Consider the following 72089-nt stretch of genomic DNA (forward strand, 5'->3'; position numbering starts at 1 on the left):
TTGCACCCGCAAGAGCTTGTCTCGTTAAAAGGACTGTGCTCGTTCCGGGGGCCACTCGACGGGGGTCATTGGCCTTCTTTTTTCTCAAGGCGCCGTAGAGGGGTTGTAGGAGGTCGGCTGCGTGAGGTAGGAACCGGTTGTAAAAATTAACCATGCCCAAAAACTCCTGCAGAGCCTTAACTGTGGCCGGGCAGGGGAAATCCACCACTGCCTGCACTTTGGCAGGTAAGGAGATGGCACCCTGTGGAGAAACCCCAAGAAATCGATTTCGGACAGACCAAATTGGCACTTCACAGGGTTAACGATAAGGCCGTGCGAATCAAGACACTTGAAAACCTTCGTTAAGTGCGACAGGTGTTCCTCCGGCGAAGGGCCAGCCCTTCGCCGCAGGATGTCATCGAGATAGACGAATATAAAATCGAGGCCTCGCAAGAGAGAGTCCATCAGTCTTTTAAAGGTCTGTGCGGCCCCCTTCAGGCCAAAAGGCATGCGAAGAAATTCAAAAAGGACAAATGGGGTTATTACCGAAGTTTTCGGCACATCCTCTGCACGTACCGGCACCTGGTGATAACCGCAAACTAAATCAACGTAAGAAAACAATCAAGGTGCCAGCCAAATGTGCGAAAAAGTCTTGGATGTGCGGAATAGGGTAACGGTCATGTGTGGTCATATTGTTTAGCCGATGAAAATCACCGCACGGCCGCCAAGAACCGTCACTTTTGGGCACCGCGTGTAATGGTGAGGCCCACGGGCTGTTGGAATGCCCAAGCGCCTCACGATGCCCAAGCACTCCATCGTCGTGAACTCCCCTTTCACCAGTGACGTGCGGTGAGGTTCATGGCTGGTGAGGCACTGATATCATCATAGTCAGATTTACAAACATATGAACTCTACAGAGTAGTTTATTCACCATTTGATTGGCAACAGTTAACGTATTTTGTTTAAAATTTCATGTCAGCATTCTTTATATATACAAACTGTAGCATAGAAAAAAATAATCAAAAAAACGTTTTTATCGTGTTACCTTTACTTGTAAATGAAGTCCATGCGCCGCTCCTTCTGAAGAAAGGCATTGATAACTTCTTTGTAGAGGCCTTCCTTATCTTTCTTCAGTTTTAAAAGTCTCTTTGTCTCAACGGAGATCACTGCCAGTGAAGAAAGTCATCCTTGATCAGTCCTGTTCCGACTATGTTTTCAGTGCTGAGAATGACAATCTCGTCTACTTCTACAGCAACAAATGGGGCTGCACCAATCTCCTTTTTAATGTCATTTCCAATGACATCACAAACTGCTTCAATTAAATCGTTCTGTATTCTGTTTCACAGGCTAGAAAATACAGTGGATGTCCCAAAATGACTCGCTAGCCTGTCATCTTTCTCAGCAAAAGCATGTAATAGTTCAACATAGTTGCCACGATTAGCAGAGCCTTTACTTTCATCATTTCCACAAAATGCCAGCTGTTGTTTGGCAAGGAAGCAGGTGGCATTGATGAGATCTTTTAAAATCTCCCGGTTCTCCTTTACCTTAGCATTGTGGATGCTGATGTTGAGTCTTCGCTCATTTTTGATGAGGCTCCGTTGTAAATTTTTCAGGTCGCAATATCCCATTTGAGTCCAGACATGGTCACAAGTTGAGAACAGAAGGCAGGAAAAGCAGAAAAGGCGGTTTCTTGCTGGACATCCACACAGCCAGCCTTTTCGTGTGTACCAGTCCGCCTGAAAAGAGCGAGTATTGTGTCCCTTTGTCTGAAGCAAACCTTTTAGCTCCGGTGTTGGTCTTCCTTTAATTATTACCTCCTGCTTCGATTGAAAGTCCAGTTTAGAAAATTGTTTCAATTTAGATATGTAATCCTCCATTCTGAAAGTGAGGCCAAGCAACACGAAAAAAATGACTGCAGGGTTGCACTTTACTCGCTAACTGTTTACTGTAGCTTTCTGTCTCCAATTCTATTATTCTGCAGACGTGGAGTCGGAAGTATCTCTGGAGTCACAAGCGCCCCCTGCCTGTCATGAGGCGGGAGAACTGTTTGCCTCACCTACGCACAGCGATTTGATAAAAATAAAACAACATAAACACTTTAGTACAGTGTTTATAATGTACAATGACTACATTATATACACCAGCTAAACTGTAGAAATTTAGTTCATATACTAAACATGTTTGAACGCTTTAATAGCGATATGCAGAAGGATAGCAATGCGGTCTCACTGCAGAGCAAGCCAGCACAGTAAGCATAGTGATTGCGCAATCCATGGAGAGGCTCAGCCGGCTGCTGCCTCACCGCTCGTCTCTACTTAGTATTTGAACGGTAAATGTGAAAATTCAGTGATTTTGAAAAAAATCCTAAAACGGTGAAGTAAAATGGACAAGAACTTTAAAGTACAAATCACTAAATACATATAACTGTTTAATTTATTTTTTCATTTGATATTTCCATGACAGCTTTCCATGATGACAGGTGAGGCACTGCCTCACCTGCCTCCCCTGACTGCACGTCACTGCCTTTCACCATTGCCAATTTTGCCGCGTCGAGGCGACGAGCGCGGGCAAAAATTGGCGGGCCGACCGTGGGGATGAAATGCTATACCCCGTGTTTTGTCTCGGAATTGGAAAAGGCGGGAGTAGTTAACGACGGGAAATCGGTCAGCAGACGTTCGTAAACGTTACCTGACGTTAAATAATTTGCATGTGTTAACCCTCCGAGCCCTCCAGCCTCACACGGGAAAGTCGCGAAAGAGATGGTGTCAATCAAACGACGGTTAGCAATGTCCACAAGTAGTCCGTGAGCACATAAAAAATCTGCGCGGATTATCGGAACTGTGATCGAGGCTACAATAAAGTTCCACTTGAATTCCCGTCCGTGTAAGCGCACTCACCGACCTGCAGCTAAAGTTGGCGATGGACGAGCCAGAACTCGGGCAACTTCGCAGCGTAGGCGACAGCCTCGAGTTGGGGCGCCGGTCGTGGCGACATGCCGTAGAAGACACATCTTCTTCTGTTGCCATGAACATTTCCAACGTCGGGGTCACCAGTGTAGCCGTTGAGGAAAGAGCACACGACTAAGTAGTAGTAGTACATTCCCCTAAGATGGCTTCACCCAGAGAGAGTTTTGGCCCCATCTGGTGGAAGGCAGCAATTAAAACCCCACACCTGTGGCTGATCACGGCTTGATTGGCAAGCAAGGCTTTTAAAAGGCAGAAAGCCTCTGAGTGTGGAGGAAGGGGGAAGACAAGCTCTGTTGCTGTGCTCTGTGGAGAAACTGATTGCTGTGTGGAACTCATTGCCAGTTGGGACCATACGGCAGAACACTTGCTAAAGAGGGCTAGGCTACCTGAGAAGGACATCAAGAGGGGTGAGGCCTAGAACCACATGGAAAAGAACTCTGTCTTAAGTTTTACCTCAGAAGAGACTATATTATGATTTAAGTATTGGAAGAGACACTATTCTTGCCTTTGTTGCTTGTGAATTCCCCCTGAAACCCTTTATTAAAACCTTTGTTTGTATTCAAACCTGTCGCCTATTGCGCTTCTTGTCCTGTCCCGCTGAGAGCTAGCCTCTCATGAAATCACATATGGTGGAGAATGTGGGCACTGGACAAGCTTTAATAAGTGCATGGACATAGATGGTTTGCGTTTTGTTTTTTCCAAATTGAAAATATCTTAAATTACAAAAAAAAAAAAAAAAAAAAAAAATGGAAGACATTTTGAAAATCTTTCTTGCAAGTCAGGAAGCCCAATATCAGGCCAATTTGGCTCTCCTAGAGGAGCAAAAGAGAGCAAATGAACTGAAGGCAGAGGAATTGCTCTTGCAAAAACAATTGGCCGCCAAGAACATGCCCCGGGTGAAGGCGGGTGATTTTTTTAGCCAAGATGGGGGTGACGGATGATATTGAGGCGTACCTGCATACCTTTGAAGCAACAGCCACGAGAGAAAGGTGGCCCAAGCAGCAATGGGTGGGATTGCTGGCACCCTTCCTGACAGGGGAATCGCTGAATGCTGTCCTGGACTTGACCGCAGACCAAGCAGAAGACTACGATTATCTAAAAGCTGAGATTCTCAGCCAACATGGGCTCACCAAGTTCGGGATGGCACAGCGCTTCTACACCTGGACGTTCCAGCCAGACCAACCTCCACGGGCACAGATGCACGAATTGGCCCGCATCGCCTGGAAGTGGCTGGAACCGGGGAGGAACACGGCAGCTGAGGTGGTCGAGGCCATTGTCGTGGATCGCTACTTACGGGCCCTGCCCTATGAGGCGAAAAGGATAATCAGTCAGCAGTCGCTGACTACTGCGTGTCAAACAGTGGCAGCAGTGGAGCAGTACCAGGCCACAGCGGAGATGCTGCGAACGACCAAGTGGGAAACCGGCAACACATCTCCACCCCGGACTGGAATGGCCCGCCCAAAGGTGCCCAAGCTCCCCAACACAGCCAAGATGGCTCCAGGCGGTATCAGAAGCCCACCCAGGCAATGGCGGATACCCAGGGGCGCTGAGCCCAGACGATGCTACAGATGCGGAGAGACGGGACACATCTCACGGCAGTGTGGAAAACCAACAGAAGAGTCCATGCCGACCGCTGACTCTTCCAGTGCCCACCCTGCTCACTATGCCTCCCTCCTGGGGGGTAGTGACAGCTCACTAACAAGACCCCCCACCTGTCCAGTGACAGGTGGGGGGTCTTGTCCTGATTGGACGCGACTGCCCGGCCTTTCACCCACTGTGGAGAGTAACACAGGAAAGACTGGCCCGACTACCTCGGAAGGGGAGAGGTAAGACGCGTGCAGTGAATACTCAAGCCTACCCCCCTAATTCACTCTCCCCAGCCTGTGCTCTAGGGACAGCGAATGCACCACCCGAGACGGAGTCTGGCCCAGAGACAGCCGAGGAGACTCCAGCCCCAGAAAATCTTCCGGCTTCCAGTGGTGATGAGAACCCAGGGACCCAGAAGCTGCCTCCTCTAATAAGCCGGTATGGTACAGCCCAGTTACAGGATCCTACCCTTGCCAACACCATGAAGAATGTGCAGGTTTTAGAGGGTGTAGTACTGGGGGAAAGGACAAGTCCCACATACCCCCATTTTGCTGTTGACCGGGGGCTATTATACCAGGTAACGAAGTAAAATGATGAAGTACGTGAACAACTTCTCGTGCCACAGCCACACCGAGCTACAGTACTCGACTTGGCACACACACACACCTGCTAGGGGGACACCTAGGGGTCGAAAAGACAAAAGACAGAATCTTGCAACGGTTCTTCTGGCCAGGGGTGCACAAGGATGTGGAGAACTATTGTCGTTCTTGCCCCGAGTGCCAACAGGTGGCGCCAAAGCCCACATACAGAAACCCGCTCATTCCCTTGCCCATCATTGAGAACCCTTTTCAGAGGCTTGGGCTGGATATAGTAGGACCTCTACCAAAAAGTGCTAGGGGACACCAGTATATTTTTGTTATGATCGATTATGCCACTCGGTTCCCAGAGGCTGTTCCCCTCAGAAAGGCTACCACTATGCAGATTGCAAAGGAACTGTTTGCTCTCACCAGCAGGGTGGGAATCCCAAAGGAGATACTGACAGACCAGGGAAGCCCCTTTATGTCCAAGGTCATGAAGAACCTGTGTGCCCTGCTCAAGGTCAAGCAACTGAGAACCTCCATCTACCACCCACAGATAGATGGGTTGGTAGAACGGTTCAACAAGACACTCAAGGCCATGATGAGGAAAGTGATCAAAGAAGATGGCCGAAACTGGGATCAACTGCTGCCGTACTTGCTGTTTGCCGTGAGGGAGGTACCACAGTCTTCTACCGGTTTCTCACCCTTTGAGCTGTTGTACTCTTACAGACCCCGGGGACTGCTGGATATCGCCAAAGAGGCTTGGGAAGAGCAGCGGGTGCCGACAACGTACGCTGATGGAGAATAATAATTTATCATGTTAAAAAGTGCCGTGCTTTGCTAACCAACTAAACAATGGGCCTACAGTCAAAGCGCAGATGGCCACAGTAAATCTGAGTGGAACAGACACGGCAAGGTGAACTGTCGTCTCCATCAAGATTCTAGAAGGTCCGGCCTTGCACAGAATTTAGGGCTTGAGATACTCCTTTTTCACCGGAGTTATTTACGGCTTAAACATCCTGCACAAGCGCCAGATTACAAACTTATCAGTTCATGGAAAAGACAACCAATTAAAATGTATATGTTTTACTGCTTACATCTGTTGTTGCTCAGAACGCCCAGAGGCGTGGTATGCAAATCAAGAAAACTATGTTTACTAATATATCACTGTAATTTACATATACTCTCAATAAATAGCTTGGCAGAGGGGCGCAGAATTCAGACGTATGTCATCTGATGACTGCGTCTCCTGCCGGCAGTGGGGACAATCTTTCTGGTTCTGAGTCTCTGTCCACGGTGTCTGTCTGTCATATCTCTGACATACGCTCATCGAGCATGTGGAAGACATGAGGGAAAGGATGAAGGCCATTTATCCGATCGTGCGAGAACACATGGAAGCGGCCCAACGACAGCAGCAAGCCTCCTACAATAGACCTGCCCAGCCTCGAGAGTTCAAGCCAGGGGACAGAGTGCTGGTCTTGATGCCAACTGTGGAGTGCAAATTCCTGGCATCCTGGCAGGGGCTCTTTGAGGTCATCGAACGCATGGGGGAGGTAAACTACAAGGTGAGGCAACCTGGTAAGAGGAAACCTGAGCAGATTTATCACGTTAACCTCCTAAAGAAATGGCATGCCAGAGAGGCGCTGTTCAGTTGTCTCCCCCCCAGCGAGGCCAAGGAACCGGCCAGAGAAGAAGTTCAGATGGGTCCAAGTTTGTCCCCCCACCAACGCCAGCTGACCCTCGAATTGGTTGAGCGTAACCAAGACGTCTTTTCCTCCATACCTGGACACACAGACGTGGTGCAACACGAGATACGCACCACACCTGGTAAAACAGTCCACCAACGTCCATACCGTGTGCCGGAGGCCCGAAAGGCAGCTATTCAGGAGGAGATAAGGAAGATGCTGGAACTGGGAGTAATTGAGGAGTCCCAAAGTGCCTGGGCAAGTCCGATTGTGTTGGTTCCCAAGCCAGACGGGTCAATACGATTCTGTAATGACTATAGGAAGTTGAATGAGGTGTCTGAATTTGATGCGTATCCGATGCCTCGTGTTGATGATCTTATTGACTCCCTGGGACAGGCACGCTTCATCACCACTCTCGACCTCACAAAGGGTTATTGGCAGGTGCCCCTGACCCCGGCATCAAAGGAGAAGACAGCCTTCGCCACACCTGAGGGACTCTACCAGTACACCAGGCTCCCGTTTGGTCTCCATGGAGCACCCGCCACGTTTCAGCGCCTAATGGATTGGATTCTCACCCCCCACAAGAGGTACGCAGCAGCATACTTGGATGATGTTGTCATACAGAGTCCCGACTGGGAGAGTCACTTACCCCGAGTGCAAGCTGTGATTGACTCCCTCAGAAAGCACGTCTCACAGCAAACCCGAAAAAGTGCAGATTGGCGTTTGGCAAGGCCAACTACCTGGGCTACACTATAGGACGAGGCCTGGTGAAGCCTCAAGAGGCAAAACTACGGGCCATAAAAGATTGGCCCCAGCCCCTTTCCAAAAAGCAGGTGAAGTCGTTCTTAGGCCTGGCTGGCTACTATAGACGATTTATCGCTGACTTTGCGACTATAGCAGCCCCCATGACAGAATTAACGACCAAAAAACACTCCCGGTTGGTGAAATGGAACCCAGAGGCCGAAATGGCCTTCATCAATCTGAAAGAGGTGCTGTGCTCCAGTCCGATCCTGGTGGCTCCATACTTCAGCAAGGATTTCATTGTCCAAGCAGATGCGTCAGAAGTTGGTCTGGGGGCCGTACTCTCACAAGTACATGGAGGAGAGGAACATCCCATTCTGTACCTTAGCAGGAAGCTGTTGCCCAGGGAAAAGAACTATTCCACAGTGGAAAAGGAGTGTCTTGCCATTACATGGGCTTTGGAGTCATTACGCTTCTATCTCCTGGGAAGGCGTTTCACAGTGGTCTCTGATCATGCTCCTCTCCAATGGATGGCCAGGAACAAGGAGACCAACAGCAGAGTAACCAGGTGGTTCTTGAGTCTGCAGGCCTTTAACTTTTCTGTTGTACACAGGGCTGGCAAGCGCCAAGGCAATGCGGATGCCCTCTCCCGAAGGGAGGCCTTCCTGGCCTGTTTCGCATCCTTCACCCTGCCGAGGATGTCGGTCTCAAGGGGGGGGGGGATGTGTGATGTCACGAGAGGCTGTGTCCTGGAGGGCAAGTACATTCTTTGTTTGGTTCTGTTGCTTTGTATGTTTGCATGCCATTTGAATTAAAAAAAAAAAAAAAAAAAAAAAAAAAAAAAAAAAAAAAAAAAAAGTACATTCGCCTAAGATGTCTTCACCCAGAGAGAGATTTGGCCCCATCTGGTAGAAGGCAGCAATTAAAACCCCACACCTGTGGCTGATCACGGCTTGATTGGCAAGCAAGGCTTTTAAAAGGCAGAACGCCTCTGAGTGTGGAGGAAGGGGGAAGACAAGCTCTGTAGCTGTGCTCTGTGGAGAAACTGATTGCTGTGTGGAACTCATTGCCAGTTGGGACCATACGGCAGAACACTGGATTTGGACCCTTTCTAAAGGGGGCTAGGCTACCTGAGAAGGACATCAAGAGGGGTGAGGCCTAGAACCACATGGAAAAGAACTCTGTCTTCAGTTTTACCTCAGAAGAGACTTTATTATGATTTAAGTATTGGAAGAGACACTATTCTTGCCTTTGTTGCTTGTGAATTCCCCCTGAAACCCTTTATTAAAACCTTTGTTTGTATTCAAACCTGTCGCCCATTGCGCTTCTTGTCCTGTCCCGCTGAGAGCTAGCCTCTCATGATATCACATATGGTGGAGAATGTGGGCACTGGACAAGCGTTAATAACTGCATGGACATAGATGTTTTGCGTTTTGTTTTTTCCAAATTGAAAATATCTTAAATTACAAAAAAAAAAAAAAAAATAAAAAAAAAAATGGAAGACATTTTGAAAATCCTTGCAAGTCAGGAAGCCCAATATCAGGCCAATTTGGTAGTATCGGATATATATATATATATATATATATATATATATATATATATATATATATATATATATATACAGTAAAGTCTCGTTATATCGATATTCAAGGGAGTCCAAAAAAATATCGATATAACCGGGACTATCGATATATCCGACCCTGTTTGCATGTAATTTTCTCCGTGCGTGCATAGAAATACTATTGATCTAACCGGGACTATCGATATATCCGATATCGATATAACGAGACTTTACTGTATATATATATATATATATATATATATATATATATATATATATATATATATATATATATATATATATATATATATATATATATATATATATATATATATATATAGGGCCGATACTACCAGTAAGACTTTAGTTCGCTAGCCTCTGATGAGCAAAACGTCCGACACCTTCAAAGGAGTACAGATGACGGCTGAAGAAACATTTTCATCGATGGACCACTCCTGTACGACTGAGAGCTTACACAGACATAGTGACTCTTAGTACAGTGGGGCCTTGGCTTACGAACTTAATTGGTTACCAGACAGTGTGTAAGACAAAGTGTATATCCCAAAAATTAATTTCCCATAGGAAACCATTAAAATTAGAATAATTAGTTCCCGGGTCTCCATAAAATATAATTTTCAACTAAATAAGCCTTAAAACTACACACAATATACATTATCTATGTATAATAAATGTGCTATTGTATTGTAATGAAAGAAATACACTGCACTATGTAATAAAGTCACTTTAATTACATTTGGGATGGTCGTTGATGGCTCTTAATTGACACCTGTTGCTTTCTGACTTGTAAGGTCTTACGAAACAGAGGCATCACATTATCATTCATCATGTTGATGATTCTCATAGCCAGTCTTTTCTGGATCGAACTGTTCGATAAAATCCTGCACATCAACTCCTGAATGACTTACTTCTGCTTGTCCTCTTGAAGGCAAATCAAATCGTCTGTGTTGAAGACATCATTATGGTCAGCAACAAGCTCCTCAATGTCATCTTTGAGTCCCATAGGTGCTGGCAGAGATTTTATTACAACAAAAGGCGCGAGTCTGATGATTCCACGGACCCGGAATAAAACACGACAAAAGAAGGCGTGCGGGGGTGATCCGTCCATCCTATCAAGCTAGGCAAAATAAAATGGCACACAGGGGTGCGCCAAGCTCGCGATCCCGGAAAGCAACAAACTTACGCGATTGCGGCTAACAATCACCTCGGGCGAAGCAAACTCCAGGACACTGGCGAGGCGCGAGGCGTCGTAATCATGTCACTGTGCAATTGTGGACTTAGCATATCGGTACCGGGCTCTTTATGTGTAAAATGGTAGTAGAAAGTTACTCTCAGGGAAGTGACACACCGAGTGGGAAATGTGTCAGGCTGAGATTCACATGAAAGCCGCGGTGCGCTGTACGGTTGTGTGCTTTGGTGTTCTACCGCCGAAGATTCCTCCGCCAGCCGTGGTGGGGGGGGGGGTGTATCGCGAAAAGTAGTGCTTAATCCAAGGTTTAATTTTAATAAATTTAACGTTCGGAAAACGAAAAGTTCGTAAGGCAGGGTGTTCGTAAACCGAGTTTACATTTTGCTCTGGTCGGCATTTTTAAAATGATCTATCATGTTGCTGTTGTTTAGGTTTTTTTTTTTTTTTTTTTTTTTTTTCTCAAGGAAATATGCTCTTTACAGAAATAGCATATTCCATAAAAGGCATAAAGTCACTAAAATCAGGCCCTCAGTTTGCTATCAACTGCTACAACATGTGCACACTTGAGAGGAAGTGACACTGCTGAAGTCCCTCGGGCTATGATTGTGGTGACCAGGCTTTGTGCTTGCCACAATGTGACATTTACCAGAACAGATCTGTACGCACAGAAGAAATCAAATGTGATTGTAGCATTTGGGATCGGTCCACAGATGTAGACAAATGTACAGTAATTGTTAATTTTGGAAAATTGTGTTGCATTAATAAATTGAAGTAATAAAATGTATATTAATTTAAGAAAGAAAAATCCGCAATCGTGACTGAATAACTTGAAACTGATTATTGAGGAAAAGGTTTCTTCAGCCGTCATCTGGACTTCTCTGAAGGTGTCAGACCTTTCGCTCCTCATCTGAAGAGCTTTGTCAGCAAACTGACTAAAACTGATTACTTGAGGTAATAATGAAGCTTCTTTGGTCAGTCACATAAACAATATATTTACTGACACAACACTGAAATATATGAAAAAGAACCCCATACTTGTGTGTCTGGCACAAAGGTTATTGAATCTGAATTGAAGTGTTTCTCAGGCATCCTGGAGAGGAACTGCCAAGTGTAAGCAATTAAAACATTTATAACAACCAAGAAACAACGCTTTGGACGATTCTGATGGGCCTTTTAAAAATCTGTGGATTGATCTGAAACTTGCACTCTGCAAAAGAGATGTACAAGACAGTCTCATAGAGGGGATTCAGGCTTATCTGTCGAAATAATAATTATTGCTATTAGTATTATTGCTGTGAATTTCTCAGTTGAGAGACTAATTGGATTGGATTGGATTCAAAATGATTTGCCTTTATTAGTCTCGCAGTGGAGAAATTTACATTTCACATCATCATAATCAGAATCAGAATCAGAATCAGAATACCTTTATTCGTCCCGCAATGGGGAAATTTGCAACATATAATAATAATAATAATAATAATAATAATAATAATAATATATAGGCTATCTTGCCTTATCTTACTACTACTACTACTACTACTACTACTACTACTACTACTACTACTACTGCTGCTGCTACTACTACTATTACTACTACTACTACTACTACTGCTGCTGCTGCTGCTACTACTACTAGTATGCTCTTCTACACTTGTCAGACTTATGGTGTCTCAGACTGCTGTTTCCATTTTATTTTCTTTTTTTATGATGTTGCCTTTGACCCTAGTGAGGAAAAGCGGTCAGGAAGATGAATGAATGAATGAATGAATGAATGAATGAATGAATGAATGAATGAACTTTGCCTTTGGAAAATGTTGGTAACACAGCCTAACCTCATTGAACGTTCATCCATCATATAGACTTTCATTTCATGATTTCCAACTTTGCAGCAAGTCAACATTTGAACAAACTTGAGTAAAGAAACCGATGTGGGTAGAAATGATTGGTGAAATCAAACAGACATTAGATATGTTCATTGCTGCACAGAAATTCTGGAAGCATTCTGGAAAAACTTCTCCCCAAGCAAGTATTGAAGGTGACCCTGCCGCTGAAACATGGAGTTGTGACAACCATGTGCTCCTGTTTTCCTTCAATACAGAGGCATTTGCAAGACACATGTTATTATTCATTGTTCAGTCTCCCCCATCATCTGTGTTGATTCTTTAAATGCCAGCGCTAATATGAAAACTTTGATCAATAGAATCAAGCTGTTAACATCAATCTGCCGGATGTCGTTGTTGTCTTCCTTTTTTTGACAGATATCTTGTTACTATTTGAATGCACCATCAATGGCATACATACTTTTCCCTCATGTATTGCATTAATTTAAACAATTTTACCCAGATGTTATGAGATGTCATTTTGTCATGGTCTAGGATAACATTGTCTGCATTCAGAGCAAGCATTAACAGAAGACAAAAAGAAAATAAAAGAATTGGCACTCGTACCTTTCTGTTTCTGGTGATTCAACACGTCCCAACTGTGTAACGTGACCAACCTCATCCACCGAGGTTATTGGTTTTTGTGAATGAAGTGGCCAAACTCCCAGATGGCGCAGATGGAGTTATCGATATGACCAGAGAACAGGTCGGTGTTTACCAGCTGTCCTGACCTTGCATCCGCTGTTGTCCATTAAGCCTCTCGCTTCCAAACATATGGGTAATGGCCTATTTGTACACCATAATCAGAGACACACGTCCACATTCACTATAGAAAGCGATCAAAAAAAGACACGCAAGCAGTCGCATTGACACAGCTGCAGTCATTATTTACAAGATGTATAGGAACGGGAGGGGGGTTGACGGTGGCAAACAGAACTATGTCTCATCGAATGTCTGTCACAAAGCTCTGCATTCATAAGAAATGTAGCAAAACTATTCATCGGGTTTATGGCACCTGTGTGTATGTATCATCATCAAAAAATTGCAAAGAGGCACTATACAGTTCTATTTGGGTTATTGTTTCAATAGTTAATGGCTTGAGGGAAGAAGCTGTTTAAATGTCTGCTGGATTTGGTGCACATGGATCAGTAGCGCCTGCCTGAGGGGAGTATCTGGAAAAGGTGATGGGCAGACCTCTAAAAAGTCTTGGCTTTGTGTCAGTCTTGCTCAAATCAAGTCTCGATCATACCTTGGTCTCGGGTGGTGTCGTCCGACAAGACAAACAGAATCAGAATCAGAAAGCCCTTAATCATCCCACAATGGGGAAATTTACAGTTCACAGCAGCAATTTGAAAGGGGATGGGGTGGGGGGTGAAATGATGAAAAACAAGATATTCTAAGCATAATAAAAAAATGTCAGAATTGGTTCAAGAAGAGAATGCCTGAGATTGGAGAATAATGTGCAAACAAGCATCCATTTCTCTTTTTTATGAGGGCTTTGACGTTGGCTACTTTCAGGGGTTTTAGAAGCTTGCCAACTTGATTATTTGCTCTAACTCAGTTTGAATAGATTCACAATAGTTAAAGAGTTAAGAATAGAAAAAGTCAAATATTATTGAGACAAGGCAACTAGTTGATGGTTTGAAATGCTGAACCAAATCACCTCAGCATTTTTTACAGTGTCATTTTTAGGGTTGTCTGAATTGGCACTTATTTAACATTGAATTTATATATATATATATATATATATATATATATATATATATATATATATATATATATATATAAAACATGAAACCATTTTAGATCTAAGTAGGTTGTTGGAGTGTAAACATACTCTGACACTGACAAAGCATGGTTGGATGATGTTCATGTATGTGATTAAAAAGTCTTTAAATAAGATCAAAAGCTATTCGAGCATTCTCCTGTAGCGCGTGTTTTCAAGTCCAAATTAATTTTAATTTGTGAACATAATTCTCACAGTCTGGCGTTGCACATCAACCAAAAAAAATCAAAAATCCTGAAAGATGGCACCTTTTTCAAGGTGTAGGCAAATCCACACCACATGCTGTCTGTGTGTGTCTTTGCGGCCCTAGCTGCGTGTTGTTCATCAAGCACTAGCAAGCCCTCCAGGCTAGTGGATGACAGTGGCCCATTAAGAAAGGTAAATCCAATTGGGAGTCACTAGATCCACAAAGCTTGTGTGTCACTGCTGGAGGGAAGATGGCCAATATCAACACACATTATAGTTGTTACTACTGCCATGACCCCAGTCTCCAGATGTGGGCAAATGTTTAAACAAGTGCTTAAACTATATAAAAAGTGGGTGTGTTATGCTTCTGACAAGCCTTAATGTGATAGGACAAAAATGTAGTAAGCCAACAAATTTCTTCATTTATAAAGTTGTCGATTTTGCAGAATTCTTATTACAGTAAAGTCTCGTTATATCGATATCGGATATATCGATAGTCCCGGTTATATCGATACTACAGTAAAGTCTCGTTATATCGATATCGGATATATCGATAGTCCCGGTTATATCAATACTATTTCTATGCACGCACGGAGAAAATTACATGCAAACAGGGTCGGATATATCGATAGTCCCGGTTATATCGATATTTTTTCGGATTCCCTTGAATATCGATATAACGAGACTTTACTGTATTTCTATGCACGCACAGAGAAAATTACATGCAAACAGGGTCGGATATATCGATAGTCCCGGTTATATCGATATTTTTTCGGACTCCCTTGAATATCGATATAACGAGACTTTACTGTATTTGCATTAAGTAATCCAGCTTGCATGGCCTGCGATATCTGCAATGGGGGCAAAATAAAACTGAATAAGATGTTGATTCACTCTCAACTTTCAACTGGTTTAAGCTGCATTACAGATATTGAGCTTCAGCAACCACGTTGCTCAGGGACTTTTCATTAGAAGCATTACTTCACTCAACATCACAATGGTTTTGAAACCAAAGTTCAGAACATTCACAATCAGAAACAGAAAACCTTTATTCGTCCCACAATGGGGAAATTTGCAGTCCACATCAGCAATTTGAAATGGGGGTGGGGGTGAAAGGATAGAAAAACAAGATATTGTAAGCATAGTAAAATAAAAATATAAACTGTATACTGTAAATGTGCAAAACCGTTTCATAAGAAAACTGTACATAGTGCAAGTATCAAGAAAGACATTGATATATGTAGCTGTATTGCATCAACCCATATTTACAGTACAAGTGTCCAGTTTTGTTTTGTTTTATTTGTATTTTTTTCATGTGATTATTGAGAATTGTAAGCCTGACAGCATTCAGTAGGAAAGAGCGGCGGTACCTCTCCTTCTTGGAGCGTGGGTGTAACAGTCTCTGGCTGAAGGAGTTACCCAGTGCTATCAGGGTGGGCAGGAGTGGGTGGGAGGGGCTGTCCATCATAGCTTTTAGTTTAGCAAGCGTCCGTCTATTGCCCACCTCCTCCAGAGAGTCCAGCGAGCAGCCCAAGACAGAACTGGCCCTCTTGACAAGGCGCTCCAGTCTTTTCCTGTCCCGGGTGGTGATGCTGCCTGAGCAGCAGCCATTCCCTTCCATTGATGGCAACTCTTCATACTGCTGCAAAGTGAATAGATGCAAGCAAAGTTGACCTGCCAGTCCTTGCAATTGTTTTCAACTTGAAATGCTCCAGTTACTCAACAACCTTTTGTAACTTGTTCACCTTTTTGGGGTGGTTGTTCAAAGTTGAGAGCTGTTGTTACAGAAAAAAAGTAAAAGAAATCTCAGATGAAATGTATTTTTAAATGTAATATATTGTAAGACGGTCGGTGTCGAGGAGGCGATAGGAGCTGATTCGTTAGGGGGCTAACTGTAGAGTCGTTGGTGTGCCAGTCAGAGCACAGGCATGAAGAGATGTGGCTTCAAAGGCATGTTTAAATACATTTACTGGGGAAAATCAACAATACATGCAAATACGAATAGGAGGAGAGATGTTGTGATCGATGGGAATGGATAGATGACTGGGTAAGAATAAGATGAAGGCTTTGGATAAGGAGGAACACTGAAGAGAGACACTTGGGGGGCGTGGGGGGGGGGTCTGTGCTCTGAGGTTGAGATGAGGTTGAAGGTGAATTTGAAGTTTGAATGAAGTTGATGGTGAATCTGAAGTTGATCTAAAGGGGAATGAAGTTGAGTGTTTTTGTCATGAACTCACGCTTAAAGGACAACCGACGTCTCCGGACAAGTTCGGTCCATAATTTGTAAAATCGCTTCAAATGACTTCTACTGAGCGTATTTTACAAAGATTCCGCCGCATATCGCTATATTTTACGTTTTAAGACCCGCGCTGAATATTCCAGAAGTCTTGTTTTTGAGTTGATGACGAGTCCTCACCCTACGTCACTGAAGGAACGCCCCTAACCGAGAAAGGACATACTGTTGCAGTCCTTTCATCACCTCAATGCATTTTGCGGTATTTTGTTTGGTCTGAAAACTTCGTGTTGATCCGTGTTGATGGCGAAATTAGAAGGACAACACATAAATAACGCGATGGTGAATCGTTGTGTGTGCGGCAAGACTTCTACAGTGTATTTGACAAAACCTCCCAGGAGACAATTTCCACAGAGCTTTGTCGCCCTCTTCTACCTTTTTTGGGTACTGTGAGTACTAAAGAGTTTGTCACTACATTTCTCTCCAGATGCCTCAAAATGACCGGAATAAATTCTTTAATCGATTGCAAACATGTATGGTTTCCTCTTCAGAACTATTTGAATCATATTCATAACTGGATGAGTAACAAGAAAGCATCTGCTCCGAATCTGAAGCCATTGTTTTGATTCTCCAGCAAGGCAAGACGTCTTGGGGTGACACCACGAACAAGGGGGCAGGACCTTCTGAAACTGGCCACTTCCAGGTTCAATTTTAAGTAGTTTTTGGACACTTTAAGTCATTTTTATTTGTTTTGCATTTGACTAAAAATATCATACTGTGTGTTTTGGGTAATTTAGATGCTATAAAACGTTTTTCTGATGTCAGTTAGGAAACAAAAAAGTGATGTCGGTTGTCCTTTAAGGAAACACTGACAGTTAAGTGGGACGACGAAGGTTTACCGGACAATAGAGTTTATATCGAGCACAATAGAATGGAATGACCTTGAGAGGTACGTAAACCCGGAAAACCGGCATGTGATGCAATAACGCAATACTTTTAATGAGTTTGGTGAACATCTCACGATAATTAAACGGAGGAGCGGGCTGAGCCTTTGTTACAGTCGGTCCGGTGTTTCAGTATTTAGCGTGCCAACCTCACAGTGCAAATTAGATACCCCTCCTCCCTGTGTGCAGTTTGCATGTTCTCCCCTGGCTTGACAAAGGGGATAGGCTCCAGCACCCGCTGCATCCCTAGTGAGGATAAGGCACAGAAAATGAATGATTGAATGAATGAATTTTGTATGATCTGTGATTGGGTCTTCGGATCCAGGTTGTAGTCAGTAGGTGTAGGCTCCAGCACACACCTGTGATTCTAACGAGGACTACTGGTCCATAAAATGTCTAGATATTTGAATATTTTATTCATTCATTGAAAGGAAATAATACTATTAAAATGGCATTTGCCATTTTTGGACATTCCCCTTCCAAGATCATGTGAGTAAAGGATTTTCAGCTTTAAATCTTTACAACATACAATGGATCACTACATTTCATTTTTATTCATGTGGGCACAATTCATGCTCCAAATAAAATGAAAGTAGTCACAGGTACTGTCTGTCCACAACATAGTTGGTGCCCAAAAAGTGTATTTTCCTGTCCTGATGTTCGGAGATTGAGAGAGCTCTTTTACTCGTATGACTTACTATCGCGCCACTCCTAAAGTTGTATTACCCCACCCCCCTCATCTCGCTGAGCTTATGGAACATTAAGTGGATATATGATGGCAACAGGACCACTGTCATGCTTATCAGAAGTGACATTTTGTTCTGTTGTGAAAAAAACAAGAGCTAATGTGATCAAAGGCACTGGTCATACACTGTGCAGTGTGGATGCATGATTGTATCACTTATGATGTCAGATTCTATTATACATTGATGAATCAAAACACTCCAATGAAATTTACATGCATCTTTATGGTCTGTCATGGTTGTTCTGGATAACCTTCACCTCCTACTAAAAATTCCTCTCCATTTATTTGCAAAGTGAGCATTGCTCAAAAAACCACGACCCTCAAGCATAATCTGTCAACAAGGATTGATGACTATGGTAATAGAGAATATTTTCACCTTTCATCTCATGGAGCTTCAAGTGGCAAAACTATAGGCTATCTTTCTGTTCTTTCTTATCTTGATACAGCACATGGGGGGATGTTCTGATGCGAGTCGCTGCGAAAGTTTAAATGAGATGATGATGATGATATGAGATAAACTTTATTCATCTCATATTGGAGAAATTCCCAATTCAAAGCAGCAGAGATATGAAAGACAGGGAAAAAGAAAAAGAATAATCAGAAAATATAAAATATAGAAGTTGCTGTAAAGGCAGCTACATTCACAGCACCATCTTGAAGTCAAAATACAATACAATACAATACAATACAATACAAAACATTACAATACAATACAATACAATAGTGAGTATAGTTTTTGCTTCTTTGAATGTTGCTGTGCCAATGACCATTTTGTGTTTGGGAGCCTTTTAACTAAGCGAGTTGCTTGTTCTGTAGCCACAAAGGGACATAAGTCTTCTTGTGCCGGTCCCAAGCCCGGATAAATACAGAGGGTTGTGTCAGGAAGGGCATCCGACGTAAAAGCTTGGCCAAAGCAAACATGCGAATCAAACCTCTAAAGATGGAGGACACTGATTTGCTGTGGCGACCCCTTGAAGGGAAAAGCCGAAAGGAAAAGAACAGACAATACAATACAATATAATATATAGTGGTTCATATAGCGGTTTAACTACAGCTGAAGCTATAAGTCTGTGTAAGCTCTCAGTCGTCAGTCGGCTGAAGAAACCTTCAGCCGTCATCTGTACAAATTTGAAGGTTTCGGACGTTTCGCCTCCTATCCAAGAGGCTTCGTCAGCGAACTAAAGTCTGACTGGTCATATCGGCCCTATTTATATATCCCTAATGTCCAGCCATGGCGGTGCCGGACATAGCTATGATAGGTCCCTACTCTCAGGTTGGGGGGAGCGGAGGACCACTCCCTGTGGCCCCACTGATTGTTCCTACATTCCTGACTAACGACTGGCCCATTTCCCCTACTCCCACCGGTGTCACCTCATCAGCATTACGAATGTTGCCTAACCTGTTTTGCCTAAGCAGGCTATTGTATGAACGATCCAAATTGAACCTCACCCCACCAGACCGGTTTAATGAAGGATTTTGTTGTTTTATAAGAATCGCTTCTTTTACCCCCCTTTCAAACCATCTATGTTCTTTCGCTAAGATTTTAACCTCATTGTCGTCAAATGAGTGGTTGCTAGCTTTTAGGTGCAAATGTACTGCCGATTGAGGCCCACTTGTATTATCCCTGCGATGTTGATAAAGTCTTTTTTTGAGAATTTGTTGAGTCTCCCCAATGTACTGCTCTTTACAATTTTCATTCTTACAATGTATGGAATAAACTACATTACTTTGTTTTTCATTTGGTAACCTATCTTTTGGATGCACTAATTTTTGCCTTAACGTGTTTATCGGTTTGAAATAAGTAGGAATTTTGTGTTGCCAAAGGACTGTGTAATTTTTCAGAAACTCCTGCAATGTACGGTACTGCTACTCCTCTCCTTTTTGTATCTTGAGAATTATTGGTTTCATTCCCTATTCTTTCTTTCTGACATTTGTTGAATGACCACTGAGGGTACCCACAGTTAGTGAGAGCTCGCCTGATATGTTTTGCTAGTTGGTATTAGTTTAGCCCTATGCTGGAGGGTTCTGATAACTCCTAATTTGTGTTGTAAAGGGTAGTTAGAGTCAAAAAGTAAGTATTTGTCAGTGTGCGTAGCCTTCCTAAAGACTTCTGTTTTTAGCGCTCTGTCCTCTTTTATAATTACTTTACAATCCAAGAAGGCTAGTTGGTTCTCTTTAATGTCCTCACGAGTAAATTTAATGTTGATGTCTACAGAGTTGAGGTGATTGTCATGATGCCAAAAGAAATGTCAAATGTGTTTTCTGTATTTTGGATGGGAGAAAGGTGCGCATTTCTCCCCATCCAGAACAGTAGAGTTGGGCGACCACTAATTGACTCTGAGAAAGTGATTGCAACCACCTGGGAATGGCCAATTGCCGCTGGGACCTGATTGGCCGGAAGCTCAGGTGAAGCACCTTTAAAGCCAGCCTGAGCCAGTCACTTCGAGGAGGAGGAGGAGGAGGAGGAGGAGGAGGAGGAGGAGGAGGAGGAGGAGGAGGAAGAGGAAGAAGAGGGAGAAAGGACAGCCTGGAGACCAGTGTTACCTGTGGTCTGCCGAAAACTGATATCAACTTCAAATAAAGAAAACTCACAATACCCTTCCTGCATCTGGCTGAGTGAACTTTTATCCTCTTTCCACCTGCTTGCTGTCTCACCGCACGACAATTGGTGGCAGTGGTGGGATGGTTTCACCCTGCATGAAGAAGGTGGGATCGTTACGCCTTGCTGAAGTGGAAAAGATAAGAGGAAGCCGAGAGGAAGAATGTGGGACGAGTAAGAAGTTGTGTAGCACGGTCCAACCAAACTAGACTGAAGAGTTCTGAAGGGAATCAAGGAAACCAGAAGCTTGAGTTGCCCCAAGAAGATGCCGTTCTTCTTTTCCATGAGGCGTCTGACAGTTGCCAAGCCAAGGATGGAACTGAGCAGAGTGAGATGGAACCAGTGGTGAAGCCTAAGACTCAGACATGAGGTGATGTTGATTGAACAGATCTAGAGATCAGATGCACCCAACAAGTAAGAATGGACATTTGACAGTCGATCTAGTTAACATTATCCTCCTCTGGGACCGCAGCCCCAGGGCGCTGACTCTCGAACATCCAGGCCAACGAACCTTCCTCCCGCACAAGAAACTCCCAAGTTGGGTTACCTAACATGCCCAACCTCCACAGTTTCATCATCTAAGACAAGCTGCAATTCCCATGGTTTCTGAACCCAGAATTCCAGAAAGAAACGGAGGATGCAGAACGTCAGGAGCTGGAAGAGGATCTCCAGCGAGAATAACGGCAAGAATTTATCAGGGAAAGATTGGCACCCTGGACAGAAGGTGTTAATATTGTTGCATATGGGATCAAGTAAGCTACTGGCAAAGTGGCAGGGCCCATACGCTGTGACTAGGAGAATAGGACCTGTCACATATGACATTCTCTGCCCTGACAACAAATGTTATTGCTGATTATTTGACAACAATGTCTGAAGTCTGAGGAGAGGGGGTGAATGATGTCATGATGCCAAAAGAAATGTTAAATGTGTTTTCTGTATTTTGGATGGGAGAAAGGTGCGCATTTCTCCCCATCCAGAACAGTAGAGTTGGGCGACCACTAATTGACTCTGAGAAGGTGATTGCAACCACCTGGGAATGGCCAATTGCCGCTGGGACCTGATTGGCCAGAAGCTCAGGTGAAGCACCTTTAAAGCCAGCCTGAGCCAGTCACTTCGAGGAGGAAGAAGAGGGAGAAAGGACAGCCTGGAGAGCAGTGTTACCTGTGTTCTGCCGAAAACTGATATCAACTTCAAATAAAGAAAACTCACAATACCCTTCCTGCATCTGGCTGAGTGAACTTTTATCCTCTTTCCACCTGCTTGCTGTCTCGCCGCACGACAGTGATCTGTGAAGGATTGAATTTCTTGTTTTTTAATTATGACAAAAGTATCGTCCACATATCTAAACCAGTGTCTAGGTTTTGTCCCCGGGAAGGATGTGAGGGCCTGTTTCTCCATCTCTTCCATGTACAGATTAGCCACTATGGGTGAAACTGGTGAGCTGAAGCTGTAACAAAGTGCTTAACATGGACAACTATCATATACAGTACAGGAAATAAAGGAGTCACAAAGATAGTGGAAAGCACCAGGGAGTAAAACTAAGAAGTCTGAATCATGTTGAGTCAAATGCCAAAGGGTGAGTACATTAATCAATCAATTAATTAATCAATTAATTAATCAATTAATTAATTAAAAGATAGATAGACCCCCGGCAGGGTTTAAAAGGGTGTAGGTGTCTCTTTTTGTCGCATTTCGGTGCACCTGGCTCATTTCGAGCTTCTTTTTAACTTTCTAACTCGTCACGTGCGTGTGGTGGACGACCGTTGCTCTGCATGTTGTCGAAGACTCCCCGCTGCATTCAAACAATCCTTGTTTACTTGCAATGGAGCCTGCATGGATGCAAACAAAGAGTAGGATTTATGGATTGAACAGCTCAGTGCAGGCAGTTTAAAGAAAATCAAGTTCAAGAACTTTGTGAAAGGGTAGGGCTTGCTGCCATGGGAGAAAAAACACTACAACTGCCAATACAATACAGTAAAGTCTCGTTATATCGATATCGGTTATATCGATAGTACCGCTTATTACGATACTATTTTCATTTCCCTTGCACATTTCTAGTCTTTTTATGTATAATTAGTACCGTTTAGTACGCTACCCGGTTATTACGATAATCCGGTTATTACGATAATCCGGTTATTACGGTGCTCCTTTTCATCCCCCGCCGGCCATTTTTGTTGTTTATATCGATATATCCGTCGCGCCATTGGTCAACTTGGTCACGTGTCTTGTTACGTGAGCCGCCATCGGTCGCGCCATTGGTCGACTTGGTCACATGAGCCGCCATCGGTCGCGCTATTGGTCGACTTGGCCGTGTGACTTTGTCACGTGACACGCCATCGATCGCGCCATTGGTCAACTTGGTCACGTGTCTTGGTTATGTGTCACGCCATCAGTCGCGCCATTGGTCGTCTTGGTCAGGTGACTTGGTTACGTGCCCAGCACCCGTGTAGCAGAGCCATTTTCATTTTCAGACGCTAGCTCGTATTGCAGACGAGATTGAAGTGTTTGTGTTAAAAGGTAAAAATGGGAAGCAGAAGAAGATTGATGACTTTTTTAAATTGTATACATAATACAGTAAGATGTAAGCGTTGCAGTTTCCCTGTTGTGTTATGTACATGCCCACTGTACTGTATATGAATGCAATCATTTTTTGCAACAATGTTTCTTGTTTTGTCTGCTGAAGCGCGATGATTTTGAAAATGATTAACATTCCATACTGTGTTTTAAAGGACAGCCGATGTCACTTTTTATTCAAATGCAAATAAAAATGACTTCACGCCAAGACGTCTTGCATTGCTTGTGAAAACAAACAATGGCTTCAGATTCGGATAATATGCTTTCTTGTTACACATCCAGTTATGAATATGTTTCAAATACACTGTAGTTCTGAAGATTAAAGCATACATGTTTATAATCATTAAAGAATTATATGTGCCATTTTGAGGCAACATTGGGGGAACATCTCTCACCCAAAAAAAAGGGAGCTAATGGCCAGCTCCGTTTCTTATATGGCGCTTGGCTGCCCTCTTTTGGCGGCTTTTGTTTAATGCAGTTCGGCGCAGGATCGGATATATCGATAGTCCCGGTTATATCGATATTTTTTTGGACTCCCTTGAATATCGATATAACGAGACTTTACTGTATTTCTATTCTTTTATGCCACCATTTTGAATGCACATTGCCTGTAAGTACATACGCTCCCCAACTTACGAACGAGATACGTTCCGAATGGTTGTTCGTAAGGTGAATTCGTTTGTAATTTGCTCCAGTGCTATATTTTATAATTAATTTATGTTTAGGGCTTATGTGAGTATCTTTAATGTTAATATAAATACTTTTAAGGCTTGTATAAGTAACCTGTGTTGGTTTGTACTGAAAAATAAACATTTAATAAAATATATGTTCTATAAAGATATGTACAACTGGAGGAAAATTTCATAACTTTGCTATCACGTTCCGCCGGCGACAGTGGCAGCTGACGAGTTGGAACGTGCTAATTGGGGGTGTATCGCTATGCAGGTGACAGAGGCGTTGGTGCTGGCAGATGATTTATTAACAAAAAGCACGGGTCCGATTCAACGCGGACCCGTAAAAAACTTGTTGAACAAAAAGTGACAAAACTGCAAAGTTAGTGGGTGAGCGGGGGCAATCCGCCCAACCTCACTAGCAAGAAAAAAAAAAAAGACACACAAGGGTGCAGAACAGCATACGATACGGGGCGTACAAACCGACACGATCGTAGCTAATAATTCCTCGGGCGAAGCAACTCACGTACTGAATACACGTTCAAGATACGGGCAAGGCACGTGGCGTAGTATCTTCCGACGCTAGGTAAGTGCCAGCGTCGGGTTTAAATGTCCAACAGTCAGTGATGAGGGAATTGAGCTGGCGGACGTCGGGAGCAGAGGCCCTGCCCAGCTGTCAACTCGCTCATGACATTTGCTGCTGTGAAATGTAAATTTCTCCACTGGGAGACTAATAAATGTGAATCCAATCCTACGACTACACTACTACTAGCAAGCTACCTAGCTGGCTATCTATTTGCTCTTTTCGCTAGATATTAGTTTTGCTTCTTTGAATGTTGTTGTGCCGATGACATTTTGTGTTTGGGAGCCTTTTACAGAGCGAGTTGCTTTTTCTGTAGCCACAACGGGACATAAGTCTTTTTGTGCCGGTCCCAAGCCCGGATAAATACAGAGGGTTGTGTCAGGAAGGGCATCCGACGTAAAAGCTTGGCCAAAACAAACATGCGGATCAAACCTCTGATGATGGAGGACACTGATTCGCTGTGGCGACCCCTGCAAGGGAAAAGCCAAAAGGAAAAGAAGAAGATAAATAAATAAATAAATAAATAAATAAATAAATAAATAAATAAATAATGACACGACATCAAAGACACAGTGATTCAATCTCAAGCACTTTTCTCCACCATTTCTAAATGAAAGAAGAGAGGATCTGTCATGATCTGGTTGGCGACCAACGGGGGCGCTGTCGGCCCCGCCTACACCTCACAGGTGCTGGGCGTCCCGATCAGATTGGCGACCAGCGGGTAGCGACGTCAGCCCTGCCTGCAGCCTCGCAGGTGTTGGTCGTTTAATCATTGACACCCGGCACGACCATCCGGGGACGGTTCATTGTTTGTTTGCTGCTTGTTTGCTGCATGCATTGTGTACGTGTTTGTTTAACCTTGGCGGACTTTTACACTTGGTTTTCTTTTGCTACTTTGTATTTTTTCCATTCAGATCATTTTGATGTTTTACATTTTGTTACTGCTGACCTTTATTTTAATACAATTTGTCAAACAACCTCCTGCTCCCTCCTGCCTGCTTTTTGGGATCCGCACCCGCCATCACCACCTTGCAAACCGTGACAGAATGAACTCGCCAACCATCAGATCCCGCAGGTACATCGGACCCGTCTCATTTCCACCCTGTGCCTGGCAATGCTATGTCCACGTTAGCGCAAGCCTCGTCACGTTTGAATTGCGTCACTCGACGAGCCGCAACGTCCACGTAAACGTCCGGCCGAGACCTCCTTCCAGGTGGCCGTCCAGGGTGACACTGGGTGACTGGCATTGCACGCCCACGTCCAGCCACGCTGTCGTCGTGCATGACGAATTGAGTCTCATCCACGACGAGCCGTGCAACGTCCGCGTCAACGTCAGTCCGAGACCCCACTCACCGCTGGATCCCGGAGCGGCTCTGGACTGGTCTCGTTCCCCCGGAGCCGGGCAGTTCACGCCCACATCGGCGTCCGGCCGAGACCTGGTCCCATACGGCCGTACGGGGTGCCATTCTGCGCCTGGCAGTTCGCCGTCCACGCAGAGCCATGCGCCGTCGCGTGAACGTGCGCGAGGGATCGCACTCACGCCCACGACGATCCGTGCCGCGTCTTCGTCCACCCCAGGCCGAGTCCCGTTCCCATCAGGCCGCCGCCCGTCGTATGCTGGAGAGGCAGCTGTTGCCCTCTCCACCGACCGTTCCCTGGCGAGTGGACCTTTTGGGAGACTGTTGGGACTTCTGGAAGCAGCCCCTTGAAGGGGGGGTACTGTCATGATCTGGTTGGCGACCAACGGCGGGCGCTGTCGGCCCCGCCTACACCTCACAGGTGCTGGTCGTCCCGATCAGATTGGCGACCAGCGGGTAGCGACGTCAGCCCTGCCTGCAGCCTCGCAGGTGTTGGTCGTTTAATCATTGACACTTAAAATGTCACCCGGCACGACCATCCGGGGCCGGTTCATTGTTTGTTTGCTGCTTGTTTGCTGCATGCATTGTGTACGTGTTTGTTTAACCTTGGCGGACTTTTACACTTGGTTTTCTTTTGCTACTTTGTATTTTTTCCATTCAGATCATTTTGATGTTTTACATTTTGTTACTGCTGACCTTTATTTTAATACAATTTGTTAAACAACCTCCTGCTCCCTCCTGCCTGCTTTTTGGGATCCGCACCCGCCATCACCACCTTGCAAACCGTGACAGGATCAAAGTGTTCTTCTCACCAATATCTTAATATATTTAACAGTAATATATTTAATAAAAGGCCTTTCTCGGAATTTGTTTGAAATTATATTGCTAAAATATAATGGTAAAATGTACGGTTGGTTTAGTGTTATTGGTTGGTCTAATGCTGCAAGGGTACTTCACTGGAGAAAGTCAACTTGGAACAAATCTCTCATGGAAATGTGTAGAAATACATTTGGCATATGAGTTGTTTAACTGTTTTTGCATATCAAGACTTATGCCATGAACTAACCCCAAAAATGTTGCTTGGTGTGATCTCATCCAACAGAGACGCATTTAAGAGATTTTAACATCAAGACATTATTTCTAAATCATGTGGGGGAAAAAAACTACATAGACATATAAATATACATTGATTTGCATGGATATGCACCAAAGCATTATTTTGAATAAATTATACACAGTTTTTTTATGTACAGACGTGACACCATGATGTGGTGACTGATGGAATAGTTTTTACAATCCATCCCTACATGCATCCCTCCATCCATCCATCCCTCTCTTGAGAGAAGGATGGCCCAGACCATCGCAACGCAGTGTGGCCACACAGGCCAATTAAGTCTGGCCTTCTCTCTTTTCTTCTCCTTTCCTCAGTATTCTGGAATTCTCTCTCTCATCTTCCCCCTCTCTTTATTTTTCTCTCTCTCTCTCTCTCTCTCTCTCTCTCTCTCTCTCTCTCTCTCTCTCTCTCTCTCTCTCTCTCTCTCTCTCTCTCTCTCTCTCTCTCTCCCTCTCTACACCCATTCATTTTGTGATCCACTTATTCTCGCGTGACTGAGAAAACCTGTTTCGGGAAGAAGAAAAAATGTGTGTATCCATTTCTGATCATTCATGTGAAGTGTTCTGATGCCAAACTCTGAAGTAACTGCCATTGTTCAGCTGTCCTACACAGAAAGAAATGTGGAGGATGATAGATAATAGGCCAGCTGGTCTCTTTAGGTGCAATTAACCCGTCTGAGGTCCCACAATTATGCAGGCAAAAGCTGACGCTTACAATGAAACCACAGAATCAATGTATAATTGTAATAATTATCATCCCGGTGTCATTTGCAAGTACTTCTGAAACTTTCAATGTAAACACAACAAGATGAATGGGCGCAAGATGTCACATCTTTACGATTCTGACAAAAGTTAGTCTCGATGAGCAAGTTGAGGGGTGCTCCAAATAACTTAGCTTGATAAGGACTCGTTATTTTGGATTCTACAGCACTTATTTTGGCATCCATCCACCTATGTTCTTTATTCACCAAGAATATCCTCCTCCGGATCGGTCTGGCATTTCCACCATCGAAGGAACTTGTCTTGGCAAAATAGCTTAATCTTCGAAAATCATTGCTGCTCGGAGCTGTATATTTACCTTTTCCAATTACTTTCTGTTGACTCCATCTTCTTTTATCTACTGGCAGATTCATTTAATTTCAAATCAAGGTTGGAAGTGGCACATTTCGGTTTGCGACCAACAAGTTTCACTGTCGGGCGCCGCCAGAGTGCAACCCGTTGGCCCCAAACTGAAACGTCACAAGAAGGACAGAAAGAGTGGAAGAATGATGAGCCGTCCGTCAGTCATACGACATGTCCACGACTGCAGACCCACACACAAACACACGCACACACGCACACACACACAGACGAACACACACACACAAGCACACACACACACACACTTATATTATGCCGAATAAATGTCAAGCCGCATGTTGTTTTGTCTTCCATAAAATAGCATTCGACAAAAGGTCAAAATAATCACCTTGAATTTCCCCTCTGGAGGTAATTCCCTTTGTTGTTGTTTTTTACAAATACTTCATATATATTCATATTCTGACATGCTTATTGTTACTATTTAATTAATTACTTCTGTTGTGTGTTTAGGGGAAATGTACCCATAAGCCTCTTGTCTATAGAAGTACAAGATTTCTAAAATTGTAAAATTGTAAAATCTGTGTGAAATCAAACAAGCTTGATAATTTTGTCACATTATTTGTTTGTACTTCCCTGGGCAAAAAAAAGGTGTCAGCTGATTAGCCCATATTGCATTAGGGTTAGTACAAGACCCTCTACAATGCCCTTTCAGCAATTAAATTCCAACCAACTGCAAAGACGTGTACATCTATTTCTGGATAGCAGCGAGTTTTATATTTTAACCTTCACTATGAAGGTGCTCCACAAAATAGGGACAGAACAGTCACATGCCTGAGGTGATAGTAGTACTCTTCACCATTTTGAGCCGGTTGACTCAGGTTGAACGAGAAACATCTTTACCCACTGTGTCACACTTGCCTCCTCTGCACCTCTTCAAGGTTGCAGCCATGGTAGCATTTGACCAGAGGTCCGCAGATAATCTTTTTACCTCCTTGCCTGGGGGCAACATACATCACTTCACAATCGCGTTAAACAGCTAAGTCTTCAGCCAAAAGCAATAGGCTACAAATCCATGTAATGCCCTTGTTGTTGAGGTCAGACAGAGACAAACCTAAACTGGGGAAGAACAGTCTCCATTGTGGGCGGATGTGTGTGTTTTATCGCCCCCTCCGCAATGAAATCTAATTTTGAGGAGATGCGCCGATTGCATTGACTCTGATAAAGTGACTAATTTTTCCACGGATAAGCCCCAGCAGCCCCTGCTGACGCGGGTCTACAGATCAGCTCTACATTGTCAATGAAAGAATTAATTTGAATGAATAACTAATGTATTTATTCATTTATTTTATATACATTTTATATATTAATAATACATCTTATTTATAAGCACCTTTCATTATTATTATTATTATTATTATTATTATTATTATTATTTATTGACTTATTTATTGAATTATTTATTTCTCCCTGTTCTTCCCCATCCTGCACGCATTTTCTCCAGGTTCTCCAGTTTCTCCCCACATTCCAAAGACATGCACAGTATAGTTTAATTGAGCACATAAAATTGTCCCACGGTGTGATTGTGAGTTGTTGTTTGCCTGTGTGTGCTCTGCAATTGGCAGTTCTATCCGAAGACAGCTGGGATTGGCACCAGCATACCCGGCAAGTCACCTTGTGGGGGTGAAAGGATGACAAGATGGATGGATGGATGGATGGATGGATGGATGGATGGATGGATGGATGGATGGATGGACATGTGCGTAGTTTACGAAAGTATAGCGGAAACATTGAGCGATGCGAACAGAGCACGATTAAATAAACAAGCATACTTAGTGCACAGTCGTGGCGTCTTGATTGATTAGAACTGACCTCAGAGTTTGACGTCAGAAACTCAAAAAATGCGTATAAAAAGAAGGAGGCTTCTCTCTGGAGAATAAAAAAGAACACGGAGAAGGCAAATCCAGACGTACATTTACTTGCACCTCTTTCTTTGACTTGGAAAAATAAACCAGGAGAAGACTGAACACGAGATGCCACTTTCAAGCAGTTCCACGTCCTCATCCAAAAGTATCCGCAGGGCAGCGTCCGAGCTGGAAAGATCGGACTCCATCACGGTAGGAATAAAGGAAACTGTTCAAACATTTGCAAGGGTGACCAAAATGGAATTCTTTGAAGAGGAGCAGTTAAGTGTTCTTTATTTTGGATGAACATTACGCACCGGCATTCACGATAGCGTGTCGATATAAGGAAACAGTTTTGGACAAATTGTCAATAAGGACAAATTCAAAAAATATAATGGGGTACGCTTAATTTTTACACCTGTTGTACTCAATGTTATTGAGTGTCTTTATTCGAAACGCCAATTGTTTTTAAATGCGTTACTGCGTGCCTACAATGTAAATTTAAATAAAAAGGGGCATCTGGCCCCTTTAACTTTACAAAAAAAAAACTACGAGCCTCACTCTATAACGGTTAGCTACCGCAATGCAGAGTAGTTTGTATTTGTAAGCTTATTGGACATTTGGAAACGTTTGTCTTTTTTGCGGATCTATATTTGTGTATAGTCGACATTAACTGATAAATACAGACATCAATATGGTTGAAGACGACATGGCGACATGTTGCATGTATGTTTCTTTTTCAAACAGTCACACCGCTTCCTGGGACGACGACAGAGCTTGATCGATGACGCACGGAAGGAGCGCGAGGCTGCCTCAGCTGCAGCCGAGGCTGCTGAGGCCAGCGAGCTGATCGTATTTGAAGAGGACGACGGAAGAGCCCTTGTCAACCTTTTCTTCACTTTAGCTGGCAACAAGACGCCCGTGCTTTCGAGGACTCTCAAAGTATTTGAGGTACGTTCTGCGTCAATTTTATTATTCCCCTTTAATATGCGTTCGCATTCATTTGGAGGTCATGAATCGTGTTTTAGACATTTGAAGCTAAAATCCACCATTTGGAGACGCGGCCATGCCGCAAACCCAAAGACAGTCTGCAAAGCCTGGAGTACTTTGTCCGCTGTGAAGTGCACCTCTCGGACGTCAGCACTCTCATCAGCTCAATCAAAAGGAACGCAGAAGACGTCAAAACCACAAAGGAACTCAAATGTAAGGCTTCCCACTTCCCGTATTCAACACTGAATATTTTCCAGCATGTTGATATAATACATTTTGTTCAGCGAAACAGGAGTCTGTCATGCACATATGTACCTTCCTTGAGTGCTAATAGACTGTTCAAACTGTTCAAACAGAATTCTTTTCATCTTTATTCCAAGTCACCAGTTCAAGTGGTTTCTTGTGCGCCATAATTCTATTTTGGCATTATGGCCAAAATGTAAAATCTCAATTTCAAACTCCAAAGACTGATGTTGCTGCGAATACAACTCAGTTTATTGCCAAAAGATCACCATATGTGAACACCATATGTATGAGAAATTGACTCTGAAGTGTCCTTGAGAGTTTTGAAAGGCGTTTATAAATGAAATGTATTATTATTATTATTATTATTATTATTACTATTATTATTATTATTATTATTATTATTATTATTATTATTATTATTATTATTATTATTATTATTCTGTCAGCATCATAATTTGGGTCCTTCTGTGAATTAGAGGGAACTCAATTAGAAATAACTGCACCGGCAAAACTTTCTGACTTATGCTCTGAAGCAAAAGAAAATATTACAATAAAAAAGTCAGGAATGTCCTACGAAAATAGCTGTAATTCATTTGGGATTAATCAAATGATCTGTGCTGTTCTACAAGGAACATGGTTTTGAATTTGACTGGTTTATTCTGAACATAGCCACATCCCATGTGGGTGCACACTCGTGCAGCCACATTATTTCAATCACACACCTGCCCCCACTACACACACACACACACACACACACACACACACACACCACACACGCACGCACACACACACACACACACACACACACACACACACACACACACACACACACGCACGCACACACACACACACACACACACACACACACACACACACACACACACACACATACACACACACACGAACACACAAATGGTACCCCCTTAAAGGTGTCGTGTATTCCCCCTGAGAACCACGCCCCAAATTGTTTGTTCTTCATTCACAATACTTCATCGTCCATCAAATTGCTTTTTTTGTTACCTTGTTCACAAAATATCTGAGCGTGACCTTTTCTTCCAGTTCACTGGTTTCCAAAGAAAATAGCAGACTTGGATAAATGTCACCATCTGATCACCAAATTTGATCCAGACTTGGATCATGATCATCCTGTAAGTCAAGACCTCGCATGACTAATATGGGGAAATGACTGCCATTTGCCATGAAAATAAGATCAGTGTTTCTGATGAATTTGATTTGAATAGGGCTTCACAGACCCAGTCTACAGAGAGAGGAGGAAAATGATTGGAGACATTGCCTTTGGATACAGACAGTAAGAGACATCTATTGTAAAGCTGACGGTCTACTGTCCAGATAAATTACAAAATCAACAAAAAAAAAATAATGTTAGCTTGATACAAGTTGACATTTGTCTGTCCCCAGTGGAGATCCGATTCCCAGGGTGGAATATACAGAGGAGGAAATTGTCACATGGTGAGGGTTGCTGCATCGTCTTATTTTATACGCTGTTGCAATAAAGTACATGAATGTCACAAAAGGGTCAACGGTAAGGTTATCTAACACATGTCTTGTTTTGTTGTCTTTACTCGTTTCCCGACCAGCAGTGCGATACAGTACTATGACTGCGGACTGTGTGATGTGCCTTTCAACGTGAATTTGGTACATTATGTACAGATGAACAACACGATGCAAGCATTGGATTAGAGTAGGCAGTTTGTAAATCAAGGGGATGGTACAGGCAGCCATGGAATTCCTTTTCTGCTTAGTTTGTGCCAAGTGTAGGCAATGTATTCTGAGTTGTGAAAAATAGATTGCTACGATGTTTGCACTTGGCATAAGTTTGAAAACAATGTTCCAAAAGAAGTCATGTGGAAACACGTTACCTAAAAAGGGCGAAGCCACTGTTTTACGCATTCATCAAAACACAATTTTTCCCAAATACATGTTTTTTTTTGTTTAATTACGATGGATAATATTGAGGCACCTAATTAGATTAAACGTGGCACAAGAACAAGCCCTGCTATACCTATGTCACCAATGTACTGTTTTTCTCTACTTTTGCCCTCATACACATTGAGATGGATTTAACCAGCCAGTAAAAGTAATTTGAATTTGAACACAAATCCAAATCAAGGCATTCGACTATGAATGTCAACTGAAAAAAAATGACAATTGTGAGACTGTTTGTTTTCATGGAGAAATGATACAATTCTTCATGTCCTGCAAGGAGGGAAGTCTTCTCCACACTCAGGGACTTGTACGCCACGCATGCCTGCAATGAGTACCTTGAGTCTTTCCGTCTCCTGGAAAGGCATTGTGGGTACAGTTCAAACAACATTCCCCAGCTGGAAGATGTGTCTCGCTTTCTTAAAGGTAAAGATGAAGCAGTAGATCATTAAAAAAACATTGCAGATATGACATAGCATGTGATTAGTCCTCTTTTTTTCATTAACTACACACACAGAGCGTACTGGCTTTCTGCTGCGTCCAGTGGCAGGTCTCCTCTCAGCTAGAGATTTCCTGGCCAGTTTGGCATTCCGGGTGTTTCAGTGCACCCAGTACATCCGACATGGCTCCTCTCCTATGCATTCCCCAGAGCCGTGAGTATGCCTCTGTAATACAAGAGGAGAGAACACTGTGAGTTCCTTGAACATTTCAATTAATGTGCATATAGGGGCAATTTTTGCTACGCCTCTGTAAATGAAGGAATCTAACAACAAAACACTACTCAGTATATTTTACTCGAAAAGACAATGCTTAATAAGAAATATGTGGCTATTGATGATTACAGTAAGAGTATGCGATTTAATGTGACACACTGTGGAGGTTCTCGATGGTGGTTTCATCTCCCTTCTTTGACAAGAAAAAACAGACAATAGACTACCAATGATCTATGCCCAGAGAAGCATTTTTTTAATCACATGGAAACGCACCGTATCAATGATGAAAATGTCTTTCTCTTCCCACCCAGTGACTGTGTCCATGAACTTTTAGGACACGTCCCCATGCTGGCGGATCGCACCTTTGCTCAGTTTTCCCAGGTAGGTTTGGCCACAAGCCAACTGCAGTTCATTTATGACTGTTAACATTGATGGCAATATGGTTCCAAATCCTAATATAGGACCTATCTTCAAAGTTACTTCATTTAGTCATTTACATTCATTATTGGTGTAGAAAGACAGATTTTTAACAATTTGTATTCATTACAGTGCACAAGTGTTAAAAAAAAAACTGGTGGTGAGCCACTTCAAGCATCTCTGTATCAAATCCTTATTGGATTATTTCCGACAGAATCTTGGCTTGGCATCACTGGGTGCTTCAGATGAAGATATTGAGAAACTCTCCACAGTAAGAGCAACAATGCATGCCCCTTTGTGTTGCAAATAGCGTACTAAATTTGTCGGACTCCAATGCTTTACCTTGTTACATAAACTCAAACCCTTCATTTTTAATGAAACACATTATTTGCATGGTTCTTCGCCCAGCTTTATTGGTTCACTGTGGAGTACGGCTTATGCAAACAAAATGGTGAAGTGAGAGCTTATGGTGCAGGGCTACTTTCTTCATATGGAGAACTTGTGGTAGGTTGCACCTTGGTCTGTGTTTTTTTTGTTCATAGAGATGATGCAGCAATCAAATCCACCTTGTATTTATTTCCTCTCCGTGCAGCACTCACTCTCTGATGAACCGGAGACGAGGAATTTTGATCCCGAAGCTGCAGCAGTGCAGCCCTACCAAGACCAGACCTACCAGCCCGTCTACTTCATTTCGGAAAGTTTTTCAGATGCAAAGGAGAAATTCAGGTACTGCCGTCTTGCATGTATCCAACCATTTGTGAACGCACATCAGAAGAAGGGAGAAAGAAAGGTTATGCAAAGGCAAGGTCACAAAAGAGCCATCCAACCCCGGAGGCCAGAGGCGGTTGTCGATCAGCCAAAAGACAGCTGTTACTAATGTAAGCCCTGTCTCCATAGCATAATTCTGCCATTTTGTTTGCTGAACACATCAAATGCTGCCTTGCAAAACAAGTAGCTTTTGTGAGTGTTTATACGGTATTTAGTCAAACTCCAAATGAAAATAGCAGAAGGGGAATGTTTATCCAAACAGAATTGATTCAGACAAAAGTACAATGAATATCATTACATAGAAGAATATTTCTGATGTCACTTTTCATTTTCTATATCAAGGCATAATGTGCTGTCGGGTCACAATCATCCATCAATCCATTTTTTTATCACCTATCATACACCAGCTGACATTTTGGGGAGCATGTCAGCACAAACATATTTTTTTCAAAATAATCAAAAGACCCCGCGCTACATTCACAACAAACAAGAAGAAATAAATGATAATGACAAAAAAGACATCCAAATGCCACCATTTGCAACATTTATACATATGCAACTCAAAAAAGGAATGGGAAGGAGAAAATTTACTCAATGCCAACCCCATCTCACATTTATTTATATTGCAAGTCTAATTCTTGCTTCCTTCATGGTCAAATTAGACTTTTACATGTCCAACGAATATATATGGGCAACAGAGTAAGAAAATGGATGTATATTACATAAAGTTCAGATAAAAATAATGGTCTGCATATTGTTTTCAAAACTAATAACAGATGAACAATGTTAATACAGTAAAGTCTCGTTATATCGATATTCAAGGGAGTCCGAAAAAATATCGATGTAACCGGGACTATCGATATATCCGACCCTGTTTGCATGTAATTTTCTCCGTGCGTGCATAGAAATAGTATCGATATAACCGGGACTATCGATATATCCGATATCGATATAACGAGACTTTACTGTATAATAATAATAATAATAATAATAATAATAATAATAATAATAATAATAATCAAAACACAGACCCCCCTTACATGTCCATTGAGAGCTCAGATACTGCTCAACTTTTGTTTTTGTGACTCTCTTTATATTAAATCTTCACCAGGACATTTGTTGCTGGTATCCACCGTCCCTTCTCAGTGAAGTACGATCCATACACCAGCACCATAGAAGTGCTGGACAACCCCTTGAAGATCCAAGGAAGCTTGGAAGGATTGAAGGATGAACTGAAGATGCTAACTGATGCCCTTGGTGTTTTGTCCTGAAATTTCACCCGTCTATATTTCTGTCCTCTCACCCACACTTGTGGTCGTTTACCTCCTCTCTGTTGTGCTCTGCAACACCGAAAGTGTGACAAGATATGTGTGTTTGGTACCTCCACTACGATGGAGTTTATAATAAAAATGTCATCTTCTTGTAGCTGTTCTGAAAAAGACGGCTACCATTTAAACCTCAATGTTCACATTTAAAATGATATTTCCAAAGATGGTCAGTGCCTCTGACAGTGTAGGCACAACACTGGCCAAAAGTCTGTCCTATTTAAAATAAAATGAAATACATACAAAACCCTATGTGTGTATAAGAACAGTATAGTTTGATTATTTTTATTATTATTATTATTGACCTGCTTCAGATCTCTGTTCCCTCTCGGTCCCTCAGATCTTCATCCTCCCTTCACCTCTATGTGCCCTCTGCCCGTCTCACCACGATGGGATGCAGAGCTTTCAGCCGCTCTGCTCCCAAACTCTGGAATTCTCTTCCACCCAACATCCGCAATATTGACTCCCTCCCTATTTTCAAGGCTCACCTCAAAACCCACTTGTTTAAAATTGCTTTCAATGTATAGTTCTATCTGCTATTTTATTATGTATCATTTTACTTATGGTTTTATTGTTATGTGCTTTGTTTTATTGTTTTTATTGTAAAGTGTCCTTGGGTGTTTTGAAAGGCGCTTGAAATAAAATGTATTATTATTATTTGTCACGGTTTTGCGAGGTGGTGATGGCGGGTTCGGATCCCAAAAAGCAGGCAGGAGGGAGCAGGAGGTTGTTTGACAAATTGTATTAAAATAAAGTCAGCAGGAACAAAATGTAAAACATCAAAATGATCTGAATGGAAAAAATACAAAGTAGCAACAGAAAACCAAGTGTAAAAGTCCGCCAAGGTTAAACAAACACGTACACAATGCATGCTGCAACCAAGCAGCAAACAAACAATGAATCGGCACCGGATGATCGTGCCAGGTGTCCTTTTAAGTGTTATTGATTATAACGACCAGCACCTGCGAGGCTGCCGGCAGGGCTGACGTAGCTACCCGCTGGTCGCCAATCTGATCGGGACGACCAGCACCTGTGAAGTGTAGGCGGGGGCGACAGCGCCCCCCGTTGGTCGTCAACCAGATCATGACAGTACCCCCCCCCCTTCAAGGGGCTGCTTCCAGAAGTCCCAACAGTCTCCCAAAAAGGTCCACTCGCCAGGGAACGGTCGGTGGAGAGGGCAACCGCTGCCTCTCCAGCATACGACGGGCGGCGGCCTGATGGGAACGGGACTCGGCCTGGGGTGGACGAAGACGCGGCACGGATCGTCGTGGACGTGAGTGCGATCCCTCTCGCACGTTCACGCGACGGCGCATGGCTCTGCGTGGACGTCGAACTGCCAGGCGCAGAATGGCACCCCGTACGGCCGTATGGGACCAGGTCTCGGCCGGACGCCGACGTGGGCGTGAACTGCCCGGCTCTGGGGGAACGAGACCAGTCCAGAGCCGCTCCGGGATCCAGCGGTGAGTGGGGTCTCGGACTGACATTGACTCGGACGTTGCACGGCTCGTCGTGGATGAGACTCAATTCGTCATGCACGACGACAGCGTGGCTGGACGTGGGCGTGCAATGCCAGTCACCCAGGGTCACCCTGGACGGCCACCTGGAAGGAGGTCTCGGCCGGACGTTTACGTGGACGTTGCGGCTCGTTGAGTGACGCGATTCAAACGCGACGAGGCTTTCGCTAACGTGGACGTAGCATTGCCAGGCACAGGGTGGAAATGAGACGGGTCCGATGTACCTGCGGGATCCGATGGTTGGCCGATTCATTCTGTCACGGTTTTGCGAGGTGGTGATGGCGGGTTCGGATCCCAAAAAGCAGGCAGGAGGGAGCAGGAGGTTGTTTGACAAATTGTATTAAAATAAAGTCAGCAGGAACAAAATGTAAAACATCAAAATGATCTGAATGGAAAAAATACAAAGTAGCAACAGAAAACCAAGTGTAAAAGTCCGCCAAGGTTAAACAAACACGTACACAATGCATGCTGCAACCAAGCAGCAAACAAACAATGAATCGGCACCGGATGATCGTGCCAGGTGTCCTTTTAAGTGTTATTGATTATAACGACCAGCACCTGCGAGGCTGCCGGCAGGGCTGACGTAGCTACCCGCTGGTCGCCAATCTGATCGGGACGACCAGCACCTGTGAGGTGTAGGCGGGGGCGACAGCGCCCCCCGTTGGTCGTCAACCAGATCATGACATTATTATTATTATTTTCTAATCAGAAACATATTACAGTATAAAAGAGTGGAAGGTTAGAATGTATGAAATAAGATCTAATTGTGTCCTCTGTATATGCTATTTGAAAAATGCTGTATGCGAATTCAGTATTTTTACTATTATTTAAAATTGTATATGCCTTTTATGTGTTGCAATGTCAATGCATGATTAAAAAAAACATATAGGAAAGACGGGCGGCCCGGTAGTCGAGTGGTTAGCACACCGGCTTCACAGTGCAGAGGTCGCCGGTTCGCGTCCCGGTCCGGCCTCCCTGTGTGGAGTTTGCATGTTCTCCCCGGACCCGCGTGGGTTTTCTCCGGGTCCTCCGGTTTCCTCCCACACTCCAAAAACATGCATGGCAGGCAGATTGACCACTCCAAATTGTCCCTAGGTGTGAGTGTGAGAGTGACTGTTGCATGTCTTTGTGTGCCCTGCGATTGGCTGGCAACCAATTCAGGGTGTCCCCCGCCTCGTGCCCGAAGACAGCTGAGATAGGCTCCAGCAACCCCCGCGACCCTGATGAGGAATAAGCGGTACGGAAAATGAGATGAGATATAGGAAAGACCATGTGATGAACTGTTTGTTGATTGCTGCTTTACAAAGTGTGACGCGTGTCACAACAGTGACTGTCTTCATCTCCACGATGCTGCCGTATTAATGAGACCAGACGCGTGGATGTGTCTTTTTCTTTCATTTCTGCAACACAGTATGGCAGAAGAGATGGGCGAAGTCGCATGGGTTTCGTCTTGTGATTAACATAAACCTCCTCCAGATTGTTCTCAAATGCAAAACATTGTAGATAACAAAAAAGAATTAACAACGTGTGATCGTATAATGGTTATTTACAGAAAAAGAGAATAGAACACAGGTTCATTGTTATTTACATGATGTCCCTGAACGCATTATACGCGGAGACTCTGGAGAACACGCGGTGCGCTTGCAAGGGCGCACAGTTCAACCCGCCACGGACACTCACGGGCAAATGAAACACGACACAAGAAACTAAATATTGTACAATAAAAACGAAATGAAACAATTATTACCTGCAACACAGTATGGCAGAAGGGATGGGTGAATTCGCATGGGTTTCGTCTTGTTATTAACTGCGATAGAAAAGCACATGTGCTCCAAAGTTCCACTCGACAAAACGTGAAGTAAATAATGACACAAAAAGTAATCTGGACTCGAAATGAATAAAGGAACTAATTAGATAACACTAGACAGTACAAAAGGGGAAACAAAATAAGATATTGTCATGAAAATGTGCGTTAATCAAGACCAACAGAAAATTGCGACTCACCCTGAATCTCCTCCAGATTGTTCTGGAAACTATGGGCGGGACATGGTGCCACACTGTGCGCCCTTGCGTCACTTCCTTCATAATTTAATAATCTAAGTGCACAACTTGGTGGTGTGGGAGCTGTCCCTCAGGGATGGGGGGGGGGGTGTCTTAGCTTGCTGTTCTATGAGCCCAACAAGGGTCCTTCGTCTTCATCCAGATCGACTGGCTGCTTCTTTCTGCGGCTTCAGAGACTGATCTAACAGTTGATAGGGGGGGTGCAGCTTGACTGATCTTCCGGTCTCGAGTCTGTGAGTGTCATCTGAAGTCTCACTTTAGCGCACTTGTACTCTTCGGTGAGGCTTGTGATTGGAAGCTCAAGGACCCCTTTGCCATAAAGGCCGATGTTGGAGAAACAGCGTGGAACAACAAGCCAGCGTTTCACATATCTAGTGATGGCTCGCTTCATCTTCTCCACAGTTGAGAGTGGGACCTCATAGACTGTGAGTGGCCACATTACCCGAGGGAGAAGTCCAAACTGCAGACACCAGAGCTTGAGCTTTCCTGGCAGTGGAGTCTTGTTGATGTTTTCCAGACTATTGATGATGTCCTGCTTTAGTTGCTGCACTTGATCTTTGTCTCTGAGGCTTGCATTGTACCACCTGCCCAGGCTTTTGACCGGTTCCTCAGACACCGTTGGTATTGGGTCATCACCAATGCAGAACTTCACATTTCTGAGCTGTCCCTTGACGATAGAGATGCTGCGTGACTTGTTCGGCTTGATTTTCATCCGGGCCCATTTGATGTTTTCCTGCAGTTTTCCAAGTAGCCGCCTGGTGCAAGCTGCGGTAGTGGTCAAGGTGGTCATGTCATCCATGTATGCCCGGATAGGTGGGAGGTGGATCCCATTCCTTGTTCGCTCACCCCCCACCACCCACTTTGAGGCCCTGATGATGACCTCCATGGCCATTGTGAAGGCCAGGGGTGAAATCGTACAACCTACCATGATGCCGACTTCTACACGCTGCCATGATGTTGTGAAGTCAGGTGTTGTGAAGCAGAGTTGCAGGTCTTCGAAGTAGGCTTTTACCAAGGCAGTAATGGGTAATGGAACATGGAAGAAATTGAAGGATTCCCAGAGAAGGTTATGGGGAATTGAGCCAAAGGCATTAGCCAGGTCGAGGAAGATGACATGAAGATCTCTCTTGTCTTTCTTTGCCGCTTGGATTTGGTGCCAGATCATACTAGTGTGCTCCAAACAACCAGACAACCCAGGGATGCCAGCCTTTTGTACAGATGTATCGACGTACTTCTCCAGGTAGGTGGAAAGTCTCCGTGCTAAAACATTAAAGAAGATTCCCCCTCAACGTTGAGAAGGCTAATTGGCTGGAATTGACTGATGTCTGCCGCATCCGTCTCCTTGGGAATTAGTACGCCTCTGGCCCTCCGCCATGCCTTTGGTATTATCCCTTTCTGCCACACAATCCTCATGAGTCTCCAAAGATAACGCAGAACATCTGGTGCGTTCTTGTAGAGCTTATATGGAACTGCATTTGGCCCCGGGGCTGATGCTGATCTTGCACGCCATACTGTATTGTCCACTTCTTTCCATTTTGGAGGGCCAGTCTCAAGGTTGAATTCTGGTGGCTCAATAGAGGGGATGTCATGTGGGATAGCTAGTTTTTCCTGCCTTTTTGTGTCCTGGTGGACCTTTTCCAGATGCTTTTCAAGTTCCTGCTTGGAGGTTTTAAGGATTCCGCTTTTGTCCTTAGCGAAGAGGTCTTTGACAAACTTGAAGGGGTTTTTATAGAACCGTGTGCTTGTGTGTTCCTTGAGACCTTCTTTCTCTGACCAGTCTGTCTATCTCTTGCTGCCTCCTGGATTTGGTTGGTGGTGGTCTTGTATTGGCGGTTTTCCGGATGTACACTCCAAAGCGCTCCTCCCCGTAGTGATAGATGATGTCACCAATATTTTCCAGCTTTTTCTCTGCTGTGCCCACTTGTTACTCCAAGATTTTGGTCAGATCGTTATTGACGGTTTCCCACTCTCTTTTCTCGGTAGCTTTTGGCCACTTCACACTTGGTCTGTGCCCTTTGATCTTGTCCTCCTTGGGAGGTCTCTGTGGTTGGGTGGGCTCTTCCACCTTTTGTTCTGTAAGTGCATTACCATCGTCCTTGACAGGGGTGTAGACGCTCTGCGAACTTTGGTTGTCGTCCCGTCGCTGTGCTTCACTCGACTTATTTGACGTCTGACTTCGTAAGAAATATTGGTCAATGCGAGGCCCTTGTCTCTGCTTTCCCAAGCACTGTTGCTTCCCTTGGTGGATCATTAACCCGATAGCTGATGTTACTTTTGCCCAGCCACAGATGCACACCTTGAGTGAGTATCCTGCTGCATTTGTCTCGTGTGCCATCTTCTTGCTCGTAGTCAGGTTCGTTCCTGGGTCGGTAACCGTGTTGTCAGTCGTTGAGCCATCTTGCGCCCCCGCTCTCGCAGGCTCTAGGGGTATCTTTCTCTGTGTTCTTTCTGTAGCATTTACCGGGTGTCTCCAACAAACTGAACCAGAGTTGGTGACTTCCACCATGGGTAGCTAGCCCATGACAGCCCCAGTGGGGTCTATTCCCTCCTGTCAGCTGTCTCTCCAAGCTGTCACACAGACTTTGTGTGCTTTGGCTGGCAACCAATTCAGGGTGTCCCCCGTCGTGCCCGAAGACAGCTGAGATAGGCTCCAGCAACCCCCGCGACCCTGATGAGGAATAAGCGGTACGGAAAATGAGATGAGATATAGGAAAGACCATGTCCTTTCACAGCAGTCACTGGATGACATCCAGATACAGCGGTACCTCGATTCTCGAACACCTCACTGTTCGAACAAATCGGCCTTCGAACAAAATATTTGAGATATTCTTGCATCGGTCAGTGTTCGAACGCCAATACGGCGCGTGAGTGCGTACACGAGGGTGAACTGCGATAGAAAAGCACATGTGCTCCAAAGTTCCACTCGACAAAACGTGAAGTAAATAATGACACAAAAAGTAATCTGGACTCGAAATGAATAAAGGAACTAATTAGATAACACTAGACAGTACAAAAGGGGAAACAAAATAAGATATTGTCATGAAAATGCGCGTTAATCAAGACCAACAGAAAATTGCGACTCACCCTGAATCTCCTCCAGATTGTTCTGGAAACTATGGGCGGGACATGGTGCCACACTGTGCGCCCTTGCGTCACTTCCTTCATAATTTAATAATCTAAGTGCACAACTTGGTGGTGTGGGAGCTGTCCCTCAGGGATGGGGGGGGGGTGTCTTAGCTTGCTGTTCTATGAGCCCAACAAGGGTCCTTCGTCTTCATCCAGATCGACTGGCTGCTTCTTTCTGCGGCTTCAGAGACTGATCTAACAGTTGATAGGGGGGGTGCAGCTTGACTGATCTTCCGGTCTCTGGAGTCTGTGAGTGTCATCTGAAGTCTCACTTTAGCGCACTTGTACTCTTCGGTGAGGCTTGTGATTGGAAGCTCAAGGACCCCTTTGCCATAAAGGCCGATGTTGGAGAAACAGCGTGGAACAACAAGCCAGCGTTTCACATATCTAGTGATGGCTCGCTTCATCTTCTCCACAGTTGAGAGTGGGACCTCATAGACTGTGAGTGGCCACATTACCCGAGGGAGAAGTCCAAACTGCAGACACCAGAGCTTGAGCTTTCCTGGCAGTGGAGTCTTGTTGATGTTTTCCAGACTATTGATGATGTCCTGCTTTAGTTGCTGCACTTGATCTTTGTCTCTGAGGCTTGCATTGTACCACCTGCCCAGGCTTTTGACCGGTTCCTCAGACACCGTTGGTATTGGGTCATCACCAATGCAGAACTTCACATTTCTTAGCTGTCCCTTGACGATAGAGATGCTGCGTGACTTGTTCGGCTTGATTTTCATCCGGGCCCATTTGATGTTTTCCTGCAGTTTTGGATTTGCAGATCATACTAGTGTGCTCCAAACAACCAGACAACCCAGGGATGCCAGCCTTTTGTACAGATGTATCGACGTACTTCTCCAGGTAGGTGGAAAGTCTCCGTGCTAAAACATTAAAGAAGATTCCCCCTCAACGTTGAGAAGGCTAATTGGCTGGAATTGACTGATGTCTGCCGCATCCGTCTCCTTGGGAATTAGTACGCCTCTGGCCCTCCGCCATGCCTTTGGTATTATCCCTTTCTGCCACACAATCCTCATGAGTCTCCAAAGATAACGCAGAACATCTGGTGCGTTCTTGTAGAGCTTATATGGAACTGCATTTGGCCCCGGGGCTGATGCTGATCTTGCACGCCATACTGTATTGTCCACTTCTTTCCATTTTGGAGGGCCAGTCTCAAGGTTGAATTCTGGTGGCTCAATAGAGGGGATGTCATGTGGGATAGCTAGTTTCAGCCAATCAGAAGCATGCTTCGGACTACACCCTGACTCAAAAGTGTAGTTCAGAGTTTTGAAACCCGTTGAGAAAGTGGAGTCAACGTGGCTTGTAGCGATTTGTTACCCGCTTTCTACGCCAAAAAGCAAATGGCACACGAGGGTGCAAAATGATGCAATCCCAGAAGATGACTTACATTTACGGGATGCAGGGAAAATACCTCGGGCCGTTCGCGAACCGTATAAATGCCCCGTGTCCGAGAATTGATAGTAGGTGGAGGGCGGCCGGGAGAGCCAGCCCCGCCTACCCGCCGATCCCCCACGTGCCCGGTGTCAACTCGCGAGTGACAGGAGCAAAAAGGTGGTTTCGGTGTTCGAAAAAAATCACTTTTCGAACAGGGTCCTGTAACGAATTATGTTCGAGAACCGAGGTACCACTGTACTAAGAATCATGAAACACTGGACATGATGTTATTCTGTCCATTTGTGCCAATGGGTGGTCCTCACATGAGATTAGCCTGATGTTGCCTGATGACGATGTTGAGGGTGGTGTTGGAGCTGTGCCTCAGGGATGGGAGGTTGTGAATTTGGGACACATCGTCAGTAGTGTGCCGATCAGCTCGGAGAGATATGGTGGCACTTGACCAATTCAAAACTCAATTTTCAAACACTGTCGAGCCAGCAATGCTCTATAAATTATTTTACATTATATATAGTTCGCACATGTCCACGTGTGCATACTCCACAGTCGTGTGTTTTTGTGCAATACACACAGTTCGGGCTTCTAATTTTATGACACCAATAAACTGAGTCTGTCTTGTTTGTATCCGAATCAGAATCATCTTTATTGCCAAGTATGTAGAACATACAAGGAATTTTTTTCCGGTAGAACACGCTGCATTAGTATCGTCGTCAAAAAAACTGCTAAGTGGCACTATACAGTTCCATTTTGGCTACTGTTGAAAGAGTTCAAAGAGTTCAAAGAGTTAATGGCTTGGGGGAAGAAGCTGTTTAAATGTCTGCTGGATTTGGTGCGCATGGATCGGTAGCGCCTGCCTGAGGGGAGTAGCTGGAAAAGGTGGTGGGCAGGGTGCGGAGGGTCCAGTAGGATTTTCCGCGCCCTAGTTTGGATTCTTGCAGTGTGCAAGTCCACGAGACTGGGTAGAGCGGTGCCAATGATTTTTTCCGCCGTCCTAACTGTCCGTTGAAGTCGGATTTTGTCCATTTTTGTGGCGGCCCCGAACCAAACGGTGATGGAAGAACACAGGATGGATTCGATGACAGCCGTGTAGAAATGTTGCAGCACCTCCTGTGGCAGGCCATGCTTCTTTAGCAGCCTCAGGAAGTACATTCTCTGTTGGGCCTTTTTCAGGATAGAGTTGGTGTTGACCTCCCACTTCATGTCCTGGGAGACTGTGATTCCCAGGAACTTGAAGGTCTCAACGGTTGACACAAGGCAGTTGGATAGTGTGAGGGGTAGCTGTGGTGATGGATGTTTCCTGAAGTCCACGATCATCTCAACTGTCTTGAGCGTGTTCAGCTCCAGGTTGTGACGGCTGCACCAGACCTCCAGCTGCTCCACTTGTTGTCGGTACGCAGACTCGTCGCCGTCTTTTATGCGACCGATGACCGTGGTGTCGTCTGCGAACTTTATGAATTTGACAGCTGGGTGCGTTGAGGTGCAGTCGTTCGTGTAGAGAGAGAAGAGCAATGGAGAGAGGACGCATCCCTGCGCGGCTCCAGTGCTCGTGGTTCGTGTTGTGGATGATATATTTCCCAGTCTGACCTGTTGTGTCCATCCTGTCAGGAAGCTGAGGGTCCACTGGCAGATCGTAGGGGACACACCAAGCTGGAGAAGTTTGGGGATGAGGAGTCCTGGGATGATGGTATTGAACGCAGAGCTGTAGTCCACAAACACTGATCCTTGCGTAGGTTCCTGTGTTGTCAAGGTGGTCGAGGATGTGGTGCAGTCCGATGTTGACTGCATCCTCCGCAGACCTGTTTGCCCGGTAGGCAAACTGAAGAGGATCTAGCAGAGGTCCGGTGATGTTCTTTAGGTGGTTCAGCACGAGGCGTTCAAAGGACTTCATGACCACAGACGTCAGAGCAACAGGTCTATAGTCGTTCAATCCCGAGGGTGCTGGTTTCTTTTGAACTGGTATGATAGTAGACTGTTTGAAGCAGGATGGGACTTCACACTGCTCCAGGGATCTGTTGAAGATTTGTGTGAAGACAGGAGGCAGCTGGTCAGCGCAGACTTTCAGGCAGGAGGGGGACACTGTCAGGTCCCGCAGCTTTCTTGATCTTCTTCTGCTTGAAGAGCCGTCTAACGTCCAGTTTGTGGATCTATAGGGCAGAGGGCGGAGATACGGTAGTTTCTGGTAATGGTGGGCAGACGAGGGAAATGAGGGTGTCCTTTTCAAATCGGCAAAAGTATGTATTTAACTCATCAGCCATACCATTGTTGTACACTGCTTGGGGGGATGGTAAACGATAATTTGTTATTGCTTTCAGGCCATTCCACACCGATGCAGAGTCGTTAGCGGAGAACTGTTTGTTAAGCCTCTCCGCATAACTTTTCTTTGCGATGTTAATTTCCTTCGTCAGCCTGTTTCGAGCGAGTTTGTAAACTGCTCGATCGCCGCTTTTAAATGCGGACTCTTTCTCTTTCTTAAGCTGCCTGAGTTTGGGAGTGAACCATGGCTTGTTGTTGTTGAATGAGCGGAAGGACTTTGTTGGTACACACATGTCCTCACAGAAACTGATGTATGATGTTACAGTGTCTGTGTATTCATCCAATGTGCCCGTTGAAGTTTCAAAGACGCTCCAATCAGTGCAGTCTAAGCATTCTTGTAGCGATAACTTTGCTTCATCTGTCCATGCTTTAACTGTCTTGACTACCGGTTTTACACATTTGAGTTTCTGTTTGTATGTGGGAATTAAGTGGATTACATAGTGGTCAGAAAGACCCAATGCTGCATGCGCAACAGACCGGTATGCGCCTTTGAGTGCTTTTGAGAGATATGTACATTCAAATGCACACAAAATGGGGGTATTGTGGGTTACATACGACAATTTGAAATTTTGTTTCGGACTTTAGCAAGCGTCATGGCAGTTTAAATCCTTGATTTTCTTTCACGGGCCAATTGAAATCATAAGACGGGCCAGATTTGGCCCCCTGGCCTCAAGTGGCACCTGTGCTATATTTAATCAACTCTTCTTCTGTGAAGCTATTCTACCCCTTTAACGAAGTGAGACATTGTATATCGGTGCTGATTGGCAATCTACTATTTACTCTGGAGTAAAGCTTTAAACCACCTCCTGTGCAGGGTTGAATGTGCTTTTTAAGCTGTTTTCAGGGACTTCACCAGTGTAATTTTGGATGTGTGATGGGGGGCCGGTGTCAGTTTGTAACAGAAAAAGTGTGACGATCATAGGGAGCTTAAAAAAACTGTTTTCCAGAAAGCCACACATAACCAAATAACCCTTTCAAGGATCTTTACAGAAAAAAGTCAGGAAACAAATAATAACACTATTAATGAAATAAATATTAACTAAATAACCCTCTTTGAGTTCTTCACATAAAAAAATAGGAAATAAATAACACTGTTTATGAAATAAATAACTAAATAACTCTCTGGTTCTTCATAGATAAAACAGGAAATAACACTATTTATTAAATAAATAATAACTAAATAACTCTCTCTGGATTCTTCATAGAAAAAAGCCATGGAACAACTTTCTGTTGTGCCATGCACAATCTTAACAGATAAAAGTTCAGCTCAGTTGTCAGAGCCGAATCTCTCTGACACATATGAGCAGTCTCTTAAAGTTCTTGTGTTCCTTCCTTATAATCCTTTTGTAGGTTCCAGTAGGCTTGTAGGCACCGCTGTTTGCAGCTCTCTCTCATCAACTTCCCTATGAAAACCACAAACGAAGCAGGTTGAGAAGGTGAACTAAGTGATACAGCACCTACACAGCACAATACATTTCACTACCAGTATGGCTGTAAAGATGGATTTTATCCCAGTAGATTTTATTATGATTATATTTGTTTATGCTCAGAATGACTCATTCAAGTCAGAAAAGTGAGCTTACATATGTATGTTCATCAGTGTGAACTGTGGGTCTGCATCTGGCTGGTGAGAAGTTTAATATCCGGTTCCATTCTAGTTACAGCCAGTCTCAAGCACTGATGCAAATGTTCATCTGTCAATCTTGATCTCATCGGAGATTTCAGCAGTTTCATGCGAGAAAAGCTTTTCTCGCAGATATACGTACTGTCAAAAACTGTGGACATTTTCATTGCGTGTTTTTTGATGTTTGGATATGTGTCGTTTGGGAAGGCGGCATAGAAGTCAATGAGACTGTTGGGCTTGAATGCATCTTTCAGACCATCATTGTTCTGTAACTCAAGTCCAACTTCTCCATGGTTTGGTACACTTGGACAAAAATATCCTCTCCCGTGGTAGTCCCTTTGAGACTTTGGAGGGCTGGCAGCTCCTCGCATATCTCAAAGTTTACGCTAACTCCACGAATAAAAATGAGCAGTTGCGCTGTGTCTTGCACGTCCGTGCTCTCATTCAGTGCTAATGAAAAAAAGTCAAATTCTTTCGTCTTCTGCTGCAGCGGGCATATACATTCATCCCGATTTCTTCACCGCGTCTGGTGATTGTACTCGCGGACAGACTGACGGCATTATATGCATCTTTCTTCTCAGGACACAACTCCTCTGTGACAGAATCCATACATTTCTTAACAAACTCTCCGTCCGTGAAAGGCTTACCGCTGCCGTTTAGCAACCCGAAAGCTGGCCCGAACGGATGCCTTCTTCAGCTGAGCTTGGCGTAAAAATGTATACTGGTGAGATAGTAGTCCACTTTTTCGCTTTGAGAGTTTGTCTGCTCGTATTTGGCCTTGCAAGGTCTCGTACTTGTCTTTGTGACGGGATTCATAGTGCCGGCGAAGATTGTATTCTTTGAATACCGCCACCGCCTCTTGACAGATGAGACAAACAGCCTTTCCTTTGCATTGAACATAAAAATAATCGTTTGTACACTGCAGGTTAAATATCCTGCATTCTGAATCAATTTTTCTCTCACCTAAACTTTTCGCCCTTATTCCGTTGTCTCATTGACAGGAAGATTTACAAAAGAAAACGGGTCTGAGACTAAATAGAGCACCAAACTGAGCGCACCTGAATGTACCACCGGACTCCCCTCCACTTCCTCATCCGTCCCTTTCTTATGTCGCTTCGCATTGTGACCTACTCCTTTAGCGTTCTATTGTGAGGAGGCGTGTTTGTATTGTTCAATTACGACTATAAACAACATACATTGATTACATTGATTAAAATAGGAATAGATAATGATCGAAAACCGACCTTTGACTAGTAAAAGGATGTTTTTATTTTTCTGGAGGCCAAATTGGAAAAACATCTGATAGCACCTCTGGTATTGTTCAGGGGGCCGGGCCAAATGTGCTGACGGGCCGAATACGGCCCGCGGGTCGTAGTTTGGTGTCCACTGGTCTAAAGAGTTTGTCGTACTGTAATGAGCCGGGCGTGCCTGTGCGGGTCTTTGCAAGTCTCTTTGAGAGTCCGAGATGATTCTGATTCTCTCTGTCCCGCGACGGCTACTTTTATACCCATTTTCATGCGTGGGAAATGCGTCAGGCTGAGACGCACATCAAGGAGATCAGAGGGCTTGAAGGACATCAAGGACGCGGTGCGCACCGGTGACGCCACAGGGCTCCCCTCCTGGATCTGAAGTCGGTGAAAGCGATGAAGGAAAAATAAAGAACAATAAAAATAAAAGAAAAAGTTGTTCGGCTACAAGGAGAGGCCAGGCACGAAGAAGTTCGATCACCGGACATGGGGGGCACTATCGAGGGGTAGGCCGACGTCGATGTTCGGAAGCACGGCAACGTGTGCTCTACGACTGCCGGTTTGAGTCGGTCGATGGAGACTGTATCCTCCAAGTATCCAAGTACCGGAAGCCACGGGAGGGGGCAAGGGGTCCGACAAGATCTATGTGGACATGACGGAACCGGGCGTCCGGCGTGTCAAATATTCCCACGGGTGACTATTTTTTTTAGTTCGTTGACGAAGCCTCTTGGATGAGAAGTGAAACGTCCGACGCCTTCAAAGAAGTACAGATGACAGCTGAAGAAACCTGTTTATCGATACTATTACTGTATTATTATTGTTATTATTATTACTCGTGTTGTTATTATCATGATCAGATGTATTTTTATGAGCTTCCTGAATGGTGATACCGTCTTCTTTTCCTTTCGACTTTTCCCTTCAAGGGGTGGCCACAGCGAATCAGTGTCATCATCTTCAGAGGTTTGATTCACATGTTTGTTTTGGCCAAGCTTTTGTCGGATGCCCTTTCTGACACAACCCTCTGTATTTATCCGCGCTTGGGACCGGCACAAGAAGACTTATGTGGCTACAGAACAAGCAACTCGCTCAGTAGAAGTCTCCCAAACACAAAATGGTCATCGGCACAGCAACAATCAAAAAAGCAAAACTATACTCACCATTTGATGATCTGAATGGTGATACTGTACTGAACTGGATTACCATTGCTCTCTTGACCACGTACTTGCATTACAATAGTTTGCCACAGGAGGGTGCTGTTAACCATTAGTTTTAAGGGCATGGTCCTTCACGGCAAAAACAGCATGTTGATGAACCATCCTGATACTATTCCCGAGTTTTCAAAAATAAAACCCATAGGCAATGGAACGTGAAATTTATTAGCATCACTAGTTCCTGTTTATTTGGACTGCTTTATCAGCCGCTCCCGAGGATGCGATCCAAATCCTAAAGTCATAATTGAACCAGGCAGCATAACTCCAATGGGAACCGTTGAACAACAGGGGCGGAGGGTTGTTCGATCAACGAGTGCTCGATAACGGGTAAGGATGACATCATGCCTACACCTTCACCTGCTGTGTTCGGCATTCTTTTGTCATTTTTGCACTTGGTGAGTGACCTCTTTTAGGTTCTTGAATTATTAGGACTAAACACAATATAAAGGTCATATTGAGTGTTTTCCTCGTTGCGTTGTTTTTCTTACCTCTCCCGTCCTTCCTCACTGGGAGGCGGTTTGGGGGTTGTGACCGTGTGTGCGTGGGTGGGCGAATGGTGCGGGGGCATCTTGAGTGATATACTCCTGGGCTCGACTTTCGGGTGCATCAATCGGTCACTGAGACACTGCTGCACCACTCTCCTCATTGCAGCGTATCACCGCTCATTGACATTTTACCCCTTGGTCAGTCAACAAAAGTTGACCTCATCAACCAGGCGCACTGTTTTAACACGGTCCGAGTACAGCGACTGGAGAAATGTACTTCGTTGACTGGATGATGCTAAGTGTCCCCTTGAGATCTTTTCTCCTGTGTGTAAACGTTGTTAAACATGATCATAAGTTGTGATCTTCTTTCAAGGTCTTTCTTTTTCCCTTCTCTCTTCTAAAGCACTTTTGTGTAAGTCAGTACGTGTTTTTTTTAATCGCGACGTGAGGAGGAGGGGAGAAGCGAGGGGTGGAGTGTGGGTGTAAAGTGGGCGTGTTTTAGTATATAATACTTCTCCCTCAGAAGTTTGGTCTGTCGCCTCGGTCTCTGGGACAGCCTCTCACACACCATCTAACTTAGCAACTGGGAAAACTAACTCACCTGCAAGCACCCGGCCACCAAACCAGACAAATATTACTTTTCTAGCAGTTTCGTTCTTTTTTTTGTGTATAACAACTGCTCACTGTCATGGAGACCCTGCGATCGAGATCCGGTCACAACTCATTTTGCCACACTTGCAGGACAACGGAGGAGAGCAGAAGGAAGGTTAGTAATAATCAACAGTAATTTTACATATCCATTTTCTGATGACGGCTGCACGTGGCCCATTAATTCAAATTTAATAACTTTAGAATATGTTAAGTGCACAGCTTATTAATTTTACAAGGTTACTGTGCCTGCATGCATTCAGATCATGTTATGCTCAATGAAAAAGGTTCACCATTTGTGGTTAATTCCGTGTGCCGGTTGGTGCGGGACTTGAAGCAAAAAGATGGTCTTATTTGCCGGCAGATAGGGGGCGGTAAGAGAGGGTCAGTTTGCTCAATAAAGGGTGAGCAAGGGGAAAAACAAATGCTGAGTCTTGTTTCTTTCTGATGGTTAGCTATCAAACAGTCGCTCTTGCAACAGTCGCTCTTGCAAAGTCTGGCATGATGAGCAAGAGATAATGATGGCACTTGTTTAGCAATTTCCCTTCAGAATAAGATCTTTGGTGCTCAGTTGGGACAGCGGAATTTAAAAATGTGCAGAAAGTGGACTGTTCAAGGGGAAAAAACCGGCAGAATCACGGCGTCGTCATTAATTAGATGCTTTGTCTGCAAGTTCACCTTTGTCATGTGTGTATGTGTGCGGTTGCAGGTCAAGAAGATGTCTTCTTCCAGCCGTTCGTTGCTCTTTGCACTGGCGCTGACCCTCTATGCGGTGGAGATGACCTCGGCGGAGACTCTGTGTGGGGGAGAGCTGGTGGACGCGCTGCAGTTCGTCTGCGAAGACAGAGGATTCTATTTCAGTACGTTTGTGCTCCCGTTATCGGTGATGCGCAACTGTGCTTTGGCCTTCGATCGTTTGCGTGCATGGGCGCATCACCACCCAACCCCCCTCCCCCCAAAAAACAACAAAAAAAACCCCAACTGTTTTCATAGCTGACTGAGACCATTCCCTCCGTTTGTGGTTCTGGCTCTCGCGCAGACATGGACACACGCACATGCACAATAGACGCGGACAGCTGTGTCTCTGGTGTTATTAGTACGGATGAGCGCCACAGGCCTGCGCACAGCACTGTACCTCTCATTGCAGATGAAAGTAAAGAGCGGTGAAGCCACATACAACACAATGGGCTACTTGTTACCAGTAAGGTGACAACAGCACTCAAAGAGGCATATCTCTCTCTCACCCCCAGCATCGTGTTCGCAGAGCCACCGTGGTCCATTTTTTTTAAACCCCAAATCATTAAATTTGCGTGGCATCATGATGGTAAACGATGTAAACCACTTTGCGTTTGCATTGAAATAGGCTGTTAACAGAATGTGCCTTTTTAAAAATCACAGATCATTATCCACTTTGAATGCTTTCTCCTCTCTTTTTTGTCTTTCTTTTCTCTCCTACTGCAATCAAATCTCATCAGGTGTCTCAAGAGATTTCTCCGACATTGTGTAGAGTGCAGGACTTGACGCGAGTCTTTTATTGATCATGCACGGTGGTCCCCCGTGGAACATTAAAAACCCTCAGCCCTTTCACCTTCTTCTGGCATGTTTTTCTTTTCCGTCATTACTCAGTTCCCCTTTTGATTTGCATTTGCCTTCCCGTCCGTCTCTCAAGGCTCACACGCTCTTGCACTGATCCCCCGGGCTGTTTTCTCTACCTCTCTGCCCCTCCTCATCCTTGTTATCGCTGCTGACTTGACAAAGGACAAGGTCGCAAAGGAGTTTCCATTTTATGTATCCGCTCACCTATGGGACAGGCTTCTCTGGCCCACTACACAGTGTTTCATGCTGCGCACACCCTCAAAGGGGACTCCCAGATAGACCTTGTCAGATTATCTTGTGCAAACAAAAAGATTGGTTGCATTTGCTCATAGATTTCCTGTTATCCTCTTTGCTCAGCTCTGATTGTAATCCTTCCAAAACAACCTACATTCGTTTCTGATCAAAGTGTGCGATCCCTGCAGTCAGCCTTCTTTGCCTTATGCTCCCCTGCGTTTCTCCTCAGGTAGGCCCACCAGTAGGGGGAACACCAGGCGCACCCAGAACCGTGGGATCGTGGAGGAGTGTTGTTTCCGTAGCTGTGACCTCAACCTTCTGGAGCAGTACTGTGCCAAACCCGCCAAGTCAGAAAGAGACGTGTCGGCCACCTCTCTACAGGTCGTACCGGTGATGCCTCCATTAAAGCAGGTATGCGTCACAGCAACAACAACACAGCAGTCTGGGAACCAGTGAAATCCTATTCCTCCCATCATGTTGTCCTCTGTTCACCTCTGCCTCACCCCCATATCATTGACACACTGTACAGGCTGAAATGTAGGCGCAAACCGTTCTATCTTGTTAGATGGTCTAATGATAAGCAGTTCCATGCAAAGTGCTGACCATTGTGGAAATCGACCAGACGGTCTTCAGCACATTCCGATCAAGAAAGTGCACGCTCACACACACAGTGACTGCTGGACCCTGGCAAAAATGTCTGTTCTAAGTCTTAGATTGGTCTGTTCATGCAACTGGTGGACCTTGACAACAACAACAAAAAAACACACACACCACACAAAAAAACAGTGTTCTCAGTCTTAGCTTAGTCCATTCATGCAACTTTGAGTTCTCTGAGTTGGAGTTTAAATAAAATAAAAATATGATAGATTCAAGACCTGACCAAGGCTTTGCAGTCGCCTCAATTGTGTTTTTTCACCAAGACCACGGGAAGGCATAGCAATGGCTGCGTGTCCGAGCTTTCACAATTCCTTTATTCTTAGACATGTTCACGTTTCAGCGACAAGAAGCTGAATGAACAGCGCCATCGTAAATCCATCGGAGTAAAGTAACAGAACCTCGAATACGGAGGAGGGGAAATGACGATGAGGAATTAGTTTGGACATGTCCCTTGTTGGTCCAGGCGGGGAGAGTTGATGGGGACAGCCCGCTCTGAGGGCCAGCTGTTCTTAAGCTATTGATCGACCCTCAACTGAATGAAGGGGGGATAAACACTCTTCAAGTGGCAGGACCAAAACAAGCCATTCAAATGGATGACTGTCTACTGGCGCATAAATTCCAGCCCTCCTGCTTCCGTCCTACTTATTTCTCATTCAGTGGTACTCAGCAAAAAACACCGAGCATTGTTACATTTGCATCCTTTGTGTTGTTATTCGCGCTATGCGGTTGATTCGGGCGGTTGTTTGGTGAGCATCTGCATGCCCCCTCATATGTATACGAGACAAGCACCCATCCTTTTCACAGTATGTTAAAGAGGCCCAACTAAACACTTGTTGACGGCTTCTCGAGACAACCAAAACAAGTAGCGTTTGGAAGCCAGCCACGGCCGTTATGACATGCCGTTTTGAGAATCGCATTTCAATAGCCTGAAAATACGCAGAGCACTCTGAATGAACTGACTCCATCTTCTCCCCTTTTCTCTTGTGTTTTTACCGGCGTACAACAAAAGGAAGCCCAGAGGAAGCCGCATGTGCCCGTGAAGTATTCCAAATACGAGCAGTGGCAAAGGAAGGCGGCCCAGCGGCTCCGAAGGGGTGTCCCTGCCATCCTGAGAGCCAAAAAGTTCCGAAGGCAGGCGGAGAAGATGAAAGCCCAGGAGGAAGCAAGCGTTCACAGGCCCCTCATCAGCCTGCCCAGCAAACTACCGCCCGTCTTACATACCACAAACAACTACGTCAACCACAAATGAGCCCGTTGCCAGCTCTTTGCACAGACGAGAGTTTGGAAGGACAAAAAAAGCCTAGGGGATTATAGCTTTGTCTCTGACGTCATTTCTGTGGCAGTCCACTTTGACCTCCCCTGCCCTGTCCGAGCCCACCAGTACCCCCAGCCCATTCTCATCCACTACTTCTTGCCCCCTTGCCCCCTTTCTAATACCCCTCGAAACCTACCGCAATTCTACGGAGCACAAACATGCCTTCACTTTTTTCCTGTCTGAACCTTTTTTCCTTTTTTTGCTAGCTAATTCAGTCACTGACACAAAAGGCAAAAATACAAACGATGAACAAAAAGTTAACAATTCGACTGAATGCCATTCAGGTGGACCCGTAAGCAAAAGAATAAATGGAAGAGAGCAAGAAGATGAAAGAGAGAGTGGTTTGCAAGTGTCAAGAGGACACCTAATGGAATGTTTTTCTTTGTCTTTTTTTTTACATTTTTTATGTGTCCTAGTGGAAAACAACTAAAGGAGATGACAAGCTTGTATGACAGTATCCATTCCACATTTTTTTTTTCCTGAAGCAAAAAAAAGTTTTTTTTTTAGTTTGCACCTCTACCTATAAAGGGACTTCCACACTGTAAGGAATTATTTTATAAAATTAGATTCCTGTTCCAGCACCTTTTGATCACAAACAAAAAGCAGAAAAGAGTCTGCAGAATTGCACATTGCCACGGATTACGTCAAAGTAAAGAAAAATATATGGCACTATTTTTTTATGAACAATGGACGCGTAGCTTCAAAAATGCTATGGTGCTAGCTTTGGGGAAGGACTCAGAGAAGAGGTCGAAAAGCACGCTTTTTTTCTTTAAATATGTTATAACTTTCCGTTTTATGGAAAGTATGACTTTAAAAACATAGGGAGAAAGAATATGGGGGGCTCCCCGACAGTGGCAAAACCAAGGGGGAAGTGTCACTGAGAAACTGGGGGCGATGAGGGCAACAATGCTCAAGGGAAGTGCGAGTGGCTGCTCATCACAAGGAGGACAAGAGACCCTGGCCTTGTCCAACTTGTCTCCCGTCCCAGAGGCAGATGGACACAGGGAACATAATATGGGACACACCATGGACTGCCTGGATTGGGACGGGACAATAGTCCTGGGACAGTACTTCCTGTTTACCGTGGTTTTGCGGACTGCTCTGGCAGGAGGTATCATGGCATGGACAAGTGGGATAATTGATGATTTTATTTTAGTTTCATCTTATTGTTTATTGTTTTCTTTTCATATCAATATTTCAATGAAAAAAGGAACCCCAGCCCTATCTGTTTGTTTCTGGTATCATGACATTCCTGTTTTTCCAAGTTAGGCAATTTCATTGTTACTTTTACTGTTCTTTAAAAAAAGGCACAGACATTTTGATTCAAAGGGATAAAGCAGCAATAATGTCTACTAACATTTATTTTTATTGTATATCAGTAGTATTCACATGCGTTTGCCTGAAAACAAATACTTGAATATATATCAGTACACACACATACACACACGCGCACACACACACACACATATATATATATATTTATATATATATATATATTTATATATATATATATATATATATATATATATATAATTAGTTTCCAGGGACGTCGTGTTATTTCCTATAGTCTGAGCTGTATCTTGCGTAATGAGCCGTCAAGCTTTTTTTGTTTGTTTGTTGAAATACAAATAAGGGCACTGTATAAAGGCATTATTTATTTTGTTATAAAATATATTTGAAAATTGGTCCAAATAATATGCGCAGCACTGATGCTCAACTGACGGATTTTTTTTGTATGATCTCTGTTTTCCAATTGGACTAATTGTTCCAATTTTTCTAGATGCTTTGTACCAAAAATAATGTCTCTTTCCCCCTTTTCATTTGCCATAGTTATTTTAAATTAATATTTTAACTGTGTCATGTAGTCTGAATTTTGTAGGCATGTTATGTCACAAAATATTTACATACTACTCGTAATATTGATCTGCATGGCTCTCCAGAAGCCTGTCAAGGTTACAAGAGAAACAAAAGCATCGAGTAACTTTATTAACCGAAACTGTTCAACAACAGTTATATTCAACCCACTATTTTTGAAGCCACTTTAGTATTGATGGCGGTGGAATGTCGAGTCCTTAATTAAATGATGTCTTCATAATTGTGCACGGTGTCCAGCGATCTTCTATGGAGCATCTTGTCTTTGTGCCAGAAATGCAAATGTCGTCATAAACAGTGTTTTGATCTGATCAAATGTCACTCTGGGGGTCTTAATTCGCACAGTGCGCCTTTACCCTCATTGAAATTAATGTCAGTGGTCATTGATTCTCCTGCTTTTTCTTTTCACCTTATCCATCCATCTATCTATCTATCTATCTATCTATCTATCTATCTATCTATCTATCTATCTATCTATCTATCTATCTATCTATCTATCTATCTATCTATCTATCTATCTATCTATCTATCTATCTATCTATCTATCTATCTATCTATCTATCTATCTATCTATCTATCTATCTATCTATCTCTCTCTCTCTCTCTCTCTCTATCTATCTCTCTCTCTGTCTGTTTGTCTGTCCATCTATCTGTTTGTCTGTCCCTCTATCTGTATCAATGGACTTGATCTTATGAACCTCCCACTGATCCAAGCACTGTTTTTTAATGAAGGGCTAATGCAGTCATAGGATTTGGGTAAAGAAATACGCACTCTGCAGGGAAGAGTGTCACAGCTCCTTAGTAGGAGATAATTCTGTGGCTGGGAATAAGGCGTTGTTATTTCGATCCTTCCATAATCATGTGGCAAACCACTGAAACCTATATCATCCACCTCACCGCTTCCTCCGGAAATGGGTTATGCATCACCCAAAGGAAGACCGAATCAATAAGCGTCATACTGACGTGCAATGCAATGCAATGCAATGCAAGCCAATACATCCACATTTGTTTCCATGAGATATCTCCTACATCCTTCTCTGATTATATTCAATTTCCATTGTGCAAAGAGACAGTGCAATTATTGTTGTTATTATTATTATTATTATTATTATTATGCTGGGACTGCATTCATTCACTCTTATAATGTTCAAACAGGCCACTCTGGAGTTGTTATAATGAAATACGACCACTTCCTTTGCTAAATATGAGGAGATATCATGCAGAGCAATGGCAACCTCTTTGTCACAAACTCACTCAGCCTGTGTGTATTTTTTTTTTTTATTTAACCTCCGCACGCTAGAACGTCCGAAATGCACAATTCATGTACTTTGATTTTTAATATCAATAAAAAAAAAAACATTTTATCAAACATACAATATGAAGATTGATTATTGTATTCTTTGCATTTGCCGCCTTCTGTAACAGTACTTGTGCAATACTGGCTTCATGAGTTCTGCTTAGCCTTTTGGACCTCTATTGGAAACAGTCAAAAGTTCTGTGCTGTCTAAATGATTTATTGTCTTGAGGCTTTATAAAGAATGTTCTGCTGCTTTCATCTTGGTACCCTCCCCATCTTGTCTCCACCTCTGCCTGCCTCCATATCTGTCCTTTCTGTCTTCTGCACCGTGCATATCACCACTTACGTAGTCAAAGGCAGAAAGACGGGATGCCGTTTCTCTGCTGCGTGCCACACTAAATGCGGACGGTTGTCACCTCCATCCCGCAGTGGAGTCTTACGAATGGAGTAAGTTGCTGTTCTGCAGCTATGTTTGGATGCCGACATGTCTCAAATTATCACTTGAATATTTGGAAAATGGCATGACCTGTTTTGGACGACATGAGTGCGCATATACCCACCTAGCTATGCATTGTCTGTTACCAGGCAGATTTAGAGTGGAATCACTTCCCCGAATGGAACAGTTTCTGGGGAATATTTTATCATGAAGTTTACTTTACTCTGACAGTGTTGTTTCATTTTACTACCAAAGAGTTGAAACCCGAAAATGAGAAACGATTTTGTGATGTAGGCATGTTATATGCAATTCCTTGTCACATGGAGTTGTCAAATCAATGGTGGCCCAGGTTGTCACGTTTTGGATTGGATTGGATTGGATATGCCTTTATTCGTCTCACAGTGGAGAAATTTTCATTTCACAGCAGCAAAGGTGAAGGTTTGAAAGGTGGTGATGGCGGGTGCGGATCCCAAAAAGCAGGCAGGAGGGAGCAGGAGGTTGTTTGACAAATTGTATTAAAATAAAGGTCAGCAGGAATAAAATGTAAAACATCAAAATGATCTGAACCGAAAAAAGTACCGGGGAAACGAGACCAGTCCTGAGCCGCTCCGGGATCCAGCGGTGAGTGGGGTCTCGGACTGACGTTGATGCGTGCGTTGCACGGCTCGTCGTGGATGCGACTCAATTCGTCATGCACGACGACAGCGTGGCTGGACGTGGGCTTGCACTGCCAGACACCCAGTGTCACCCTGGACGGCCACCTGGAAGGAGGTCTCGGCCGGACGTTGACGTGGACGTTACGGCTCGTCGAGTGACGCAATTCAAACTCGACGAGGCGTGGGCTAACGACGTGGACGTAGCATCGTCCAGGCAGGCAAGGGGTGGAAATGAGACGGGTCCGTTGTACCAGCGGGATCCGATGGTTGGTCGGTTCATTCTATCACGTTTTGAAAGATGGTGATGGCGGGTGCGGATCCCAAAAAGCAGGCAGGAGGGAGCAGGATGTTGTTTGACAAATTGTATTAAGATAAAGGTCAGCAGGAACAAAATGTAAAACATCAAAATGATCTGAACAGAAAAAGTGTCAAAAGAAAACCAAGTGTAAAAGTCCTTCAAGGTGACACAAACATATGCACAGCATACAATGCATGCAACAAACAATGAACCGACACCGGATGGTCGAGCTGGGAGTCTCTTTAAGTGTCACCGATTAAAACGGCCAGCACCTGCGAGGCTGCAGGCAGGGCTGACGTCGCTAGCTGTTGGTCGCCAATCCGAATGTGGCAGTCCGCCACTGATCGGGACGACCAGCACCTGTGCAGGTGCAGGCGGGGCCGACAGCGCCACCCGTTGGTCGCCAACCAGATCATGACACAGGTTGGTGGGGCTCTTAAATGCAGCCAATCATGCCAGTTATACTTCAGTGGTTACGTTGAGAAACGAACAATATACTTAGTGCCAGATTTTGTCCAGTTACCGGCACTGGTTGTCAAGTGAAACATTTGGTGGGCTATTGTCGTCATTGTGTGGCCACACAAATTCTTTATGTAGATTGATTCGCTTTATTTGTCATACCTCAACTCAATATCGAGTAGGGATATCTTTAATATGACTTTTTGACAAAAAGTCAATTGCCGCCAAAACTTTCAAACAAGCAGAAGCTCTCCTCTATATGTGGCTACAGTTGATTAGAATTCTTAAATTAACAATTTTCTTTTGAATGTATTATCTCTTTGGCTGTGCTTCGTCCACTATTGTCTGATAAGACAACTGAATTGTTTTTTTTAAATGTTAACTTATGTGAGAAAATATTTTTTCATGGATTTGTCTTGACACAAGTTCTTACAGGATTGAGCCACTTTATTGTATCTTTTCCAGCCAATTCAAGAATTGGCCTGGCTCTTTGCTTTAATTGCATATATTAGTGTAATGACAATATAAAATACTGATAAATCATATGCGTGTACAATTAAATTGAGCAGAAGCATGCAATTTCTGAGTATGCGCTTATTAATGTTGGTTCAATTGTCAACAAATGTCTACACACATCTGCATTCAAAACGGCCATTTTATGTCCACCGCACTGACACACCAGCAGAGCATAATTCAGATGACTGAAGAATTCCAAAACGCCTGGTCTATACAAACCATAATCTCAAATGATCACATTCATCCCATCAGAGAGGCCTCCTGAATAGCAGAGTGGAGTGTAGATGTGGGTGGCACAACTCTCCCAAGCCTGACATTGGAAACTGCCAAAGAGCACACTAGAGTTAGTTGTGGTTGGCCGGATGCACGGGATGCATGTAATGCCCGGCCAACTATTGAGGCGCAGGGTTCGTCAAGCCCAGACCATCGCAACGCAGTGTGGCCACACAGGCCAATTAAGACTGGCCTTCTATCTTTTCTTCTCCTTTCCTCGGCATTCTGGAATTCTCTCTCTCATCTTCCCCCTCTCTTTATCTCTCTGTCTCTTTGTCTCTGTCTGTCTGTCTCTCTCTCTCTCTCTCTCTCTCTCTCTCTCTCTCTCTCTCTCTCTCTCTCTCTCTCTCTCTCTCTCTCTCTCTCTCTCTCTCTCTCTCTCTCTCTCTCTCTCTCTCTCTCTCTCTGTCTCTCTCTCTCTCTCTCCCTCTATCTATCTCTCTTTCTTTTTCTCTCAACCTTCACAAAGCATGCTAACACATTCCTCTTATCCCACTTTGCCTCTCTAATTGCAGCGGGTTGAAAGGCGGGATGGAGAGAGGGAAATGAGATTGAGAGAAAGGGACGCAGAGAGGAAAAAAGGGGTCATACCAGACACCCTACACAGCCGGGACAAACTGTACCGGCCCCTGGAAGACTCCGTGTCGCTGTGTGCAGTTTGCATCAGGTGGAGCATGAATGTGAGCATGAATCACCTCTCTGTTCATTCATTACACAGATATCTGAAAGATTTGGATAATTTTCAAGAAAACAAGTACTCCACAAATCAAAAATATAACTCAGTCTGAACCCTTACATGGGCCAGGAGTATAAAGAGGGGATTGTGTTTCTTTGGCTGACCACAAAACGATCTAATTGTTGATTCTTAATCAACCCGTTGGTGTGAGGAGGCTTCCCAAATTATGTAACTATTGGCTTTCAAATATATATTTACAAAGAAGTGAAATTTTTTTTTTTTTTGCGTGATGAGTGTCTTGGAATTTTCTACTAATCATCAGAGGCGTTGCTGGAACAATTTGGGGTGCTCAAGCACCGATCAACCCTGAAATTTGAGGCATAGTTTATTTATTCAACTACTATTTAAATATTTGTATAATCTTCTATACAAGCAGAAATAGTGCTTAAACACAACAAACTACTGAAGAAATGATCAACCACAAAACATAAAGGAGGATCTGCAACGTGAGGACCCTGCGTCTTCAATGTGGAACTTGAAGTGGATGCATTGAGAGCAGGGAGAGTAATAATAATAATAATAATAATAATAATAATAATAATAATAATAATAATAATAATAATAATAATAATACATTTAATTTATAAGCAACTTTCAAAACTCTCAAGGACACTTTACAGTCACAGCATATTTTTTTCCGCGGGTGAGCAGCGGCAGCAATAGGTGCGTTCAAGCAAAGTGAAGCGAGACTGATGGCTAAACGGGACTGAAGAATTGAATCAGTCCTTCTGAATATGTTAGTCATATGTGTTTGAACTGTTAGAAAGCTATAGTGGCTTGCTTGGGTATCTTACAGTTTGTAGCAAACTTGAGTGATGTCATGCATGCAGTGGTCTCAAATTTGATGATCCCAATAACCTCTGCTGGACAGAGGGGACTTCAAATTGCCCCTTTGCGGTTTATCTGTTACAGCTTTAAACTTGTGTAACAAGGAAAAATACAATTCTGCATTGGTGTTCGTCCTCTTTGGCAAGAGATGACCATCTTCACTGGAATGGGGATTGGTGAAGATGACTTGCGCGTGAGTTTGATTAAAGTGAAGGAGAGTTGCGCAATGTCGTCTGCCTCACTCTCTCATCCCAGCTCATCTGAATTCAGTGGCAAGACAGAGTCAAGATGACTGGGGATGGGTCGGGATGCAATGGATGACCCCAGTGTTCTATGTGTCTCACTGTGCCCTACTTGCGTTCTAAAACGCTTTGCTGGGCCCACTTTCATGCCTGTCGAACCAGTCTAGTGGTTTCCTCCACGCAATCTGCTGGGTCCAGGCTTTACATGGATAGGTAGACAAAGCCTACAATAACCTACTGTCTATGTGGCATGCTCAAGTAGACAGGAAGACTCGTGGTGGCTGGGACGCCTAACCCCATCACTGATCAAACAGACCTGCCCACTGCCTTACAATTCTGCATTAGTGTTGTGACAATGTGTGCTATCCAATCCAATCCATTCTCCCATTTGAATTTAATAATCTTTATCAGATTTGACGGTTTAGTCAGAGACTTTCCCAAATGGTCTCATGCTTCTCTGTCCTAGAACTTGTCTTAAAATACAAAACAAAAACTGTGAAATTGATCTTACCCAGCTCGGTACTCAACATCACTCGTGATCTGACCAAATGAATCCCATTATGTTGTAAACAATGACAAATGTTTACAGATTTGAAGATATGTCCAAAACAAATTAATTAAATTTGTGTCAACAACTGTTTGGCCTTTTTATAGCATGTGTCTGATTTGATAAAAATAAAATAAAAATATGAGAAGGACACATACAACACACTCACAAACTAAATATAGAGTGTTTTGGATGTTGCATCTAAAATGTTGCAATTTTGAGGTTTTTGGTGTCACCATTGAACTGTCACAGCCTTGGTGGAATTGACCTGATGTGTACTGGATGGTGGAGGGAGGCGCTTTAGCCCTATAAAATCTCCAGTAGAGGAAGCGGTTTTCTGTGTGGTCACTGGGTCACTCCACCATCATTTCCTTTCACTGGAAAGCAAGGGGTCAAACCTTAACACAACACTGAAACACACTGTTTGTGGTGTACAGACTGCCTGTACTTCTGTTTCTCAGAAGTCAAACCCCCAGGATTTTATACTGAGCAATAACAGATCAAGTGTATTTCACAAAAAAATGGACATTCACGATTAAAGCAAACAAACAAACAAACAAAAAACAGAATGAAAGACATGATCGGAGGAAAGAAGTGATCGCTTGTGCATTTTCAAAGGCATAACACTGCACTTAATTAGACAGGAAGGTCAGCATCTTGCAACGTTTAAGGTTTCTGACTTTGCAACATTAACATTATGCAGGTGGGTCCTTACTTCACTCTCCCAGGGCATTCATCATTGTTGCACATCAGTGTCACAATGTGGAGGTCACCAGGGTACTATTTGGAGTACACACGCACACACATGCACACACATACATGCACACACACACACACACACACACACACACACACACACACACACACACACACACACACACACACACACACACACACACACACACACACACACACCCACACACACACACACACACACACACACACACACACACACACACACACACACACGCACACACGCACACACGCACACACACATTACACGCACATGCACACACAAACTCACTTAGCAGCGCATTTCTTTCATTTCAGGATATCAACAGAAAAACGGCAGAGGACGTTGCATCCCCATAATGTATCCATTGAATAGTTCATTAAAAAAATTAACACCTATTTATATAATCATATATATATAGATATGTAATATTAGTCCATGTTGTGCTGGATGAGGAAAATACATCAGACTGCACAATGAGCAAGGACACTCCCGTCTGTTTGAACAACATATAATTTCAGGTCAGCATAGGAGAGCCCGTGTTGACGGGAAAATCTCTCAATCTTTCTAAATGACAAGGCTCATATCATTTTAAAATAACTTTGCTGGAGAGGCTATCATTATTATTTTTCTTCAGATAAACAACTGTCTATACTCAAGTAAGTTATATATATTTTTCAGTACCTCAAATTGTGTTGGTATTTTTATCTTTTTCACTGCCAACCTCTGTTACACGTATCTTGCCAGTTTAATCAGCCATATCCTGATCCCTGTGGATGTTATTACGTGCTTTTGAAGGACAAGTGTTGACTTGGACCTTTTTGCAACTCAAGAGTTGGTGCCAGAGTGTGTGAAGCAACTGTAATGCTCGCCCCCCCATCCTTCACTCTTCACTCCCTCTCACACTCTCTCTCAGTCATATGCACGCACGCATTCATGCACACGCAGTTTAGAATTTAAGAACACAGCTACAAGGAAGGTCCCTTTCTTTGCACCCAGATGAGCGTTCTGGTTATCTTCCCCACATAAACAAGATAAGCTCCATTTCATTGGCCCCATCAAAAACCGTGGGGTTATAGAGTTATTTCCTTTCTTCTGTGCTCTTCCTCTCTTTGATTCATTTCCCCTTTGTTTTTCTCCTTTTTTGGCAACTTCTGTGAGCACGATTCAATATACGTTCTTAAAGACACCAAACAATAAATGTCAAGTCAAAGTCAAAGTCAGCTTTATTGTCAAATATGCTAATATGCATGACATACAGCACAGATGAAATTACTGTCCTCCCGGACCCAGCATGCAAGGCACTTATAATGACTTTAACAAACAAAATAAACATGAAAACGCCAATTTGCCGGGAGAGGGTTTAAGAAGACAAATATTCTTTTTTTTTAATCGATGTGAATTAATTGTGAATCTTGGCTGCGGTCTAGTTCATCATCATCAGAAAATCATCTGCTCCCTCACACTCTCTTGGCAGTCCATCGAAGTCGAAGATGACATAGCTTCCATTGCTTTGTGGGGTATTGGACAGTGGTTATTGGCGCTGGCGTCGATGCCACTGTAGGTGACTATGAAGCCCGATTCTGGAGCCACAAATCCTGCCACATTCAGGACATGTGAGGCCAGGACCGGGCTGGCGAGACGGTACTGAAGCAGCACAAAGGTGTCTTTGCTCGTGCCGCACGATCCTCCTCTGGGTGCGCTTGTCTTCAAGTTGTGTCACCCCTTCGTGGCATAAGGAGCGCCACAGTGGCCTGTTCGCTGCAGCAGACTCCAGATCGCTGGGCTTGATGTTGCATTTCTTTAGAGTCTGTTTAAGCTGGTCTTTGTATCGCAGCTTAGGACCACCAGGCTTCCTATTCGCTGACAAGAGTTGTCCATAAAGCACCTGTCGAGGCAAGCGGCAGCTAGGCATCCGGATGACATGTCCAACCCACCGAAGTTGCCTCTTTGCCAGTATGGCCTCGATACTGGTGGAGGCAGTGCGTTGAAGGATGTCGGTGTGTGGAACACGATCCTGCCAGGTGATGCCAAGGATTCTTTGGAGGCACCTGATGTGGAATGCATCAAGGCGTCTCACATGGCGTCGATAGATGGTCCAGGCTTCTGCGCCATATAGCAGCGTGGACACACACACTGCTTGGTAGACTGCGACTTTTGTTGGAGTTCTTAAGTGGTTGTTTTCGAACACACGAGTACGCACTCTGCCAAAAGCTTTGGAGGCTTGATGGATGCGGGCCTGGACGTCATCATCAATTAGACAGGAGGGTGTTAGAATGCTGCCGAGGTAGCTGAATTGTTGGACAACCTTGAGGGGTGTGCCACTGAGGGTGAACGCTGGGGTTGGAGAACTCTCTTTTGCTATGACCTCCGTTTTGGTTACATTGATCACGAGACCGAGTGATCGGTAGACGGAGGACATGGTATCAAGGGCATTTTGCATGGCAGCTGGGCTGTGGGCCAGCAGAGCACAATCATCTGCATACTGTAGCTCGTGGATACCGCTGATCAGGGTCTTGGTCTTGGCCTGTAGGCGTCTGATGTTAAACAGGTTACCATCCAGGCGGAATTGGATTTGTACGCCACCACCTTCCTGGATGGACTTATGGAAGAGGAGCGTAGCTGCCATCAGGAACAGGTTGAATATAGCAGGGGCCAGTACACAGCCCTGCTTCACCCCGACTTCCACAGGGAACGGGGAAGATTGCTGGCCACCAACAAGTACAGTTGCTTGCATGCCGCTGTGGAACTGTTTTAGGATGCCGAGAAATTTGGAGGGGACGCCAAATTTCTGCAGTATGGTCCAGAGAATGTCACGGTTAACTGTGTCAAATGCCTTTGCAAGGTCGATGAAGGTGATATAGAGGTCCTTGTTTTGTTCCTTGCATTTCTCCTGAACTTGGCGCGCAGCGAAGATCATGTCCAGAGTGCTTCGATCCTTCCTGAAGCCGCATTGTGTCTCTGGGAGGATGTCTTCGGTAATGTGCGATGTAAGACGGAACAGCATTACTTTTGCAAGAATCTTGCCAGCAACAGAAAGTAGGGAGATGCCACGGCTGTTGCCGCAGACTGACTTGTCCCCCTTCCTTTTGTAAATGGTGACAATGTTGCTGTCTTTCCATTCCTGAGGAAGTGTCCCGTTTTGCCAGATGTTGCAGATGAGGTGGTAAAGCTTCCGTGTCAGGAGGTAACCGCCGCTCTTGAAGACCTCAGCTGGAAGTCCATCAGGGCCAGGGCTTTTGTTGTTTTTAAGGCTCCGGATTGCAGAGAGGACCTCTGTGAACTGAGGAGGTTCATCAAGGGAGGGAACTGATGGAAGCTCTGGGAGGGAGTTAAGGACAGATGTGTCTGAAGGGTTTACTTGGTTGAGCAGGGAGTCAAAGTGCTCTGCCCAGCGCTCAAGTATTAGCTGTTTGTCCTTCAGTAGTACAGAACCGTCTGCAGATTTAACTAGGACAATGTGTTGTCTTCGTGGGCCGTGCAGGGATTTTACAGCATCATAGAAGGCGTGTGTGTTGTTGTTGTCTGCATGCCTCTGGATTTCTTGGGCCTTGCTGAGCCACCACTTGTTCTCCATCATCCTCAGCTGTTTCTGTGTTTCACCACGGATGGCCTTGTAGTGAGAGAGAAGAAGTGGAGAAGGAGGGTTGGAGAGAAGTGTGGTATGGGCTTTGCGCTTGGCTTCCAGAAGCTCCTGTATGGCAGCTGAGCTGTTATCGAACCAGTCTTGATGACGTTTCTGAGTGAAGCCGATGGTCTCAGAGGCAGCTTGATGAATTGTTGTCCTCAATTTTTTCCACCTGCTTTCAACATCAAAGTCACCGTTACTGGTGTCGTTGTCCAGGCTGGCAAGTCCCTCTGCAGGCTTGTGGCGGTAGCTGGCTGCACATTCTGGGGACTCCAGGGCCCTGGTGTTAAGACGCCTTTGGGGTTGCTGTTTCTTATGAGGAGGTCGAATTCTCAGCTTGAGCCTGGACTTGATCAGTCGATGATCAGTCCAGCATTCAGCCCCACGCATGGCCCGCGTGATGCAGACATCATTTTGGTCTCGTTGCCTTGTGATGATGTAGTCCAGTAAGTGCCAATGTTTGGACCTGGGGTGCATCCATGATGTGATGTATTTCTTTTTCAGCTGAAAGATGGTGTTAGTTACAATCAACTGATGCTCAGAGCACAGAGTGAGGAGTCGGAGGCCATTGCAGTTTATTTTCCCCGTCCCGTGTCTTCCGATTACTTGTTTCCAGAGCCTGGCATCAGTACCTACTCGGGCATTGAAGTCACCCATCAGAACAAGTTTATCAGAGGCAGGGATTTTGGATATGGTAGCATCCAGGGACTCGTAGAAGGCATCTTTGGTGTTATCGTCAGCATCCAAGGTGGGAGCATAGGCGCTGATTAAAGTTGCGAAGCGACCTTTTACCAGGGGAATACGCCAGGTCATAAGCCGTTCACTGATGCCTTGGGGGGACTCAGGGATGTTACTGAGTAAGCTGCTTTTCACAGCAAAGCCAACTCCATGGAGTCTTCGCTCATTCTCTGGGAGACCCTTCCAGAAGAAGGTGTAACCTTCACCAACTTCTGTGAGTGAATCCTCGCCTGAGAACCGAGTCTCACTGAGTGCGCCAATATCGATGTTGTACCTCCTCAGCTCATGTGCGATGAGGGCAGTTCGTCTTCGAGGTCTCTCCATCCCGTCTCGAGCATCGAGGAGGGTGCGAACATTCCAGGAAGCCAGGTTCATAGTCATGGGTTTGATTATATTTCGTTTTCGACCGCAGAGGGGGGATGCTTTGGTGGCTGCGGTGGGCCGCCCAGGTGTGGTGGAACAAGCAATGTTTAGGTCACCTTTTCTAGACCATTCCCCTATAAGGGGTGAGCAGTGCGGACCCTGAATAGGGCTGCTCAGACGCACAGGATGCTGCCGAAGGATAATGTTGCTCCATCCCATCTTCGCAACGACCATCAATCCTGTACCGCCCCTGTGTAGGAATCAAGCTAGAAGCTTCCAGTCACATCCATGACCTGCCCCCGTCACTTTATCCTATCGCCAGTGGACTTATATGGTGGAAGCTGAAACCTGCGCTACTAGTGGATTTAGTGTGAGGGACGGGGCGCGCAATTCCTTCCCCCACATACTTGGCCGCACTGTATTCCAGTGGCAAGAGTGAAGACTCGAGACGACCTTCAGGTGAGTGCGGTTGCAAGGGGCTGCCGGTGGTCCGGTCTGTTGGACTCCGCCTACGCCTACCCCCGGGTGCGGATTTGGGATCACTCTTTGTCTGGCCTCTACCCTCCGACCTGTTCGGCTTGGGTGACCCTGCCAGGAGTACAAGACTCCAGCCGACATAGCTTTCGGGGTCATGGAGACGCGCAAAGTGCCTCACCACGATAAGGTGGTGATCCCAGTCGAGGCACGCTCCCTCACACACACACACACACACACACACACACACACACACACACACACACACACACACACACACACACACACACACACGCACACACACACACACACGCAAACACACACACACACACGCACACACACACACACACACACGCACACACACACACACACGCATGCGCACGCACACACAAAAACACAAAGCAAGCACACGAACACCCACACACACACACACGCACGTGCACACACACACACACACACACACACACACACACACACACACACACGCACGCGCGCACACCCACACATATGCACACGCACACTCAAAAACACAAAGCAAGCACACGAACACCCACACGCACACACACGCACGTGCACACACACACACACACACATGCGCACACACGCACGTGCGCACACACACACACACACACACACACGCACGCACGCACACGCGCACATGCACACACACACAAACACAAAGCAAGCACACGAACACCCACACACACACACACACGTGCACCCACACACACACACGCATACAAATGCACGAACACACACAGACAAACACGCACAAGCACACGAACACCCACACACACACATACAAACGCACACACGCACACACACGCACACACACATGCACACGCACACAAAAACGCACAAGCACACGAACACCCACACACAAGGGCACCCACACACACACAAACACACACAAACACGCACAAGCACACGAACACACACACATACAAACGCACGCACATACACACACACACACACACATGCACACACACACAAACACGCACAAGCACACGAACACCCACACACACGCGCACGTGTACCCACACACACACAAACACACACACAGACACACGCACACACACACACACACGCACACACACACACACACACACACACACACACACACACACACACACACACACACACACACACACACACAGAGGAGTGAAAATATTTGCTTAAGAAGGGCATTGCGTCGGTGCCATTTGGCTCCTCCAAACCATTGTCTGTTGAGATATGCCATGGAAGCTGGCAACTCTTGTTTGTCTATGCCGTGCCATCTTTTAGCAGAAGACTGTCAATCTCATTCTCATGGATCAGTAAGGTTGATGGGAACGGGTCAATGACAATGCCAGAATGTGTGAGCACTTTCATATGTAACAGTAGTTCCGTCACTCTGGCACACACAAGTGATGGCAGGTTGGCTCTGAAAGTGCTCACAGGGCATAAATGTACAGAGTATGCCAATAACCATGCATCTGTAAACATACACACAACATATATCATGTTTACACACATGAAGATGTAAACAAAAACAAACTTGCACATACATAATATGTTTGTGTTCTCACAACTCCTCTAATGATGGGTAGCAGTATTTGTGCGTGTTCCCAAAGAATTACTCGGGCATTGAAGTCACCCATCAGAACAAGTTTATCAGAGGCAGGGATTTTGGATATGGTAGCATCCAGGGACTCGTAGAAGGCATCTTTGGTGTTATCGTCAGCATCCAAGGTGGGAGCATAGGCGCTGATTAAAGTTGCGAAGCGACCTTTTACCAGGGGAATACGCCAGGTCATAAGCCGTTCACTGATGCCTTGGGGGGACTCAGGGATGTTACTGAGTAAGCTGCTTTTCACAGCAAAGCCAACTCCATGGAGTCTTCGCTCATTCTCTGGGAGACCCTTCCAGAAGAAGGTGTAACCTTCACCAACTTGTGTGAGTGAATCCTCGCCTGAGAACCGAGTCTCACTGAGTGCGCCAATATCGATGTTGTACCTCCTCAGCTCATGTGCGATGAGGGCAGTTCGTCTTCGAGGTCTCTCCATCCCGTCTCGAGCATCGAGGAGGGTGCGAACATTCCAGGAAGCCAGGTTCATAGTCATGGGTTTGATTATATTTCGTTTTCGACCGCAGAGGGGGGATGCTTTGGTGGCTGCGGTGGGCCGCCCAGGTGTGGTGGAACAAGCAATGTTTAGGTCACCTTT

At 44.5% G+C, this 72089-nt stretch overlaps 2 protein-coding genes across 2 annotated transcripts; both read left to right on the plus strand.

Moving 5' to 3' along the window:
* Positions 1-29859: 29859 nt before the first annotated feature.
* Positions 29860-37009, plus strand: th (tyrosine hydroxylase). The gene is made up of 13 exons (XM_088996169.1): positions 29860-30170; positions 30705-30908; positions 30986-31160; positions 32253-32341; positions 32435-32502; positions 32613-32663; positions 33418-33563; positions 33655-33790; positions 34162-34231; positions 34482-34538; positions 34676-34771; positions 34860-34993; positions 36147-37009. Exons 1-13 carry the CDS (start codon positions 30087-30089, stop codon positions 36304-36306), a joined length of 1470 nt encoding a protein of 489 aa, XP_088852295.1. The 5' UTR covers positions 29860-30086; the 3' UTR covers positions 36307-37009.
* A 14873-nt stretch (positions 37010-51882) lies between these two features.
* Positions 51883-57249, plus strand: igf2b (insulin-like growth factor 2b). The gene is made up of 4 exons (XM_088997282.1): positions 51883-52105; positions 52697-52847; positions 54047-54228; positions 55484-57249. Exons 1-4 carry the CDS (start codon positions 52028-52030, stop codon positions 55721-55723), a joined length of 651 nt encoding a protein of 216 aa, XP_088853408.1. The 5' UTR covers positions 51883-52027; the 3' UTR covers positions 55724-57249.
* Positions 57250-72089: the final 14840 nt, after the last annotated feature.

Source organism: Hippocampus bargibanti, linkage group LG05, assembly GCF_051943395.1.
Source record: "Hippocampus bargibanti isolate YZ-2025 linkage group LG05, ASM5194339v1, whole genome shotgun sequence".
NCBI classification, from domain to species: domain Eukaryota; kingdom Metazoa; phylum Chordata; class Actinopteri; order Syngnathiformes; family Syngnathidae; genus Hippocampus; species Hippocampus bargibanti.

Coding starts and splice junctions, on each gene's coding strand:
- th (XM_088996169.1), top strand. CDS start 30,087: ATGCCACTTTCAAGCAGTTCCACGTCCTCATCCAAAAGTATCCGCAGG. Junction 34,232..34,481: donor CCTTTGCTCAGTTTTCCCAG/GTAGGTTTGGCC, acceptor TATTTCCGACAG/AATCTTGGCTTGGCATCACT. Junction 34,539..34,675: donor ATATTGAGAAACTCTCCACA/GTAAGAGCAACA, acceptor TTCTTCGCCCAG/CTTTATTGGTTCACTGTGGA.
- igf2b (XM_088997282.1), top strand. CDS start 52,028: ATGGAGACCCTGCGATCGAGATCCGGTCACAACTCATTTTGCCACACT. Junction 52,106..52,696: donor CGGAGGAGAGCAGAAGGAAG/GTTAGTAATAAT, acceptor GTGCGGTTGCAG/GTCAAGAAGATGTCTTCTTC. Junction 54,229..55,483: donor TGATGCCTCCATTAAAGCAG/GTATGCGTCACA, acceptor GTACAACAAAAG/GAAGCCCAGAGGAAGCCGCA.